Source organism: Cornus florida, unplaced genomic scaffold (assembly GCF_030987335.1).
Source record: "Cornus florida cultivar Cherokee Brave unplaced genomic scaffold, ASM3098733v1 CherokeeBrave_3.0.0_Hap2_Chr07, whole genome shotgun sequence".
In the NCBI taxonomy this organism is placed as follows: domain Eukaryota; kingdom Viridiplantae; phylum Streptophyta; class Magnoliopsida; order Cornales; family Cornaceae; genus Cornus; species Cornus florida.
Genome location: NW_026775577.1, coordinates 22899078 through 22971166, shown reverse-complemented (window position 1 = coordinate 22971166; position 72089 = coordinate 22899078). Strand labels below are relative to the sequence as shown.

The 72089-nt window shown below is 36.1% G+C and overlaps 3 protein-coding genes and 1 pseudogene across 3 annotated transcripts; all 4 read left to right on the top strand.

Annotated features, from left to right (window-relative positions):
• The first annotated feature begins 1771 nt into the window (after positions 1-1771).
• LOC132316419 (uncharacterized) lies at positions 1772-2239 on the top strand. Its single transcript, XM_059814898.1, has one exon. It carries the CDS (start codon positions 1772-1774, stop codon positions 2237-2239), a length of 468 nt encoding a protein of 155 aa, XP_059670881.1.
• An 18481-nt stretch (positions 2240-20720) lies between these two features.
• On the top strand, positions 20721-23909 carry LOC132266795 (cytochrome P450 CYP82D47-like). Its single transcript, XM_059767775.1, has 2 exons — positions 20721-21725; positions 23029-23909. The coding sequence occupies exons 1-2, from the start codon at positions 20781-20783 to the stop codon at positions 23656-23658; spliced, it is 1575 nt and encodes a 524-aa protein (XP_059623758.1). The 5' UTR covers positions 20721-20780; the 3' UTR covers positions 23659-23909.
• A 9861-nt stretch (positions 23910-33770) lies between these two features.
• On the top strand, positions 33771-34544 carry LOC132316418 (uncharacterized). The gene is made up of 2 exons (XM_059814897.1): positions 33771-34163; positions 34293-34544. The coding sequence occupies exons 1-2, from the start codon at positions 33771-33773 to the stop codon at positions 34542-34544; spliced, it is 645 nt and encodes a 214-aa protein (XP_059670880.1).
• A 22558-nt stretch (positions 34545-57102) lies between these two features.
• Positions 57103-59542, top strand: LOC132316417 (cytochrome P450 CYP82D47-like; annotated as a pseudogene).
• Positions 59543-72089: the final 12547 nt, after the last annotated feature.

Below are 72089 nucleotides of genomic sequence, written 5' to 3'. Positions count from 1 at the left end.
TGTTGTGGCAGATGCACTTAGTCGCAAGACCGAGCTCGCAGCTATTAGTCGGCCCCAACACCCTATTATCGAGCAGATCAAGGAGGGGTTGCAACATGACCCTTTAGCTAAGAGCTTTATTCAGTTGGCTAAGGAAGGGAAGAATTAACGCTTTTGGCTAAGGGATAACTTACTTCTCACCACAGGGGACTGACTCTTTGTGCCCAAGTGGGGCAATTTGCGAAAGGAGCTGATATGGGAGTGCCACGCCACCAAATAGTCTGGTTACCCAGGTATGCAGCGCACACTAACACTCCTTGAAGATTCATATTATTGGCCTCAGATGCGTGATGATATGGAGACAAATGTGAGGACTTGGCTTGTGTGCCAACAAGACAAGATTAAGCAACTGCATCCCGCAGGCCTATTGGAGCCATTGCCTATTCCGGAGAGACCATGGGAGAGCGTATCTATAGATTTCATTACTTGCTTGCCCAAGTTAGAAGGTTGTGGGAGCATTATAGTAGTGGTAGATCGATTTAGCAAGTATGCCACCTTCATACCCATACCGACAGATTGCACAACAGAGAGGGCAGTAGAGTTGTTTGTTGGCCATGTGGTCAAACTTTGGGGGCTTCCACAGAATATTATCAGTGACAGAGATCCGCGCTTCACAGGTAAGTTTTGGATGGGGCTCTTCAAAAAGATGGGGACGGATCTCAGCTTCTCTACGAGCTTCCACCCCCAATCAGATGGGCAGACGTAGCGCATCAATGCTCTCCTAGAGCTTTATTTGAGGCACTATGTTAGTGCCAACCAGCGAGATTGGGCAAACTCCTTGGGGTGGCACAGTTTTCTTACAACTTGCAGCGGAGTGAGGCTACCAATCACAGTCTCTTTGAGGTTGTTACCGGACGGCAACCTATGACACCCAACGCCATTACTAGGACTTGTGATGGTAAGAGTTCGGCGGCCTACAAATTTGCCAAGAGGTGGCACGAGCAGTCTGACTTAGCTAGGGCGTACCTTGATAAGGCGGGAAAGAAGATGAAAAAGTGGGTCGACACCAAGCGAAGACGGGTGAAGTACACAATGGGAGACCAAGTGATGGTTAAGTTACTACCCCAATAATTTAAGTCCTTCCGGAGTGCACATAAGGGGTTAGTAAAGAATAGGGATGTCAATTTTTACCGCCCCGCCGGGGCCCCGCCCCGTCCCGCCCCGTTAATAACGGATATGGGAACACTTGTTATACCGTTGGGGCGGACATGGATACAAATTTTGTACCCGTCGAGGGTCACGGGGCGGGTAAGGGTTCAATATACATATCCTAAGGGCCCCGCCCCACCCCGCATATAACTATATTTAATATATATATATATATATATATATATATATATATTAATAAGTTATTTTAGCGGCTTACCCAATTACCCATCTCTTATAATCCTAATTTGGGATGTAAACTTGGTATTAAATTTGCTTTTGTTTTGGTTATGGTAGAAGTTGGAGCTTAGAACTTCTTGTGATTTGGTTGTATTAAACTTTTATTTTTGTTTATTATGTTCTCTGATTTATGTTATGTGCATGTTATTTTTTATTTTATTTTATTAGGATACATAATTTTATTTATGTTGTGTCATTCCTAGGCTTTGCACATTTAAATAGGAGTTTAAGTTCCAAAAAGTGGGAGAAAAAAATTTGTTAGTGGGGCGGGCACGGGGGCACAGTATTTCCTAACGGGGCGGGGTTGGATATGAAAATCCAACCCGTCGCGGGTCTCGGGGCGGGCATGGACTTGACAAAAATTAAAAGGGGCGGGGTGGGATTTAGAGAAACCCGCTCCAAACCCGCCCCGTTGCCATTCCTAGTAAGGAAGTATGAAGGCCCATTCCCCATTGTCAAGCGGGTGGGCAAGGTCTCCTACATGGTGGAGTTTCCACCCAAGTTGAAGATACATCCAGTCTTCTATGTCAGCATGTTGAAGCCTTATCACGAAGACATAGAAGTCCTTACTCGGGGCATATCGCAAATGGCATCCACAGCCGTTGTCACATCTTTCGACAAAGAAGTTGATTGCATCCTTGCGAATCGTGTGATGAGCAGGAGAGGTGTACCTAAGTATACAGAATACTTAGTAAAATGGAAGAACATGCCAGATAGCGAGGCGAGCTGGGAGCATGAGGATAAACTTTGGCAGTTCGCGGAGCATATCCAGCGGTTCAAGCAAGAAGACGCGACGAGGGCATTACGAGCTTAAGTGGGGGAGAATGTCACACCCTGCAACAGACGCCCAGCAGACGATGATATGGAGCCACACAGACGCCCAGCAGAAGATGATATGGAGCCTGCATGGATTGAGAGCTTTCTAGACTTTTCCACACAAATATGGAACTTTTCAGAATTCTTTAGATTAGTGTGGACTTGTCTAGCCTTTTCTGGACTTATCTAGAGTTGTATAGAATTCTCCAGACTTGTCTTGAACATTGTATATAGTTCTAGAATTGTGTAGATAGTTCTTTGGAGGATTCTAGACACTTATTCTAGGCCACACATTTGTACACATCTAGAATGTTCTTGTGAGGGCCAAAGGCCTATAAATAGGAGGTGGGAGTTCATTTGCTCCTCACCAAGCAACCTAAGTTATGATTTCCTCTCAAGTAATACAAGTGTTCATACATTCCCAAACTCTCTTGCTCATTTGCCTAATCTCTTCCTACACACTCAAGTACTAAGCTAGAACACTTGAGGTAGGCTGACTTAGCACTTCAAGGGGGCTTGAAAGTGTCTAAGGCTCCACGTGAGCTTGGAAAGGTCCAAGTCCGTGACACCTGGCAAATAAGTATAATTTAGTACCATAAATAGATTTAGTACCATAAATGGCGTTTCACAAAAAATTTGAAAAACCAACTTTAATTTTTAGAAAAATTACCATTAATAACTATAATTTAGTACTATAAATAGATTTTACAAAACATTGGGGGGGGGGGGGAGGCCCTAAAAAAATTATTGATATATATTAGTAATAGTGCTAAAATTTTGCCAAAAATTTTGGAGGCCATGGCCACCCCTGGTCCCCCTCCCTCCGCCACTGCACATAGTCATCCCCCTCCCTTCGCCAATGCATGTAGTCATCTGAGTCATTTCTTGAAGAAACTACAGATCTTTCGAAGAAAATGAAAGCATTAAAAACTACAACTATAATAAAGTTGAACAATTTCTTGGTTGCTACAATTTAATTTTTATACAGAAAAAATGACTATTAATATATATAATTTAGTACTAGTACTAAAATTTTGTCAAACTACTCTGATTTTACAAAGAAAATGAAAGCATTAAAAACTAGTACTACTATAATAAAGTTGAACAATTTCTTGATTGCTACAATCAGCAAATCTTATTTTTAAAATAAAATGTACGCCTCAGGAACTATATAAGTCCAGAGACATGGAAGTTAGCTTACACAAACTGAGTCTCGTCATATTCATCGAAAAAAAAAAAAACGGAGTCTCAGCATGGATCCTCTTATCCCCTTCCTCGTAACTTCTGTCACCGGCCTCGTTGTCCTGCTAGTATTTGTGTACAAAAAGAAACAATCTACTAGAAGGAAGAGCCATGGTGTGCCTCAAGCTGGTGGTGCTTTGCCTATCATAGGTCACTTGCATCTCCTGGCTGGTGGTCAGTTGTTACACAAATTGTTCGGAGCTCTGGCCGACAAGTACGGACCGATCTTCACTCTAAAGCTCGGTTCACATGAAAGTCTGGTCATCAGCAGCTGGGAGATGGCCAGAGAGTGTTTCACTGTCCATGACAAGGTTTTCTCCACCCGGCCAAGCATAACTGCTTTGAAGCTATTGGGGTATGACTTCGCTAAGTTTGGCTTCGCGCCTTACTGGCGTGAGATGCGCAAGATAGCCACGGTTGAGTTTCTGTCTAACCGACGGATTGAGATGATCAAGCATATAAGAGGTTCGGAGGTGGATACTTCGATAAGAGAACTGAGTCTCATTGTACTATATAAATAGCATTATATAAATTTTTAGAATAGCATTATATAAATTTTAGTACTTTTATGGATTATATGCCTCCAACTTGCACAATCTGTCATGCTCTCCTATTAGAGGAAGACATGTTATACACAAATTAGTGACTAGTGAGAGAAATGGAAATTTTGTTCTGTTGTTTGGGGCTGTATATCATTGTTGTTTGGGGCTGTATATCATTGCTTTATTCAATTATTTCAGATTCTATCAAATTATATTTCAGTAAAATTACCCTTCCTAAAGTTGCTGGTTCCAATGTTTGGATTTCCAGAGATACAGATTAAAAACATTGCTCATTAAACCAACCCTCATTGTGGTTTTGTTTGCTATGGTCCCGAATTTTTTATGTATAATATTTAAACGTTAATTTCATTCCTTTTCCTGAATTTCTGAGCCACCAAATCCAAATGGGAGTGCCTCTTTTATCGGAAGAGAAACAGGGCCATATTTTTCTATCCTACTTTCTTATTAAATTAAAATTGGGTTAGTGGGATGGTGAAAATTAGAATGGAAATTATAGGTAGAAAATTTTCCTAGTTGCAGTTTGAATAGTTTATCTGCTCTTTGAATTTGTAACTAGTAAAGTTAAATATCTCTTTTTTGCAGTGTGTACCACCAGATTTTGTCAAGCATTTTAATGGAACAATACCAACTAAGGCCATCCTTAAAGATCTCTGCGGGAAATTTTGGCATGTGTGATAAGCGCCGAATATTGCATATTCAAGCGCCCTTAGCTGCATTAGTTAAGTCCATTATTCGATTATTCTATATAGATTATCTTCATTTGCATGTTTTTATATATTTTCAGGTTCATTGGCCAAAAAGGAGCAAAAATGATGTTTTGTTCAATCTTTGAATAACAATGTGCTCAAAGCTAAAGTTCTGGCAGCAGTGGAGTCTGACTTTGCTCACCATTTTTAACCTATCAAACTCGAGAATTGGACTTCCATTAAAACATGGCGTATTTAGAGCTTTGAATTAGCTTTCCAAATCTTCAAATGGTTCGTCATTTGGAGTTCGGAGTAGAAAGTTATGGCTGTTTTACCAAAGTAATGCAAAGCAGGTCAAGAGAAAGGAGCATACTGGTCCAACTTCGAGCGCTCGAAGTGCTTATTTAGAGCGCTCGAACTTTGAGCAGAATGCTCTCTGGGATCCATTACTTCAGCCAACTTGCACCTTGATTCCCTCATTTATGATTTCCATCTTTATGGGTTGGTTGGAGATGTCTTTTGGTGGGAGTTGAGCCTTGTTTGGTGGGAGAAGATGTCTATAAAGGAGGAGAACCACACATAACAATAAAATATATCTCATCTTTGTAAGATTTTTGGAGAGAGAAAGAGGAGGAGAAGATAGAGTTCTTGAAGCTACACCAAAGGAGCTCAAAAATGGGGATGGAGACCAAGCTTCTTCCTTCCTTTAAAGCTTCCATGGGTAACTAAACCTCCATCTAGGGAGGTGATGAGGCCCCTCCCTTGTAAGCATGTTCTAATTTAGGCTATATTTTGGGGATTACAATGTATACTCTATGGTCTTTTCATAACCAAGAGCACTTCATTTGTTATAATGAATGTTGATATATGTATGGATGATTTCTTTAAGTTGATTATCTTGTTTTAAATGATGTCTTATATTAATCATATTACTTGAGTTTTCATGGTGAGAATGGAGACAAGGTTATGAAATGGTTTAATGGCATGTTAATAAGTACTTTGATAGATCATTGCTTAGGTGAAACCTTTGATGGTTTATGCTTATTTCTTACCTTCATGTGCTTCATCATTTTATCTAGGGCTTGATAATCTTTCATTCAAGTAAATGTGGTTAAGCTACACCTTAGTTAGGTAGTCTAAACATGTTAACCTTTGATGGATCATGCTTGCTTGAGATTTAGTGAACTTCTTGAGGATATTATAGCAACCAAGTGTTGCTATGTATCATGACCATAATATATATTGTTTTCCCTCCCATTTAGCTCTAATCTAGCATGTGTATAGGGATGGAGGCGGATTCACTTCCCTAGTCTTCTTTACTTGTATTTCATCTCCTTTAAATTCTTGCAAGCTTTTATTTTATGCACCTTAATTTCATAGCTTAAGTGACAACCAACAAATCCTCTATGAACACCCCATATCATTCTAAAAAGACTCTAGACACTTAGGTTGCCATAGATTAGCGCAGTCCCAGTGGTTCGACTTACCCGACCAATAGCCCTATTTTACAATTATTCATGCTATTGCGAAGGTTGATTTATAATTGTAATCGACTCAACTGATCAATGTGGAGATGGAAGATGTTGAAAATGATGTCTTTATTAAGAATGGCTGGCAAAGCTTTGTGAATCATTATTCTATAGAGCTCGGAGACTTCTTAGTTTTTAGATACAATGGAAATTCTATTTTTGATGTTAGAATATTTGGTAAGAGTGGATGTATGAAGGTGTTTACACCCTTATTTTCCACTTTCCAGTTGAAGATTACCCAGGTTGACTTCAATGGAAAGGTACTGCGGCGTTCCAGTGGAAAATCTTACGACACATGGCAGCCAAAGAAGCAAGCGGTTACAAGTGGTTACATGCAAAGTCATGGGACACATGGCAGCCTAGAAAGTGTTGGTTACAAGTGGTTTCATGCAAAGTCATGTGAAACATTCTTGGAAATGGGCGGTTACATACTACATGGGACACATGGCAGCCTAAGAAGCTAGTCGATTCCAATGGAAAGTTACTACGACATTCCAGTGGAAAGTCTTAGGACACATGGCAGCCAAAGAAGCAAGCGGTTACAAGTGGTTACATGCAAAGTCATGGGACACATGGCAACCTAGAAAGTGAGTGGTTACAAGTGGTTACATGCAAAGTCATGGGACACATTCTAGGAAATGGGCGTTTACAAGCGGTTACATGCAACATGGGACACATGGCAAACTAGGAAGCTGGTCGATTCCAATGGAAAGTTACTACGACATTCCAGTTGAAAGTCTTAGGACACATGGCAGCCAAAGAAGCAAGCGGTTACATGCAAAGTAGGACACATGGTAGCTAAGGAAGCAAACGGTTATAAGAGGTTACATGCAAAGTGGGACACATGGCAGCTTAGGAAGCAAGTGGTTGCATGCAAGCTACCATTACTAAATTTTATAAATAGGGCATATCTTGTAACTTAGAAAGTCTACTCAACGCCAATCAAACTATGCATTTCAATACTATCCTTACTTTTTATTGCAATGCACTCTCAATATGATTAGTTTCAGTCCTGCACTTTACTATTCATTAGATAATTTTATAGTCTTTCCAATTGCTTTCTCAGTTCTTCCTAGCCAGTTAACAATCCCGAAGTCCTTTATCAAAGGCAAAAAGAACCCAGAGGTGGTCATTTCAGACCTCAACACAATCGCCTGGTCCAACAGTCTTCTTTCTGCAATATTGTTTGGATCTCTCTTTGGAACTATTGCAGTTCCTGGCACGCCCATCTGGTTCTATCGGAACCGGCGCCAGCTCTTTTCAGGCCAAACAGAAGGAAAATACTTTAGCTATTGAGAAGACTGCCACACGTGTCAAGATTGAAGAAGAAACAGAAGCAGAGCAGACTTCTCCCATGCACACTAACATTCTCAAGAGAAAGTATTCCGAAGTAGGCTGCAAAATATCTCCAGAATCAAGAGGTGAGTTGTGTCAAATTCGTTTCATTACTGACATTTGCTTTTTTCCTTTTACATATCTGATGTACCTTTACAGGTTTACTTGAACCAAGTCAGCTTACGCCACAAAGAATTCTTTCATGACCTTACCAAAAAATCCTTATTTTATTGCGACTCTCCCTTCGTCAAGGTTAAGGCCAGCCTTTGCGGTGAGTGCCGGTCTTATACTGGACTAATTACTATACAATTTCACATTTAACTTGGTTAAAAATGCTTGTGCCTCCTAATTTTGTGTAATGTTGGGTGGCAGGAAACAGTTTTTTATTGATTTAATAAACATATATATATATTTCCAAAAAAAAAAAAACATTTCAGGGAATTCCAGACATCTTCTCATCTTGGCTGAGATCGCTCTTACCTTTAATGTTTTTCGGTAGATGTGAAACCATTTTGTGTGTATCTTAATCAACCCAGAGTATATAAGATGCCTCTGCTGATATTAAGACTCTCTGTTTTGATGTAATATTACACTAAACTCTCAAACCCACGAGATATTACATAATAGAGTTGATTATTGGATTTTGTGCATGTTACTTACTCTAATAGTTGAATTCCAATTTTATCATGCTATGGTGTTATTATCTTTTGGAATGTTGATTTGTACGGTGTAGATTATGTTTGTGTGTAATTTCTATTTTTTAAATGGAAGAATCCGTTGTTCAATCAAGTGTAGTTGATTGAATTCTGTTTTTGTTGTTGCAGTATATGTCACTGTAGAACACTTATTAGGAGGCTTCAGTTATGAATTTGAAATTACAATGATCAGCCTCTCCTAATTTGGTCATTTTCTTTGCTTGAAACTTTGATATGGTATTTTTATTGTGCTTGTCTAAACAAGATTTACTTATTATTACATTATCTGTGGCTGCAGACCATTCCTAAACGCATTGCGACCAATAATGATATTAAAATCAATCCACAAATGGTGTTATGTGATCAGGATCGGAAGTCGTGGCCTATGAATATTGTTCCAAGGAAGGATGGTCGGCTGAATTTCTCCCAGGAGTTTAGGAATTTTTTGCAGGATAACAGTATCGCGTTAAATGACAAGTGCCTATTTGAGTTTCATCCTGACAGAGAAAGAAGCAGAAGTAAAGAAATACAGGTACAAATTATCCGCGCAGGAGCAAGAACAAAGGAAAAACCAAAAGAAGAGTGTTGTGAATTTGGGGCATGAACGCGGAACTTTGAACTTACATTTTCGCTTGAATTGCTCTTCTTGTAATTAATCTATGTCATGGTCAGGATTTGGTTTTTGTGTGAGATATTATTTATGTAGTGGTAATTATCGTAGACATAACAAGTCCAACTTGAGTTGTAATTTAAAATACTCATCCTACAAGTCATCGAGTTCAACAGGAATTACTGATGAGCACTGAAAAGTGCGCATTTAAACCCGTTAAGCTTAAGCATTCTAGTACCTTTATCTATCTTACTTTGCCGTTTTAGACTTATTACGTGTTATTTATATTTTCAGGCACTAATCCCAAAATTGAGCTAACTCAGCCAAATAAGAGCTTAATTGAAGCAATCCTGAGATAAACCAAAGGAGGGAGCAAAGTGGAGAAAGAAATGAGCAAAAAGGAATCAAGTTGTGCAGCTGAAAAGTTCGATCGATCCAACTTAGAGTTCGATCGATCGAACATCTATGATCGATCACAGTACTTCTCGATAGATCTAACCTTGGCCTTTGCTGAAATTCTAAGTTCGATCGATCGAACATCACCTTCGATCAATCGAACCCTATTTTGTCATATTCAAATGATTGATCTTATCCACAGCTGTACGCCTACCAACCACTTTTGTCTTTTTCCCCATAAATATCTTGAAAATATCCCAGCCTTGTCATTATCCGGAGGAGTCAGACCACTTCGATCGATCCAAGATGCAGTTCGATCGATCGAACCCATTTTCGATCGATCCAAGTTAAGGCTCGATCGATCGAACTTCCTTCAGCGAGAAAAAGTTAAAGTCCAGCTCATTTATTCCGTCCTTCATCCAATCATTGGAGAATATGTCTTGCACGACCACAACTTATCATGGGGTGTATTTGACCTACCTATATAAGGAATATGATACAATTTTTGAGAGAGTCTCTTGTCACACATTGAAAATTGATCTTAGAGGCTATTCTTGGAGAGGAGGAAGGAGGGAAGCTAGAGCACCATTGGAGGAGATCTTCACCAACAAGGAGCAGCCATGGAGTTAGCCCTTGAGGGTTGGATCATCACTACCATGAGTGGCTAGACATCCTCTTGGGGCTAGAGTTAGCCCCAAGCATGCTTTCTATACTCTAATCTTTTGTATTATTGAGGGATTAGTGTTGTATGATACATCTTGATATTCATGTATATATAAATCTTGATTATTTCATGGTTTGTATGGTATAATGCTTCCAATTGACTATTATATTCTATCCATATGTCTATGTATGCTAGAGTAGGATATTCATGTGCTTATTCCTAGATTTAGTGTTTTTGATGCATGTCTATGTGTATTGATGCTATAGATCTAGAGATTATCAAGATGATATGCTTAATGAATGCTATTTTGGTTCATTTAATGGTTTATGCCTATTCTTGATGGTTTGTGCCTCTCTCCTAGTCTAGATAGCTTTATTTTCATGCTAGTAGTGTAGATTTAGTGTAGTGGTAGTGTAATGTTAGATGGGAGGACAATCTACTCTTGATGTTTGATGTTCCGTGCTTGTGAGTCCAAATGACATATTCCTCTAATATTGTGTTGTATGTGGATTGTGAGCTTAATGAAGGATTAATGACTTGTTTTGATCTATTGTGCTATCCCCATGTTATCTAGACAATATATGCTCTATTGTTTAGATATATTGTGCTCTTCGCATGATGTTTAGACAATACTTGCTTGATTTGTCATCCTTGCCAATTGAATCAACCTAATGCACACACACCCTTATCATATTACAACACATCCATTACCCTCAACTGATCACTTGTTAGTAGTATAGAAAAGTATTGCTTGGTGGTGATCTCTACACCCCAAGACCTCTCTCTCTCTTGTTTACTTCATATTATTTTATTTAGTTGAATTCAATTTAGCTTAATCAACCAACCAATCAATTGTGTGATCACTCGACCTACTAACCCTAATTACCATAGTTTCACAATTCGATACACCATCTAATCCCTTGGGACGATCCCTACTCGCCCTATCTATATTTTATATACAGAAAGGTAGTAGTGGCTTTCTATAAATGTAAAACTTGGCCACCTCCTAAATTCACAACTCTTCAAGCTTGACTTGGTATCGCGACCCTTGCAAAGGACCGGTCAATTACACAACTGGGAAGGAGTTCAAACTTACCATACTTGAAGAGTTTGTGATGAAAAGCGTAAGGACACTAAATTAGGAAGGAATATGAACAAGGTTGGACATTCTACACTTTCCATGTTAGTCTACAATTTCCGTAGAATGAACCAAGGCTGAAGGAATTCGAAATCCACAAGTCTGCCAACTTTAAACCGGTTCAGCGTCCTTGAACCGGTTCAAGATATTCAAGTTTGACATACTGCCAAACTTGAACCGGTTCAACTTTCCTTGAACCGGTTCAAGATGTCCTGTATGCAATACAATTGCAATTTCCTTATTCTGATTTATTTCCCAGTTGGTTTAGAATTGTACCAAATCCTACGCACGAAATTTACCTTATTTTCAGAGGGATTAGGTCATTCTATAATCTATATAAACCATGTCATGTACATTGGTTTATTCATGCTTTTACATTCTAATTCAGATATTATTCAAAGCCTTAGGAAGATTATTTGTGCAAAAAATTAGAGTTAATTTTTCTGATATCTTTCTAGAACACATACACATAAACATAGTTTAGAGTTGTGGTGTTCGAATCCTGATCATAGTCATACAGTCATATTAACATCGATCAGACGAAGCAAATCTTCTTCTACATCATTCAGATGATTGAAGAACAGAAGTAAACGCAGTCACACTTTGGAAGGATTGGAGCATTCGTGAAGTGTTGTCTGATCTACCTACTACTCTTCTACAAATATCAAGTGTAAGCCTGAGATCAAGTTGCTATTGGACGGGGAGTCGCAAAGCCAAAGGATTGTCAGCGGTTGGTGTGGTGTAGAACGATAGGGTGTGAGCCAGAGTCAAAGTTCAGTATACTTTGTTCCAAGTATAGTGTATTGGTTTACTTTGGACTGCACAAGTCCACAAGGTTTTTCCCACAACAGTTGGCGTATTTTATCAACTGGGGTTTCCTCGCTAAAATCCTGGTATCGTCTCTAACTTTATACTCTGCTTTATTTTATCTGCATGTGATTAACTGTTTAATTACTAAAATATAAAATAAGTAAAGTAGTTAAGGACACAGATCTATTTTATAAAACAAACAAAAACTTTCCTATATACATTCCGCTGCGTACGACTCACAATTTGGTATCAGAACAGATCTCTATACACTGAGTTAATTCTTGTTGGAAAGTTTAGTTTTGTTGTGTTTTTCAAAAATTGTTTTTAACATCATGTCTTATGCGATAAAAGAAGGTGGTTCTAACCAACGCGGTCCTTTATTTGAAGGAGATAATTACAATTTTTGGAAATAAAAGATGAGAGCCTATTTTCAAAATACTGGTGGTAAAACTTAGGCAATAGTTGAATCTGGCTATACACCTCCAACAGTTGATACAACTGTGGATGGTAAAATAGTCAAAGAGTTAAAAGATACTTTTGTTTTTACTGCTATTGAAACTAAGCGTAATGATGCTAATGGCAAAGCTTTATATTCAATTATTAATTCTGTTGTTCCATTTGAATATGCTAGAATTTCTTATTGTAAAACTGCTAAAGAAGCTTGGGATATTTTGTAGGTTACTCATGAAGGAACTTCAAAAGTGAAGTTGTCCAAAATTCAGTTGCTCTCTCATAAATTTGGCAATATCGTGATGAAAGAAGATGAATCCTTTTCTGATTTTTATTCTAGTCTTCTTGAAATAATTTCTGAACTGCGTCACTTAGGGAAAAAAGTTAGTGATAAAAAAATCTGTGAAAAAATCTTAAGGTCTTTACCTAAAAGATTTCAGATTAGGGTTGAAACCATCTCTGAACATTGGGATTTGACTACCTGTCGAGTTGACGAGATGGTTGGTTCATTAAAAACTTTTGAAATGCAGAATTTTGATTTAAATCAGAAGGAGAAAAACCTTGCTTTAAAATCTACACAGGTTGAGAATTCTGTGAATGATGACTCTAATGATGATATTGCATTCTTGTCAAGGCAATTCAGTCAAATTTTGCAAAGGCAACAGAGGAGAAGGAATAACAACAAGGCTAATCCTCAAAATTTTGACAAAACGTCAAAATTTAGATTTAATGAAAAGAAAGTAGAAGAATCAAAAGAAACAGAATTTACTTGCTAGAATTGTGGTAGCAAAGGTCATGCAGCCAATGTTTGTCCTAGTCCTAGGAAAGAACAAAAAGATAGGAATAAAGTAAAAACAATGAAAGTTTCTATGGTTAAAAATTCTACTTTAAGTGATAGTGATTCTCTTCAAGATGATTCTAATGATTTTTCATATGTCGCTTTTCTTGATAGAGGTCCTCATATCGTTCATTTATCTGACTCTGACAGTTTAGATAACGAAGAGAATGAAGTTCATGATGAACAGATTGAAGAAGCTGAAAAAGGATGATGAGAGATTGAAGAAGATGGCCAAAGAAACCATTAAGACCAAACAGGCAATTAATAAGCTAGCAAAGGAACTTATCCAAGCAAAAGAAGAGAATGAAGATCTAAAGAAACAGATTAATGAAGGCAAAAGGAATGTTGTTGAAAGCTAGTCTGTTATCACTAAGCTTGAGAAACAGATCATCATTCTTGAGGATAAGGTAAGTGTTGCTAATTCATTAAAGGAATGTCTTGCTTTGAAAACTGATTATCTTGAAATTGAGTTGAAATCTGAAAGAGATAAACTGAAAGGGTTCAATATGAGTCAAAACAGTTTGAATAAGATAATCAACATGGGTAAGGATGTGAATGATAAAACAGGGTTAGGATTTGTTAAAGGTTCTCTTACTAATCAAGGTAAAACAATGTTTGTTAAACCTGCTATTATGCCTAAACCATGTTTGCCTGATGCATCACATTCTGCTATGTCTTATGTGCCTAAATTGTTGCATTGCACTTTTTGTGGGAAAAATGGACATAAGTATAACTCATGCCTTCATAGGAAAAAAAAAAGAATTTTCTAAAATTAAGTCTCACAATTTTCATGCTAAAAACAAGGTGCGTTCTAAAGGGAAAAAGAAATTGTCACCTAAGGTTTCTAGAACTGAAATTTTGCCTAAGAAAGAGGTAAAGAGAGAAAAAGAATTTCAGGAAGTGAGAGTGAGAACTGTGTGGATCAAAAAGTCTAATTTGATCAATTATGTGCTACAAAATTTGTTGAGTCCTTGGAACAAGTTTCCAAGAGGACTTTACCCTCAAACTGAGTTCTACAAAATTCAATGATCATGGCATGTGTTTTAAAAAAAAAAATTTGTTGCCATTGGATCACTTGCTTGGGTTTGGTTAGAGTTTTGAGTTTCTGATCATAGTCTTCATGAAATATCTGTGAAAATTCTTTCATTGAATTTATGATCTATCTTGAATGCAAATTTGGACACATGATTTTTTGTTAAAAATAGATTCTTGGCTTGTAATCTATATAATGAAAGTTCATTTGCATTGATTAAGGGATGTTTAGATTTTAATCTCTTAAGTTCATAACCTTTGTGCACTGGTCCAAATCTGAAAAATTTGATTAAAAATCTTTAATTTGTTAACTAGGGTGTATTGGTCATAAAAGCTATAAAGGTTATTATTTTAAAAAAAAATTAAAAAAAAATAGGAGCTTTAAAAACAAAATGAAAAAAAATTCAGCTTGAAAAAGAAAAAGAAAAAAATGCTGAATTCTCTGTTTAGGAAAAGGCTACCTATTGAGATGTGTTCGAAATCTCCCATTAAACTTTGAAGAGGAGCTAAATGAGTAAAACAAAAGGTGGAGACAAGTTGAATTGATGAATTGATGTTTGCTCTTTAGAGTGAAAGCCACCTAACTTAGAAAAATTGCTTAAAGACAATTTTATCTTAATGTTTTTCGATCAATATAGTTTAGACAATGTTTTATTGATAATTGATTAGAAATTGAGGAGATGGATTGCACACACACACTTGAACTTGCTAGATTGATTTCTAACTGTTTCATTAATATTTGCAAGTGAAAATTCATGTTGTGATTACTTCCTGAGAAGTGAAATTGACTGACTAATCTGTGGTGTCAAGAATTTTGTTCATAGATATCTCTATAATTCTCTGGGAAATTGGATCAGGTATGGACTTGAAAATCTTTGGTTAAATTGCTCAATGATTTGTGTTTTGTTTTATTTTATTTTAAAAATGGAAAAAGGAAAAAAAGAGGAAAAAAAACTGAAAAAATTCAAAAAGATTTTTGTTTTTAGCTTATAGTTTTTTTTGGGGGTTTGATTTGATCATTGAGTGTATTCAAAAAGTCCAATGAAAATTTCTGGAAAAATTTTAAGTTGAAATAACATACTGTCATGTTCCTACCGGTCTCCAAATCCCTTACCGGTTCAAGCATGTCAGTTGGCCACAATCAAGTGACTGTCCATCTTGAACTGGTTCAAGTCTTGTGCACTAAAGTGCACTGCCCTTCTTGAACCGGTACAAGAAGGCTGAACCGGTTCAAGAGCACGGGCTTTGGTTTTTAAAACAAGCCTCAGGCCTCATTTTTGCATACCATACTCCATCTCTCTTGCTCTCCTTCACTCTATATCAATACACCACTCACATATATATATATTCATATGCATCATATCAATTTCTTGTCATTCATCCCTGATATATAATTGATCATTACATAGTCTATATGAAATTGCAAACAAGAATTGAAGATTGTGAGGGTTGAAAGTTGACAAATGGGTTTGGATGAGTTATATGGAGTTTGGGATTAGAACTTAGAGGATTGGTTAATCTATTGCGTTGCTTGAAGAGATTGAAGCTTGATTGTACTTGGGAAATACCACTTTGCATTTGTTGATTGATTTTGGGGTGAAGTTAAGATCAAAACAAGGTTTACTACAAACACTTTTGGGGTTGCACACCAAGTGTTTGATAAAATTCCTGAACGAGTTTCAAAGTTTCAAAGTAAGAAATTTTGTAAATAACATGCCTCCTAAATTGTCTAAAGAAGCTAAAGGAAAAGGAATTGCAAATCCTAGACCACCAAAGAGGTCTAGAACCGGCATTTCTATTCAAGAACCTCAAGGCGGTTCTCAAGCTCCAAGCATGGCTTCTATTCGATATCCTTCAGTTTCTAGCACTGGAAGGATTGAATTTACAGCATCACATTTTTATAATGAAGAGGCTTGGAGAGTGTATAACTCTGTTTACAAGGATGGGCCAATCAAAATAGAGAGAAATGTTAATCTACAGAAGCTACAAGACACTGCAGGACAAGATCTAGTAAACTACATCAAAGCTCATCATTGGCTTTATTTCACTAGACTCAGCAAAGGTGTTTATTGTCCGGATATGATTAGTTATTTCTATGCTAATATCCGTGAAGTTCATGACTCCTACTTCGTTGTATCTCTGTTTGGAGTTGATCATACTATTGAAAAGTAGGATATTGAAACTATCATTGGTCTTCAGGACAGTCGTCTTTTGAGTGGACATACTCTGCCTTTGACAATCTCGAGTCCTGATTTTTCCCGGATTGTTCCAAAGATATGTGTGCCGAACTTTTCACTGAACTGAGATAGTATTCCAGCTCGATTTCTAACAGATGAAACTGTTTTCTTCAATCTGTTTGCTATGGCAAATCTGGACTACTTTGGGAAGAAGGATGAAATCTCTCTTGAGCGCGCACAAGTGCTTTATTTTCTTGCTAATAATGAGTATATTATGCTTGGAGAGTCTATTGTGCAGCTTATGATAGCTTATTACAGGAAAAACTCGCGCAAGTACTCTTCTCCCTTTCCGATGATTATCATGGAAATTCTGAAAATGAAGAATGTGTCAATTCCTCCAAGGGCTAATCATAAGCCTATCATGACTGAGTTAGACGCTCGCGCTTTGAACAAGTCAAAAACTGCTCATGAGAATGCTAGAAGGGCGAGGAGATCTGTTAAGGAAGGGCCGTCACAAAGTTCAGAATTTACTCAGCTATTTTCTACAAGAGGGACTTTCATGAAAACTAATGCCAACCTCATGTATTCCCATCTACTTCAGCATCAGAATTCATTATTTGAGAAGATAATGGTTGAGATCCGAGATCTCAAATTACAGGTCGCTCAACTAAGAGGACAGCCATCTGGGGTTCCGGATAAGGATGTCTACAGGCCTGTGCCTCCAGATCCGTCTCTGCAAGCTGAAGATGAGGGAGATGATGAAGAGGGGGCTAAATATACAAATGAGGATGAGGAGGATGAGGATGAAGAAGAAAGTGGTGAAGACTAAAGATGATGTTTTCTCTGAGTGGTGAAGGGGACATGGTGCTGCTTTTATTGATTATTCATCATGCATCATGACATCATGTTTTGTTTTAATTATTGCACAACTTGTCTCTGTTTTTGGATATTCCTGGAACATGCTTTCATAACCTTCATTATGCTTATCCGGATTGTGCTTTCATTGACTTCTTTGAATTGGAATTTACTGTTCTAGTATTCTTTTCACTCCTTTGTCAATTTGTTACAAAAAAGGGGGAGATCACAAAGAGATAAAAACTTAAAGCAAATATAATTGGATTTTTACTTCAGGGGGAGTTTTTAAATTTCTATTTATTAAACTTCACTGGTAGTTGTTGCTTGATAGTGTGCAGGAAACAGGTCAAGTTTTGAATCCAAGAAGAACAGTGTTCCTATTACCTTTAAGCAAATCATGTAATTTACTTTTCTGTTTTGGGTAGATTACAAATATTGTTTTTAGGGTTTTGTCACGATATTGCCAAAGGGGGAGATTGTGAGATATTATTTATGTATTGGCAATTATCGTAGACATAACAAGTCCAAGTTGAGTTGTAATTTAAAATACTCGTCCTACAAGTCGTCGAGTTCAACATGAATTACACAACTGGGAAGGAGTTCAAACTTACCATACTTGAAGAGTTTGTGATGAAAAGCGTAAGGACACTACATTAGGAAGGAATATGAACAAGGTTGGACATTCTACACTTTCCATGTTAGTCTACAATTTCAGTAGAATGAACCAAGGCTGAAGGAATTCGAAATCCACAAGTCTGCCAACTTTGAACCGGTTCAAGTCCGGTTCAAGATGTTCAAGTTTGACACACTGCCAAACTTGAACCGGTTCAAGATGTCCTGTATGCAATACAATTGCAGTTTCCTTATTCTGATTTATTTCCCAGTTGGTCTAGAATTGTACCAAATCCTACGCACAAAATTTACCTTATTTTCAGAGGGATTAGGTCATTCTATAATCTATATAAACCATGTCATATACATTGGTTTATTCATGACTTTTACATTCTAATTTAGATATTATTCAAAGCCTTAGGAAGATTATTTGTGCAGAAAATTAGAGTTGATTTTTCTGATATCTTTCTGGAACACATACACATAAACATAGTTTAGAATTGTGGTGTTCGAATCCTGATTGTGGTCATACAGTCGTATTAACATCGATCAGACGAAGCAGATCTTCTTTTACATCATTCAGACGATTGAAGAACAAAAGTAAACGCAGTCACACTTTGGAAGGATTGGAGCATTCGTGGAGTGCTGTCTGATCTACCTGCTACTCTTTTACAAATATCAAGTGTAAGTCTGAGATCAAGTTGCTGTTGGATGAGGAGTTGCAAAGCCAGAGGATTGTCAGCGGTTGGTGTGATGTAGAACGATAGGGTGTGAGCCAGAGTCAAAGTTCAGTATACTTTGTTCCAAGCATAGTGGATTGGTTTACTTTGGACTGCACAAGTCCACGAGGTTTTTCCCATAATAATTGACGTATTTTATCAACTGGGGTTTCCTCGCTAAAATCCTGGTGTCATCTCTAACTTTATACTTTACTTTATTTTATCTGCATGTGATTAACTGTTTAATTGCTAAAATATAAAATAAATAAAGTAGTTTAGGACACAGATCTGTTTTATAAAACAAACAAAAACTGTCCTATATACATTCCGCTACGTACGACTCACATTTCGGACTTGAAACCTCCTTGCTTGATATGTAAATATTTTCCTTTTGCAATCACTCTAGAGAATAGATTGTTGTCTCTCTTGTAATATAGTTTCTCGATCCCCAAACTTTGAAGTGTTGTTGATGGGTTGGGTGGCTTTGGTAGGCATAACCAATATTTTGTGTCTATTAACTTGCAAAATGCATGTTTTTGAACATATTGGAAGATCTGCCCCATAGCTAAGCCATGTTTGGTCATGTGGGTCACCACACATGACCTTTGGCAAATGGTTAAAATATAGGACAGTGATGGTCCTATAACATATTTAAATTGTGTGTTAGTAAAGTTTTAACTAATCTTATCTTTCAAAGAAAATGGAAGCCTCGAGTACTATAATATAAACTTAACAATTGCATGGTTCAAATACACTGCTAATCTTACTTTTCAAAGAAGAAGAAATTTTCTTTGAAAGCTGTTACCTTTGTCTTTCAAAGAAAATGAAAAGTCGTGTAATTATTTGATTCATTTTTGAAAGCCAAGTTCATACTTACGTGATGCTATTTTCATTCTCTCTCACTACTTTGTTTTTGTTGAAATATTAGGTTAGGAGACGCTAGTATCCAAGCAATTGTAAACTTTGAATGCAGATGTTGAACAAGACTCTAGCCACCTTCTTTGAATTTGAGGACATCTTCCAGAACCTGTGAGATCACCTAGTAAGAAAAAAAATATTTGGGGTTGGCCAAATTAATTAATATAAAATCAAATTTTAAAAGTAAAATAAAATACTACGTGATTTTTTCAGTTCATTTTTAACAGTAAGAGAATGTGTTTATAGATGATATGAAAAGAAAAATAAGGTAAATTAAGAACAGTCGAAGTTTTCAAGTGTCAACAGAATTTTTTTTCTTTTCTCTAATTCATAACAAATAATATATATGATATGTATGCGATTGTGTGTGTATAAATAAAGTAGCTTACAATAAGGATTATCATAATAATAGTTGTTATTATTATTTATTTATTTATTTATTTTACTATATTTTGATTTTATTAAAACAGTATATATATTCAAATTTAAAGGGTTATAAGTAATTTTATTCACAAACCATATCTATCAAAGAAAAAAATAAATAAGAAGTTCATTCACAAACCACACTCAATAATTATAAGGTAAATCATAAATAGAATTTTTTTTTAGAATTTGGAAAAAGGCAAGATTTAATTTTTATATAAAAAATCTCTATTAGTAACTATATATATATTTTTTTAACTATATTTTGAATTTTTTAAAGCAAGATGTTTATTCGAATTTGAAGAGTTATAAATAATTTCATTCACAAAACCACTTTCAATAATCATAAGGTAAACCATAAATAGATTTTTTTTTTTAGAATTTGGGAGAGACGAGCTTTAATTTTTATATAAAAATCATCATTAGTAACTATAATTTAGTATCATAAATAGGGTTTTACAAAAATTTTGAAGAACCAACTTTAATTTTTAGAAAAATTATCATTAATAACTATAATTTAGTATCATAAATAGATTTTACAAAAAATTTGGGGGGCCGATTTAATTTTTATATAAAAAAATGACTACTAATATATATAATTTAGTACTAGTACTAAAATTTTGCTAAAAATTTGGGGGGCCATCGTCACCCCTGGCCCCCCTCCCTCCGTCACTGCACCTAGTCATCTGAGTCATCTTGGACAAACTACACTGATCTTTCAGAGAAAATGAAAGACTTAAAAACTACGAGTAGAAACTTATTTTACAAATAAAATGTGCGCCTCAGGAACTATAAGAAGTACAGAGATATGGGAGTTAGCTAACACAAACTGAGTCTCACTCTCATTATGGATCCTCTTCTCCCCTTCCTCCTAACTTCTGTCACCGGCCTCGTTGTCTTGCTAGTATTTTTGTACACAAAGAAACAATCTACTAGAAGGAAGAGCCATGGTGTGCCTCAAGCTGGTGGTGCTTTGCCTATCATAGGCCACTTGCATCTCCTGGCTGGTGGTCAGCTGTTACACAAATTGTTGGGAGCTCTGTCAGATAAGTACGGACCGGCCTTCACTCTAAAGCTCGGTTCGCATGAAAGTCTGGTCATCAGCAGCTGGGAGATGGCCAGAGAGTGTTTCACTGTCCATGACAAGGTTTTCTCCACCCGGCCAAGCATAACTGCTTCAAAGCTATTAGGTTATGACTGCGCCATGTTTGGCTTCGCGCCTTACAGTCCTTACTGGCGTGAGATGCGCAAGATAGCCACGGTGGAGTTTCTGTCTAACCGACGGATTGAGATGATCAAGCACATAAGAGGCTCGGAGGTGGACACTTCGATAAGAGAACTGTATGAGCTGTGGGTCAGTAAGGGAAGCTCGAAAGGTGGAGTTTTGGTTGAAATGAAGAGATGGTTCGCAGACTTGACACTCAACGCGGCGGTGCTAATGGTGGGAGGGAAGCGGTACTGTGGGAGCAATGATGATTGCGACGAAGGGGAGAGGCGAAGGTACAAGAAGGTTATGAGGGATTTTATTCAGCTGTTTGGGGTTTTTGTGATCTCAGATGAAATTCCGTTCCTTGGGTGGTTGGATTTGGGAGGATACAAGAAAGCTATGAAGAGTACAGCGAAGGAACTCGACGCTCTGATCGGAGGGTGGTTGGAGGAGCACAAACAGAAGAGGCTGCTCGGTGGAAAGGGCGAAGGAGAGCAGGATTACATGGATGTGATGCTGAGTATTATTGAAAATGCAAAAATTTCTGAATTTGACGCTGATACCATCACCAAGGCTACATGCCTGGTAAGTTGTACCCCTACTAAACTTTTTTTTCTTAATTAGTACTTACACACACATATCTCTTTTGAAACTTGAACCCTTGATCTCTTTTTGAGAGGTAAGAGACCGATACCACTAGACCACTTCCCGTTGGTATATCCCTACTAAACTTAGTATAGCATCTGCTTGGTTTGTACACAGAATAGTTTTCTGTTTTCAGAAAATTGAAAACTATACAAAAAAAACTCTCGTGTATTAGTTTTCTAAAAATTAAAACTATAAAAAAAAATTTTACTTAGATTTAGTATTCTGAAACATGTTTTTTGAAAACCAAGTTGTAAAAAAGGTTTGCTTTAAGAAAAATAGTTTTTTGTTATCTGAATTCTTGATAATTGCTTTCAGAGTTACAAACCAAGTAGGTCTATAGTTTTGAAAGTTAAGAAGTCGGAGTAAATCTCAGATATTTCAAATTAATCTAAAAAAAAAAATTGTAAGTTACATTTGTAAGATTATTTCATTATGACCTTTAGATCACAGATTTAAAAATAAAAAACAATCTCTTCATACAAAAGTAAGATTAAGTACATATGATCTTTCAGAATCACATAATATCAGGAGCCCCTACACTTTTTTAACAAGTGAATATGGATAACTTTAGATTACTTTGAAGATTTTTCGGAATAAATAAAACTCTGAATTCAAGATAGAGAAATTGAAAGTCAACATTGTCCTTTTGCATATTGTTATTCTTAGTTCATTGGACTAACTAGAGAAAGCCACCAAATTAAAATCTTCACAGGTAAAACTCTGAATTCAAGATAGAGAAATTGAAAGTCAACATTGTCCTTTTGCATATTGTTATTCTCAGTTCATTGGACTAACCTGCGAAGATAGAGAAAGCCACCAAATTAAAATCTTCACAGGTAAAACTCTGCATTCAAGGGTCAAAGTCAACATTTTTTTTTTTTTTTTTTTTTTTTCTCCTAGTTGGTACTCACACATATTGTCTCCACTGATGTTTGAACTCTAATCTTCCTTTAAAAAATAAGAATCTTGTATCGTTAGGCCATAAATCTGGTGGTTCAAAGTCAATATTGTCCTTTTGTATATTTTTATTCTTAGTTCATTGGACTAACATGTGAAGATAGAGAAAGCCACCAAATTAAAAACTTCACAAGTAAAACTCTGAACTCAAGAGAGGGAAATTCAAAGTCAACATTGTCCTTTTGTATATTTTTATTCTTAGTTCATTGGACTAACATGAGGATAGAGAAAGCCACCAAATTTTGTCTTTCATGCAATTGATTAAGCCCTTTTTTTCTGGCAGAATTTAGTCTTAGCAGGAAGTGACACCACAATGGTTACTCTCATATGGGTCCTAGCTCTACTTCTAAACAATCCACGCGTGTTGAAGAAGACACAAGCTGAGCTCGACACCCACGTAGGCAAGGATAGACAGGTGGACGAATCGGACATTACGAAACTTGTCTACCTCCAAGCTGTTGTGAAGGAAACCATGCGATTGTACCCAACGACCCCACTCATTGGTCTTCGGTCTGCAATGGAAGACTGCACCTTGTCATGCGGCTACAAGGTGGTAGCGGGAACACGGCTAATGGTGAATGCGTGGAAAATTCACCGGGATGAGAGTGTGTGGTCTGAGCCACTCGAGTTCAGGCCGGAGAGGTTCCTGACAACACAAAAGGACGTGGACGTGAGGGGTCAGAACTTCGAGTACCTTCCGTTTGGCTCAGGGAGGCGCTCGTGCGCGGGAATAACGCTTGCGCTCCAGACCGTGCATCTCACACTGGCTAGCTTGCTGCAGTGCTTTGATGTAGCCAAGCCATCCCACGAAGATGTGGATATGAGCGAAAGCCCAGGACTCACAAATCTGAAAGCAACACCACTTGAAGTTCTACTTACTCCACGTCTTGATTCCAAGTTCTATGGACACTGAACTTGAATGATTACATAGACAAAACCACCAATCTTGTATTACAATAAATATGGTCTTTTGTCCTTTTGATTGCATATTCACAAAGTGTAGTAGTTTCTACAATTTCATATGAGCATAGCTTGACCTTATTGGTCATAACCATGGGCGGTTGGATGTAACTCGGTCCTTAGGCAAAAAAAAAAAAAAAAGTGGTCTTTTTATATTATAATATGTAATATATTAATTATTAAATAATAAGTAATTGAAAATCATCCTTCTTGTTTTTTGAGATGCAAACTTACTAATTAAATTCTTATATTTAAGTGTGGTTAAAATATCTTTTTCAATAAACAATATAGTCAATCCATTTATTTTTTTTTTTGTGACATAATTGATCGTAGATATGATTTTATCAACTATAATTTCGAAAAACTTCTTCCTGCTACCACAACAATTATATGTATTGTCAATAATACTCTATAAGCAATGCATGTATTTGGAAAAGAATCTAATCTTTTAATATAATTTAATATTTCAATTGGAGTGTTTGTTTCTATGTATAAAATTTCTTTTAAAACTTTTAATTCTGAAAATAAATCAAAACCATCAATATATAAATTATGACAATATTTTTTCAAACTATCATCATCTAATGATTTTAGCTTTTTGAAATTAAACAAAAAACTAATAATGTCTTCATATATTTTAAATTGTTCAAACCTACTATGAATTGAAGAAATAGTTTGATCAACTATATATAAAAAATAATCGATCCTAAAAGAATATTCTTCGACTGATTGAGTTGGCTTATCATCTACATTCTCATCAAATTATTTTTTTTCTACGAATTATAAGTTTTTTTTTATTTATAAAAAACAGGTTCTATTTCCATTTCATTAGCAATTTCTTTAGCTGAAATAATAGTGAATTTAAATCCATTTTCTTTATATTTTGTGAAAAAAGAAATAAGACCTTTTTATTGATCTATGACAACATCAATATGCACATCTTGAGATTAGGAACGACTTTTAAGTCTCTCTTGAAATATAGTTTCTTAATTCCCAAACTTTGAAGTATAGTTGATGGGGGGATTCGGTAGGCATAGCCAATATTATTAATGTATGTTGACTTGCAACTAGACCTGTAAATGGAACGGATATGGACCGGATCACGGTCAATTCGATCCGAATCCGATAAGCATAATAAGCAATCCGATCCGATCCGGCAATCCGACAGATTCTTGCATAGTCAATCCATATCCGAAATTCACTCTATCGGATGTCCGATCCGTTTACAAAAACACAATCAAGCAAATTGATACAAAATTAGGGTAACAAAGAGAGAGATAAATGGGTTTTGTATCAAAGAAGGAAAAAGAGGGAGAGATGGAAGAAGAACGTGAAGAAGGAAGAAAATGATGAAGTAACTTTTACTGGAAAATTAGGGCTTTCTAATTAAATCAAAGAATCCACAAAGAAAAATTTCTTACTCACATAAAGTACTTGAGTTATACAGGGAATGCTATGAATCTATGATTTCAAAATAGAAGACAGGGTGGACATTTGTAAGAAAAGAAAAAGGACAAATAGAAGAAAAAAAGAGAGAAAATAACTAACAAGAAATTACTCCAGCAGTCGCTGACCCCCCCCCCCCCCCCCCTTCTCCCTTCTGGCAGTAGATCGATGACTTGCCTTTCACCAGCGATTATCTGACTGGAAACACAAATGCAATACAGACTTTACAGTGGCCTGAGTTTTGTTCTTGTGGCTTGAATCAATAGGCAAAAGATTTATTACTATAAGGGTGGAAACACGGTAGTATTATATATATAACATTGTGATTAATTTAATTTTTTATTATTAAATCTATACAAATCTTATACTCCCTCCGTCCCAATTTTAGTGTCATGTTTGGGGAGTAGTAATTTTTATGGGGACATGTGGGACATGCATTATCACCCTAGAAAGTTACTAAATTACCCTTTTAAGTTATGAATGTTCAAATTTGAAATTTAAAACTCAAAGGGCATATATGAAAAGATGTAAAATATATTGTTTAAAAAAGGAAGGTGGACACTTATTTTGGGACAGATAAAAAAGGAAAGTATGACACTTATTTTGGGACGGAGGGCGTATGATATATGATATATATAATAATAATATATATATATAATAAAATATAAATATAATAATATATTATTTTAATCGGATCGGATTATTAACGGATCGGATCAACCTAATCCAAATCCGATTTGTTAAGTTATCGGGTTATCGGATTCGGATCATTATCAGGTTATCGGATTTGATGCTAAATCCATATCCGACTAAACGGATTGGATTCGGATCAAAATCCGAACCATTGACAGGTCTACTTGCAACATGGCAAAGCTATACTTTGGTGTCTAGATCCACTACACATGACCGGTACCTTTGGGAAATGGTTTAAACAAAGCAGAGTGATAGTCCTACAACATATTTTTAAATTGTGTGCTGAAAGTCTTGACTATTTCATTTTCTTTAAATAAAGAACAGTGACTCAGCTTGTGATGTTTCCAATTTTCAGCATTTTCGTTTTTTCAGAATTTCGTTGATTCGAGGGCAATTTAGTCTTTTCACGTTTTGCGTATGGGATTTTAGTTGGGTCCATTTGCATTATAATTATTTTATGTATTGATTGCATGTTAATTGTGCATTTTTTTTTTTTTGTGTGTGGTGTATAATGGAGACAAAAGAAAAAGAGAAAAGAAAAGAAAATAAGCGGGACCCGCCACTAGACCACATTTTGGTCTCTAAAATCTTTCACTCTCCCGCAACCCTCTCTTCCTCTCTTCTCTTCTTCATTTTTCTTTTTCATTTTTGTACCAAACTTTAAGTCTAGATTCCACCTTCGATACTTGGAGTTTTTGGAAGCTGTTTGTGGCAAATCGAAGCCCATGACGAGGCCTTCAAATCCATACCAGCAATTTCAGATTTGGTGCTCCATAGGAATTTTGAAATTTGAGACCCATTTTGAGGGTTTTGTGCAAACTTAAGGTAGGGGTTTCTAATTCATGAGTTTCTTGCCCCCTTGTGAATTAATCTTTGTTATTCGTAACTAAGCATGCTTAATTTGAGAAGAATACTTCTAAAATGATTTGATTTTTGCATGTGGAATTCATGATTAAGTATGTGAGTAGATTGATGTGAAAAGCATGCTTAATTGTTGATTTTATATACTTATGTGCTTGATAACTCGTTAACACTACTAAGTGGAAAGTGTGTTTATGTGTTTAGTTCATATTGTGTGAGAAAACCATGTTGTACTCCTTTAGAAATTCTTGTATAGTATGATGTATGGTTAAATATTAAATTTGTTGTAGAATGTTGAACCATATTGTGATACCCCCGGATTTCCGAATGCGGGTTAGCCAGGCCCACGCCCGACTATCCGTGGATATCAAAACAATTAGCAATAATCGAATACAGAATACAATTAAGATAAACATGAGTAAATAAAATTCGCTGGAAAGAAACTAAATGAAAATCCTTTATTGAAAACTTCAGAATAAATCTTATAAATAAGAACTAGTCTGTTACATCCAACTTCTCCAATTATAATACAACTCGGGAATCCATCTGGTGGACCCCTAATCAAATGCCAATACTAGAAAGCGAACAACTAAAAAGAAGTCCACTGCTAAACCATGAAGAACCTCTTACATCGTCGGTAGAATGAGTAGACGTCTCTGCTCAGCACGAACAAGCTCTAAGACCTGGAACTGTCCGTTACCTAAAAAATAATAGTGGGTCAGGCCCACGAACAAGTTCTATCCTAACTACAATCCAAACAGAGACCCGATACGCAGATGCATCCTAGATGTCTCAACCATATCTATATAGTCCATAAATAGATATATACATATAACCACACTACAGGACTCTCACTAACTATGATGAGGGTCTCAACCTGAATAGAAGGTAACATGCAATACGCACCTGAGTGGGCATGACTACCTAAGCCTAACAGGGTATACCTCAACCAACATAGCTAGCTACGCATCCTACTGCATATACGCTCCCTAACCGTCGACTATGAGACTCAAGCTCAGATCGCGGTACCATAATTATATATATAAAGTCCGATCCTATCCAACCATAAGAAATCCAGCTAGTCGTTCAACTTGTTCAGCCGCACAAACTAACATACATTAAGTGTATATACAACCCATCCAAATACAATGTTGAGCCGGTCAATTATTCGTCGCCAAAACACAACATATAAGTGGGATTTAAATATTTTAATTAAATCCCTATCCTTCCCATTAACAGAAAATATAAACAACCATCCAATATGTCGTTCAACTATTTTAGTTGACAGGACATGAAACCAGGTAGGATTTAACTGTTTTAGTTAATCCATTCCGTATGTATGAATGGGTTGGAATTAGCGTTTTGATCTAATCCGTCCCTCCGTATGTCACCGTCCCATACCAGTACATACCATGCATATGATCCGTAAATGATACAACAATATAAGCAGTACATCAAATAAAGTCCACATTATCCAAATAGTTGATAAACACATAATTTAAATAAGTTATCAACTACAAATCCAGAATCCATCCATGTAATCAAACAAGACAAAGTTTACTAATTCGTCAAGTTAAATTCCAGCATTCATCCCTGTAATTGACAGAAAATATATATTTAATTCTTCAATTAATTCCAGGCCAACATCCAATTAGATTGACAGAACCTAAGTACTAGTTCAGCAATTTAAGTCCAAACCCTAATCGAAGTAATTGCAGTGAAATGCTTAATGTTACCGCAATTAAGATTACAAGCTTAAGTCCATGCATTCTAGAAAAGTATTTAGTATTTCAACAATTAACATCCAGGATATGCCTAGATCAAACTTGTTAATTAAATTATCCTAGCATGGCACCCCAACAAGATTTATAAATATATACATATTCCGTTAAATTGCTAAACTAAAAAAAAACAATTAAACTTCTTTCATTCGTTAACAACCTGCACTGTTGTATACCTTCCCACACTTAAACCCCTGAGTATAAAGACCTTAATTTATTAAACATGGCTCTAGTATAGCATAATATAATGCTTGGAATCCATGTTCCAACTCTTTTTAATTTCCAGACGCAGTTTGCACAATTAAGTCCTTTCGGTCCGCTAAGTCCGTAAACTGCCTGCGTCTTGCCTTAGATTTTCCTACGGTTTAAAACCTTAGCATATAAATAAATTAATACATCCTAGGGCTTTAATATTTCTTGAATTAATATATAAATCCATCTCCCTAACCCAAACACAGCTCAGAAAAACCACCATCGAACCAAACAACACACAAACAGCCCCAGAACACAAAATAGGATCATAGAGCCTTCTCCAAATAAATGGAGCAGGCTCTAACCTGCCTAGTGCCGCCTCTTTTAGAGGTAGAGCTTGCTCTACTTCCTCTAGAGCAGGCTCTACTCATGGGGGAGCCGTCTCCTCCCTCCGTGGAGCCGTCTCTTTCCCTTTCTGCGAACTTCAGTCCGTTCCTGCTTTGTTTCAGTCCGTCCTCTTCACCTCTGGTCTATTCCTAACACTTTGTTGGTCTTTAAAACTGATCTTAGGAGTTTAATTAACACCCAGTAGCATCCCATCAGTTTGCTATAGTAGTAGGAATTAAAACAACAACAAAAACAACAATCGTCTTAACACGCTTTTACGATCAAACACTGAATACAATCTTGCAACTACAGTTCCATTCCAACCCCTCTGCTCCTCTTCAAAACTGAACCTAAGGTCTTATAACATCCCATTAACATCCCCATGACTTGTTCATAATCGTTCAATTCAATTACAGTGTTTAAAACCTTAACCAATTAAACATGCTTCCACTCCAAATTGCAAACCAGAGGTACCAGAACTTTAACAGAATAATTCCACACATATAGACATCTGATTTAGCATATAACAAACATGTATAATTTAATTATTGATCAATTAAAACCCTAGAGACAGTCTAAGGATGCACAGAACACAGGCAACGGGAGAGAGAAAGGAAAGAACTTGCCTTAACCGTCTCTGAATTTTCCGATGAAATCTCCGACAACCGTTCCACCTCTGTTGCTCTTGGTTTTACCCACAAGCCAACCTCTGCTCCTCCTCCTCCTTGGTTCAGCCCTAGCCTAAGGCAAAACCCTAGACTTTCTCCCTTTATCTCTCTCTGTAATTCCCACCCCAGTCGGCCCATAGAAACAAAACCACAGTTGTCATCTACGGCACCTACATACGTGACTTCCAAAAGATTGTAAATAAATAACGAAATAAAGACACTTAGTTAACTTAATTACCCAATTATATAAAAAAATAATAATAAATAAAAATTATAAAAACACTTAAGGACACACCTTCACACAAGTTAAATCCACTAATGTAATAAATGCAACTAATTCAAATAATGCCAATTAAATTCTTAAACACTAAGTCCATAAACACAATTAATGTAACTACAGAAAAGCAAAATCAAATTTAAATAAATTAATTAATTCAAACAAACACAAACAATAAAAAAAATAATTCATTTAAGTAAAACAAAATAAACCACTATTCAATAAACAATTTGACACATAGAAACAAATTTAAATTCCAATTTTATCCTTTTGAAAACTAGGGTTATTACACATATAGCATGAAACATTCATGCATAGCATTGGGAAGGAAATGGGAACAAGTGTTTTGAAATGAAAAAGGGGTTATTTGGGAAGAAGTTTTGATTAAATTGGTTTTATGAAAACCCAGTCTCCGCAGAGTCATTAAAGGGCCGGTAGGTTAATGTAACCTAGAGGGAAGTAGGGAGATTGCCTTAGCGTGGTTGAGCTATCTGGGCCCAAAATGACGTTACGGAGGAACAAACGGTTAGGGACAGTAGCCAATCCTTCTCTCAGTGCTGAGGGGGTACCAAAGGGGGTTACATTAACGGTTTGAAAAGTGACGGATTTGAATGTTGAAAATGAGGAACGAAATCGGCATGCATTGCATTTACATTGCATCGTATTGTTTATGTTGAGATTGGATATGATGTTGTATTTTCTCGACATGATATGATCTCGCTTTCCATTATCCTATTCTTTGTTTAGATTTACGGAGACACAAGAGGTGTGTCTTAAGTGCCGTCTGCTGATCGATTCGCTCACCCCATTATACTTAACATTTTTCAAGTAATGGCAAAGAATTGGTGGATGACAATCCCCCACAGAATTGACGGAGTATTGGAAGCCCTTCATTTTGTTATTTTGTATCTAGGTCACTCAATTGTATCCTTAGTGGATGGAAATGTAATTAAGCCATTGTATATGGCCTAGTGACCTAACCATGAACCATAGCTCTATTTTGATGCAAAATTATTCAAGGTGTAAATTCCATGCCTAAACTTTATGTGGTATGACTTTGCTACTATGATTATATGTTGTACTCTCGTCCATGATTGTAGAAAACCTCATTCTTTGTTGCATGGGACAAGTTTGGAGTTTTTGCAAGGTTTCCATTCCAGTTTCTTCTCTTTCTCAAAGTGCCGTATCTCAGCATCAGGTTCCAGGCTTGACAGAGCCATTTCGGTCGGCCGATTCATCTTTAAACTCTCGGGATCTCCTATTTCGGTCGACCAAAATAGGGTTCGATCGACCGAACCATTTACTAGCTCTTAGGATCTCACCTTTCGGTCGACCGATGGAGGATTTCGGCCGACCGATTCTTGAGGGTCTGCTTCGACCGACCAAAACTCCACTTCGGTCGACCGAAGTGCACCTGTTTAGGTTATTTTGTTCTTCCTTCTTGTTATTCTACTCTCGACTCTTGGGGATTTGTTTTAAGCCCTTATGAAAACTTAATGATGACCCAAAAGGTGACGTTTGACGCTAGAAATGATGAGTTTGATGTAGATAACCTCGGGTTCGAGTAAAGACCTGGTTAACGGTTCGGGCCTCCGGGTTCAGGTCGTTACATAGCTAATCTTATCTTTTAAAGAAAATAAAAGACTTGAGAACTATAATAAGGCTCGATATATATGTGGAAGTCAGCTTTAGATAAACTGAACCTCATCTGCTACTGCCACACTACCAACTCTGATGGATCCGGCCTCTTCTCTTATACCTCATAACTTTGGTCTCTGGCCTCCTTGCTATGCTAGTCTTTGTGTACAGAAAGAAACAATCTACTTGTACAAGGAAGAGTTGTGGTTTGCCTTAAGCCGGTGGTATTTTGCCTATTATTGGTCACTTGCATTTCCTGGTTGGTGGTTAACTGACACATAAATTGTTTAGAGCCCTGTGTCACGCCCCGCAACCAAAAGGCTATACCATGCAGGCGCCGCACAAACGCCTAGCAGACGATGATATAGAGCCTGCATGGACCGAAAGCTTTCTAGACTTTTCCACACAAATATGGAACTTTCTAGAATTTTCTAGATTAGTGTGGACTTGTCTAGCCTTTTCTAGACTTGTCTAGAGTTGTATAGAATTCTCTAGACTTGTCTTGAACATTGTATATAGTTATAAAATTGTGTAAATAGTTCTTTGGAGGATTCTAGACACTTATTCTAGGCTACACATTTGTACTCATCTAGAATGTTTTTGTGAGGGCCAAAGGCCTATAAATTAGAGGTGGGAGTTCATTTGCTCCTCACCAAGCAACCTAAGTTGTAATCTCCTCTCAAGTAATACAAGTGTTCCTACATTCCCAAACTCTCTTGCTCACTTGCCTAATTTCTTCCTACACACCCAAGTAAGCAAAGCACTTGTCTAGCCTTAGTCTTCACTAAGCTAGCACACTCAGGTAGGCTGACTTAGCACTTCAAGGGGGCTTGAAAGTGTTTAAGGCCGCACGTGAGCTTGGAAAGGTCCAAGTCCGTGATAGTTGGTATCAGAGCCAAGGTCGTGAGGCATCACACCTTATGTGAAGGAAGCTATAGCAGAGCAATCAGACTTGATTAATGTCCACGAGGAGGAGTTGCGTGTTAGGGAGCTAAGTTGCCTTCTAGTCTGACCGAAGACAAGGGCTAAGTCAAAGGACATCGTCGTCGGCTTAGAGGCACGTTTGGCAAGCATAGAGGAGTCAATGGCCAACGTGAAGGGGCAACTTGAGGATGCTCAACAGCACATGGACGAGCTAGAATCGGAGGACGTTAAGGTCCAGGATGCTGTCAAAGGGTCCCTCAATGCCCTAAGTGGTGACTTTCGGCAGGAGCTCCAAGCACTTCGGGAACTTATGTTGGGCGAGTTTGCCACCCTACGTGGCTATGTTGATCGGGAGCATGGCACTTTCTGTGAGCAAATGGAGAAAATGCGAGCAGATTAGGCCTTGTACAAGCGGGTGGTGGCATCCGGCACAGCTACTACGGGGGTAATAGCACCCTGGGTTGATATTCCCAAGCCTAAGTTCTATGGTGGGAACCGGGTAGCGAGGGAGTTGGAGAACTTCCTCTTTAGCATGGAGCAATACTTTGAGGCTATGGGCATGACAAATGAGACCATCAAGATACGCACGGCAACACTCTACCTCACCAGCCATGCGATGCTATGGTGGAGGAAAAAGTATGGAGACATGGGCAAAGGTACGGTCTCTATTGATACTTGGGCTGATTTTATGAGAGAAATTAAGAAGTATTTCTATCCTGAGAATGCTGAGGACAAAGCCAAGGGCAGACTCCGAAGGCTAAAACAAGTTGGGTCGATTCGGGACAATGCGAAGGAATTCACTAACCTGACTTTTGAGATCCCGGATTTATCCAACAAGGACTTTATTTTCTTCTTCATGGATGGTTTTCAGTTGTGGGCCAAGACAGAGTTGAGGCGGCGCAACGTGTAAGACCTTGCCACGACTATTGTAGAGGCGGAGTCCTTTATTTATTTTAACTCTAAGAAGGAACCCTCGTTTAAGCCAAAGGACAAGGACAAGGGGCGGTAGGCTGGCAAAGGTGGGGGAGACAAGGACGCTGCACCATACAAGGATTGGTCCCGTAAGCCAGGTGGTGGCTATGGAGGCAAAGAGGGACGGGAGAATAAGGAGGGACCATCCAAGCCCAAGGGCTCATGCTTCATATGTGACGGACCACATTGGGTGAGAGATTGCCCAAAGAGGAAAACCCTCAATGCCATGACGAGCTGCTACGAAGAGCAACAACAGGAGGAAGCACAGATGGGTTCACTGCAAATCCTTAATGCCATCAAGGCTAAAACTGAAGTCCCTAAGGTGGCGGCTAAGGGGCTAATGTTCGTGGAGGCGAGCATCAATGGGACACCCACACGTGCTTTGGTGGATACGGGTGCATCCCATAACTTTGTGAGCATTGATGAGGCTAGGAGGTTGGGCCTCCAATATAGTAAAGAAGGGGGCTCCATGAAGGCAGTTAACTCAGCGGCAAAGACTATACATGGCATGGCACACGGAGTCAAAGCATGCATTGGCGAGTGGGGTGGCTATATGGACCTATCGGTGGTACCTATGGACGAATTCAAGCTAGTTCTTGGGTTGGAATTCTTAGACAAGGTGAGAGCCTTCCCCATTCCTTTCACTAATACTATGTGTATTATGGAAGGCAACACAGCATGCATGGTGCCGATGGAGCGAGGCGCCAAGTTGGAAGCCTAAGCCTTGTCAGCTATGTAGTTCAAGAAGGGCTTTAAGAAAGGAGAGACTAACTACCTTGCTACGTTACTGGAGACACCCGATGATGAGTTAATCCCTCCTCCACAAGAAGAGGTGCCTAAGGAGATACAAGCTATACTAGACGAGTATACGAACATGATGCCTAAGGAACTGCCCAAGAAGCTTCCACCTAAGAGGGAGGTGGATCATAAGATTGAGCTGGAACTGGAGTCTAAACCCCCTGATTTGGTGCCTTACCGGATGGCACCCCTAGAATTATAGGAGTTGCGGAGGCAACTCAAGGAGCTATTAGATATTGCGGGCTATATTTGACCCTCGAAGGCCCCATATGGCACACCGGTGTTGTTCTAGAGGAAGAAGAAAGGGTCCTTGCGCATGCGCATAAACTACCGGGCGCTAAACAAGGTGACTATCATGAACAAGTACCCCATTCCTCTCATTGCTAATCTTTTTGATCAACTTGGTGGAGTACGCTACTTTACTAAGCTAGACTTGCGCTCAGGGTACTATCAGGTGCAGATAGCGGACGAGGATGAGCCTAAGACTACATATGTGACGAGGTATGGCTCTTATGAATTCCTAGTTATGCTATTTGGTCTCACCAATGGACCTACTACTTTCTGTACTTTGATGAACAAGCTCTTCCATCCCTATTTGGATCATTTTGTGGTTGTGTACCTGGATGCCATTGTTGTGTATAACACCACTTTAGAGGAGCACGTGCATCACTTGAGGGCGGTTTTCCAAGTCTTACGGGAGAACGACCTATATGTGAAGACGGAAAAATGTTCATTTGCCCAAGAGGAGGTATTGTTCCTAGGGCATAAGATACGGGATGGCAAGCTGATGAAGGATGAGGTAAATGTGAGGGCCATTCAAGAGTGGGAGCCGCCCACTAAGGTGACAGAGCTATGCTCATTTATTGGGCTTGTCAATTACTACCTCCGCTTTATTAAGGGTTACTCTACAAGAGTAGCCCCATTGATAGACCTTCTCAAGAAAGCGCGCACTTGGAGTTGGATAGAGTCATACCGGGGGGCATTTGACGACTTGAAGAAGGCAGTCACGGAGGAACCAGTACTTAGTTTACCCGACCACTCCAAGACATATGAGGTGCACACAGATGCATCAGACTTTGCTGTTGGGGGCGTGTTGATGCAAGAAGAACACCCCATAGCCTATGAGAGCCGCAAGCTCAATGACATCGAGCGGCATTATACGGTGCAGGAAAAAGAGATGATGGCAGTTATCCATTGCCTATGTACTTGGAGGCACTACTTGCTCGGGGCACAATTTGTGATCAAGATAGATAATGTTGCCACCAGCTACTTATAGACATAGAAAAAGCTTAGCCCCAAACAAGCACGATGGCAGGACTTCCTAGCGGAGTTCACTTATCATTTTGAGTACAAGCCGGGCAAAGCCAATGTTGTGGCAGATGCGCTTAGTCGCAAGGTCGAGCTCACAGCTATTAGTCGGCCCCAACACCCTCTTATGGAGTGGATCAAGGAGGGGTTGCAGTATGACCCTCTAGCCAAGAGCTTTATTCAGTTGGCTAAGGAAGGAAAGACTCAACGCTTTTGGCTAAGGGATAACTTATTTCTCACCACAAGGGACCGACTCTTTGTGCCCAAGTGGGGTAACTTGCGAAAGGAGCTGATACGGGAGTGCCACGCCACCAAATGGGCTGGTCACCTAGGTATGCGACGCACACTAACACTCCTTGAAGATTCATATTATTGGCCTCGAATGTACGATGATGTGGAGACATATGTAAGGATTTGTTTTGTGTACCAACAAGGCAAGATTGAGCAACAGCATCCCGCAGGCCTACTGGAGCCATTGCCTATTCCAGAGAGACCATGGGAGAGCGTCTCTATAGATTTCATTACTTGCTTGCCCAAGTCAGAAGGTTGTGGGAGCATTATAGTAGTGGTAGATCGATTTAGCAAGTATGCCACCTTCATACCCGCACTAGCAGATTACACAGCAGAGAGGGTAGCAGAGTTGTTTATTGACCAGGTGGTCAAGCTTTGGGGGGTTCCGCAAAATATTGTCAGTGATAGAGACCAGCGCTTCACGGGTAGGTTTTGGACGGACTCTTCAAAAAGATGGGGACGGATCTCAACTTCTCTACGAGCTTCCACCCCCAATCAGATGGGCAGACGGAGCGCATCAATGCTCACCTGGACCTTTATTTGCGGCACTATGTAAGTACCAACTAGCGAGATTGGACCAAACTCCTTGGGGGGGTATAGTTTTCTTACAACTTGGAGCGGAGTGAGGCTACCAATCACAGTCGCTTTGAGGTTGATACCGGACGGCAACCTATGACACTTAATGCCATTGCTAGGACTTGTGATGGTAAGAGTCCAACGGCCTACAAATTTGCCAAGAGGTGGCACGAGCAGTCCAACTTGGCTAGGGCGTACCTTAACAAGGCGGCAAAGAAGATGAAAAAGTGGGCCGACACCAAGCGAAGAGGGGTGGAGTACACAGTGGGAGACCAGGTGATGGTTAAGCTACTACCCCAACAGTTTAAGTCCTTCCGAAGCGTACATAAGGGGTTAGTAAGGAAGTATGAGGGCCCATTCCCCATTGTCAAGTGGGTGGGCAAGGTCTCCTACATGGTTGAGCTTCCACCCAAGTTGAAGATACATCTAGTCTTCTATGTCAGCATGCTCAAGCCTTATCACGAAGACATAGAAGACGTTACTCGGGGCATATTGCAGAGGGCACCCACGGCCGTTGTCACATCCTTCGATAAAGAAGTTGATTGCATCCTTACAGGTCGTGTGATGAGTAGGAGAGGTATGCCCAAGTATGTAGAATACTTAGTAAAATGGAAGAACATGTCAGATAGCGAGGTGAGCTGAAGCATTAGGATAAACTTTGGCAGTTCGCGAAGCATATCTAGCGGTTCAAGCAAGAAGAAGCGACAAGGGTGTTGCGAGCTTAGGTGGGGGAGAATGTCACGCCCCGCAACCAAGAGGTTATGCCACGCAAGCGCCACACAGACGCCCAGCAGACGATGATATGGAGCCTGCATGGACCGAGAGCTTTCTAGACTTCTTCACATAAGTATGGAACTTTTCAGAATTCTCTAGATTAGTGTGGACTTGTCTAGCCTTTTCTGGACTTGTCTAGAGTTGTATAAAATTCTCTAGACTTGTCTTGAACATTGTATATAGTTCTAGAATTGTGTAAATAGTTCTTTAGAGGATTCTAAACACTTATTCTAGGCCACACATCTGTACACATCTAGAATGTTCTTGTGAGGGCCAAAGGCCTATAAATATGAGGTGGGAGTTCATTTGCTCCTCACCAAGCAACCTAAGTTGTAATCTCCTCTCAAGTAATAAAAGTATTCATACATTCCCAAACTCTCTTGCTCACTTGCCTAATCTCTTCCTACACACCCAAGTAAGCAAAGCACTTGTCTAGCCTTAGTCTTCACTGGCACACTCGGGTAGGCTGACTTAGCACTTCAAGGGGGTTTGAAAGTGTCTAAGGCCGCACGTGAGCTTGGAAAGGTCCATGTCCATGTAACATTAATGATATATAACATATCTTCGTAAAACCAAACTGAACATTAACACCATCAAACATACGTTTCTTATTGGGAAGGTTAGTATAATTTTTGAAAATACAAGGTCGGTCCATGCAATTTTGCTGAACATTAGGGGAGGTCAATGTAATTTACCCTACATTTTGAATCCCCTTTCACTTGTCACATTTTATTAAGTCAAGTCACTATTGACTTAAATTTAAGCACTGAAATTTTTTAGTGTTATTGCTAAGGACTTAATTGGGTTATCAAATGACACCTAAGTATCGGATAGTCATATAGCTGAGTTGAGTTCCCATTACACCTTAAGTCATATAGTATGAGTATAAAATAATGATTTATACATATATTATACAGATCAAGGTATATAAAATATACACAATACTTAGATTACTTGTGTAAAATGGTGGTTTTGTTTGCAAGATCCTATATATGAAACTGGAATGTTGCTCAATGAGTTTCTGAACAATTTCAAATCTGTTGATAAATAAGGTCTCTAAGCAAAATACTTTAGTGTTAGTTTTCTACATTTCAAGATTATCAAGAAGGCGAAACTTTTATGGATTATATGCCTCCAACTTGCACAATCTGTCGTGCTCTCCTATTAGAGGAAGACATGTTATACACAAATTAGTGACTAGTGAGAGAAATGGAAATTTTGTTCTGTTGTTTGGGGCTGTATATCTTTGCTTTATTCAATTATTTCAGATTCTATCAAATTATATTTCAGTAAAATTACCCTTCCTAAAGTTGCTGGTTCCAATGTTTGGATTTCCAGAGATACAGATTAAAAACATAGCTCATTAAACTAACCCTCATTGTGGTTTTGTTTGCTATGGTCCCGAATTTTTGATGTATAATATTTAAACGTTAATTTCATTCCTTTTCCTGAATTTCTGAGCCACCAAATCCAAACGGGAGTGCCTCTTTTATCGGAAGAGAAACAGGGCCATATTTTTTCTATCATACTTTCTTATTAAAATAAAATTGGGTTAGGGTGATGGTGAAAATTTGAATGCAAATCATAGGTAGAAAATTTTCCTAGTTGCAGTTTGAATAGTTTATCTGCTCTTTGAATTTGTAACTAGTAAAGTTAAATATCTCTTTTTTGCAGTGTGTACCACCAGATTTTGTCAAGCATTTTAATGGAACAATACCAACTAAGGCCATCCTTAAAGATCTCTGCGGGAAATTTTGGCATGTGGAGATGGAAGATGTTGAAAATGGTGTCTTTATTAAGAATGGCTGGCAAAGCATTGTGAATCATTATTCTATAGAGCTCGGAGACTTCTTAGTTTTTAGATACAATGGAAATTCTATTTTTGATGTTAGAATATTTGGTAAGAGTGGATGTATGAAGGAAAATACTTTAGCCATTGAGAAGACTGCCACACGTGTCAAGATTGAAGAAGAAACAGAAGCAGAGCAGACTTCTCCCAAGCACACTAACGTTCGCAAGAGAGTATTCTGAAGTAGGCTGAAAAATATCTCCAGAATCAAGAGGCGAGTTGTGTCAAATTCGTTTCATTGTTGACATTTTGCGTTTTTTCCTTTTACATATGTGATGTACCTTTACAGGTTTACTTGGACCAATTCAGCTTACGCCACAAAGAATTGTTTCATGACCTTACCAAAAAATCCTTATTTTATTGCGACTCTCCCTTCGTCAAGGTTAAGGCCAGCCTCTGTGGTGAGTGCCGGTCTTATAGTGGACTGATTACCATAAAGTTTCACATTTAACTTAGTTAAAAATGCTTGCGCCTCCTAAATTTGTGTAAACATATATATATTTAATAAGCATATATATATTTCCAAAAAAAAATTAATAATTTCAGGGAATTCCAGACATCTTCTCATCTTGGCTGAGATTGCTCCTACCTTTAATGTTTTCCAGTAGATGTGAAACCATTTCGTGTGTATCTTAACCAACCCAGAGTATATAAAATGCATCTGCTGATATTAAGACCCTCTCTGTTTTGATGTAATATTACATCAAATGCTCAAACCCCCGAGATATTACAGAATAGAGTTGATTATTGGAGTTTGTGTATGTTACTTATTCTGATAGTTGAATTCCAATTTTATCATGCTATGGTGTAATTATTTTTTGGAATGTTGATTTGTACGGTGTAGATTATGTTCGTGTGTAATTTCTTTTTTTTTAGATGGAAGAATCCGTTGTTCAACCGAGTATAGTTGATTGAATTTTGTTTTGTTGTTGCAGTATATGTCAGAGAGAGGGAGAATAGAATTGCCGAGAGAGAGAACCAATGAGTCTGTGTAATGGCCTTATGGCCATTATAATTGTTAAAACATTTTTTTGTGGGTTCCATAACTTAAAAGAATTCTTTTAATATATATATATATATATATATATAATTTATAAACATTACATGACAAGTGCCCAATTGAGTTTCTTCCTGACACATAAAGAAGCAGGGGCAGAGAAATACAGGTACGAATTATCCGCGCAGGAGCAAGAACACGGAAAACCCATAAGAAGAGTGCAGTGAACACATAAAGAAGCAGGGGCAGAGAAATACAGGTACGAATTATCCGCGCAGGAGCAAGAACACGGAAAACCCATAAGAAGAGTGCAGTGAACACATAAAGAAGCAGGGGCAGAGAAATACAGGTACGAATTATCCGCGCAGGAGCAAGAACACGGAAAACCCCATAAGAAGAGTGCAGTGAATTTGGAGTATGAACGCGAAACTTTGAACTTATATTTTCACATTGTAGACACTACAATTTTAGTGGGTTTTGGTTTTGACAAATGGACCTATGAAATATGGACCTAATGTTTAATTAAGTTATTTAATTGGCCCAAGCTTGGTCCACTTAAATTATTTAATTAGCCTAGCCCAGATGGTTAAATATAAAGATAATTATTCCTAATAAAATATATTTGAAATAATTATATTTAAGAATAATTATTATAATATAATCAGCCCGGTCAGTTATGATTTTATCTTTATCAGGAGATGACACGTGTCGCCATCCTATTAATCTAAGAAGCCTATAAATAAAGTCATAAAGGAAGAAGGAAGGGGTATACAAAGTCAAAGTCCAAAAATCCAGAGACTTAGAAATCCAGAGGACACAAAATTCAGAAGTTCAGAAATTCAGAACAGAAATTCAGAATTCAGAAGTTCAGAAATTCATAAACAAATTCAGAATTCAGAAGTCCAGAAATCCAGATACAAAAATTCAAAATTCAGAAATTCAGAATTCCAGAGAGAAATACATAAACTCTGCCCAAAAGCGAAGAATAACAAGCACATCAAATCGTGGCATTTTTCATCAAATTCACGGTGATCAACAACAAGCACATCAAATCGTGTCGTTCTTCATCCAAATTCCATGGTGATTCAAGATGAAGCTCGTGCAACCCTTGAATCCAACCAATAAAAAAAGGAGAATGAATCAGAGGACCTTTCTTTATGTAAATAATATTACAAAGGATTGTACTCCAATTTTTTTCAATTTAATAAAATATTATTTGTTGCTCCAAATTTTGTTCTTATTTGCAGACTACAAAATTTGTGTGTATAAATTTCTGGCACGCCCGGTGGGACATCCTCTGCCTCTCATCTCTTTCTCTTACATCAAATCCTCAACAAATTCATCGTCAGATTCTATGACTTCCAACAAGATTCAGACGAATAGCAAGAATACCCCGAAGGATATCGTAGTCGTGACGGACAACATCATTACGAACACAAAAGGTGGCAAGAAGGTTGCAATTTCGTCAAGTGGTACCAACATCTTTGCAAGCCCAATGATGCGAAACATAGCCAAAGCATCAGTTCCCACCAAAAGGCAATACAATGCGGTAAAAGTAAATTCCGTCAAATCCGCCAAGTCTGTCCACGTAACAACTCAAGTTCATACCCCCTTCACCTCGCTGGGGGCAAGGAAGAAGGTTCCTACAACCTCAAAGGTTGCTCCAGTCACAAGTTCAAGTTCAAGGCTGGTCCACTCAAGGCCAAAGATTTTTTCTGACTCCGTTACTATACCAGTCATGATGACGAGTACTACCTTGTACGAAGAGCAATTGACGAGTATGGCCCGCGCAATTGAAAGATTACAATACTCTCTCAAGGAGCAAGATCTGAAAATTGCCTCGCTAACAGAAAAATTAAAATTACGTGACGACAATGTTGAGTTAAGCAAAGGCCAAATTCCTCATTCTAATTCCATGCCAGAGAACACTCCAATTGATGATCAAAATGACATGCTTGCCAATCCAACAATTGAAGTTGCCTTCGTCACCTCACTTTCTGTCCAACAACTTCAAGACATGATAGTGAATTGCATAAAAGAACAATATAGTGGCGTTCCTCAAAGTGCTCTCATGTACTCAAAGCCTTACGCAGAAAGAATTGACATCTTAAAAATGCCGGTTGGGTATCAACCTCCAAAGCTTTAACAATTTGACGAAAAAGGCAATCCCAAGCAACATATCGCACACTTTTTAGAAACTTGCGGCAATACTGGTACAAACAGAGATCTCCTTGTCAAGCAATTCGTCCGTTCCCTTAAAGGGAATGCATTTAATTGGTACACAGACCTCAAAGCTAGAGGTATTGACAGTTGGGAGTAGATGGAACGAGAATTTCTCAAACATTTCTATAGCACTCGTCGTATTATAAGTATGCTAGAGCTTACAAACACAAAACAGATGAAGGGTGAACCCGTGGTTAACTACATCAACCATTGACGAGCTCTAAGTCTTGACTGCAATGATTGTTTGTCTGAAATTTCTGTAGTTGAAGCATGTATGCAAGGCATGCACTGGGAGCTTCTTTACATCCTACAAGGGATTAAGCCTCGCACATTTGAAGAGTTTGTTACTCAAGCCCACGACATGGAGCTTAGCAATGAAAATCATGGTGCTAGAGAAGATATTCCTGATATATCTGACAACCTTCAAGAAGATGAGAGAAGTGGGTCCGAAGAAGAAAACAATATACTTCCTAACTCGGATGACGAAATAGCTTCATCTTTCATTATAAGCATCATCTCGAAAGACTTCCATCAAAAAATGCACCATGCTACAACAATGACTTCAACAGAAAGTGCAAAATTACAGGGGGCATTAAATCAAGGAAATCCTCAAAGTGACGACAAGAATATTCGTGCCCTCCAATAGAGGTTTGGATTACCGTCTGATTCTTGCAAAGTTGAAGAAAATTATTAAAGTTGAAGTGGTCCTAGATACGAGCCTAAATTGTCGATGGTGCTCCCAGATGCAAGCCTAAACTATCGATGGTGCTCCCAGATATGAGCATAAATTGTCGGTGATACTCCCCGACACAAGTATAAACTATCAATTTGAAAAAAAAAATGACACTCCTTAACACGAGTTTAAACTATCTACCTGGAAAAAAAAAAAATCAAGAACTCCTTGATACGAGTTTAAACTGTCTCCCAAAAAAAAAAATGACAATCCTTGACATGAGTTTAAATTGTCTACCTAAAAAAAAATTAAGAACTCCTTGATACAAGTTTAAACTGTTTTCAAAAAAAAAAAATCAAGAACTCCTTGATAATAGTTTAAACTGTGTCCAAAAAAAAAAAAATGACACTCATTGACATGAATTTAAACTGTCTACCTGGAAAAAAAAAAAAAAAAATCAAGAACTCTTTCATACGAATATAAACTGTCTAGAAGAAGAAAAGAAAAAAAAAAAAAATAGTTTGAACTACGTGATGACTTGATCCTTATTCAGGATACATAAGTATCTTAAAGGTCTATTCCAAGTTCAGTCAACCCAACTGAAAAAAAAAAAAAAAAAAAAAAAAAAAAAAAAAAAAACACTACTCAACAATGCTCCTTGATACGAGTATAAACTATCTTCAAATTTCAAATTGATCTATGTCAAACTCAAACTTGGACTACTTCCAAGCCTTCAAAAAAAAAAAAAAAAATAGAGAAGGTAAAATCAACAATGCTCCTTGATATGAGCTTAAAATATCTTTAAATTTTAGGCCAGTTCACACCGAACTCAAGCTTGGATTACATAAGACTTTGCCAAGATAAGGTGAAACTCCATCTTCAAAGAGGATTACACTAGTGCAAGCCGTTAACTCCAAATCAAGCTGTCTTCGAAACTAAAGTGCATTTGTACATAGTCAAGTTCTTATGGAGATTATGTTCAAGCACACTTGTGTAACTCGGTAACTTCATGTCAAGTTGCTACTGGTGTCGGGTGCATAAGTAAACTTGTACACTGAGTTAGATCTTTTGGTGGAGCTTCGGCTTGAAATCATCATCAAAACTAATAATGACTCACGATGCTGGTGGTATGACCTCTTGGAATCTGTTCTTACTCTTTGAATGGTTGCTGTCTGATCTGTGGCTAATGAAGGCTAATAGACTGCATCTACATCTGTCGTTGCTCTCCGAATTGATTCGTGGCTGCTGGTGACACTGTATGTGCTGGTCGTATGACCTTTCAGAGTCTATTCTCGCTCTATCAATGGCTGCTGGATGATCCATGGCTGATGAAGACACTCTGGCGATGGCTAACAATGCTGGTGGTATGACCTCTTAGAGTCTGTTCTTAATCTCTGAATGGTGTCTGATATGTGGCTAATGAAGATTGCATCTATCGTTACTCTTTGGATTGATTCATGGCTGCTGATGACACTGTCTGTGCTTGGTGGCATAACCTCTCGGAGTCTGGTCTCGCTCTATCAATGGCTGCTGGATGATCCATGGCTGATGAAGACGCTCTGGCGGCGAGTGTTGACAAAGTTATCTAAGCTAATGGTAAAACCTCTCTTCATTTATATCTGTCGTTGCTCTCTGGGCTGATTCGTGGTTGTTGACGACACTGCCTGTGCTGGTGGCATGACCTCTCGGAGTCTATTTTTGCTCTATCAATGGCTGCTGGATGATCCATGGCTGATGAAGACGCTCTGGCAACGGGTGTTAATAACGTTGTCTGAGCTGTTGGTAAAGCTTCCCTACGTCTACATATCTCGTTGCTCTCTGAGTCAATTCGTGACTGTTGACGACACTATCTGTGCTGGTGGCATGACTTCTCAGAGTCTGTTCTCGCTCCAAAATGATAATAGTATGGGGCTTGAAACTCTTGAAAAACACGATGGTTGACTAGCACCCCCTGAAAAAAAAAGGGGGGGGGGGGGGGTTAGCACTTGAAAAAAAATAAAAATTCTGAAGTGTGGATTGGCATGCATGGAAGATTTTTGTTCCAAATGAATAATGGGTCCTTATGGACTAAATGTGTTCCAACAGAACAATAGGTCCTTACGGACTAGATGCGTTCTAAAGGAATAATGGGTCCTGACGGACTAAAAGCGTTCCAAAGGAACATTAGGTCCTTACGGACTAGGTGCGTTCCAAAGAAACAATGGGTCCTTACAGACTAGATGCTTTCCAACGGAACAATGGGTCTTCACAGACTAAAAGTGTTCCAAAGGAACATTAGGCCCTTATGGACTAGATACGTTCCAAAGGAACAATGAGTCCTAACGGAATAGATACGTTCCAAAGGAACAATGAGTCCTAACGGACTAGATACGTTCCAAATGAACAATGGGTCCTTATAGACTAGATGCATTCCAACGAAATAATGGGTCTTGACGGACTAGTAAAGATGTGTTCCAAAGGAACAATGGGTCCCAGAAGGACTAATAAAGATGCATTCCAACGGGCCAATAGATCTAGGAAGAAAAAAAAAATTGTGAAAAAAAAAAAGAAGAAGAAGAAGAAGAAGAAGAAGAAAGGAGAAAAAGTCATACTAATTATTTGTGTTCAAGTAGGGGCTGCAATCTAACACAGTCTTCAGAGGTTGTAATCTGACAAGTCTTCAGAGACTATTGGAATTAATGTCAAATCCTATAATATTGGGGGTATATATAGGCAACAAAATATCTCTTATTTGTATTAGGATTTGTATAATTCAGTTCAAATAGGAAAGTAAAATTCCAATCCAAAGTTGGATAGAAAAGCAAAAGAGGAAATCTTACAATCCAAAGTTGGATTGGAAAGCAAAAAAAAAAAAAAAAAGTGTTGGATACTTCAAGTCCCACTTAAAAAAAGAGACAAATCCTGTTAAACTTGGGACTTGAAGTAAGGGCAATTTGTAGACACTAAAATTTTAGTGGACTTTCGTGTTGACAAATGAACCAATGAAATATGAGCCTAATGTTTAATTAAGTTATTTAATTGGCCCAAGCTTGATTCACTTAAATTATTTAATTAGCCCAGCCCAGATGATTAAATATAAAGATAATTATTCCTAATAAAATATATTTGGAATAATAATATTTAAGGATAATTATCATAATATAATCGGCCCGGCCCAGTTATGATTTTATCATTATCAAGAGATAACACGTGTCACCATCTTATTAATCCAAAAAACCTATAAATAGAGGCCTGGAGGAAGAAGGAAGGGGTACACAAATTCAGAGTCCAGAAATCCAGAGAATCGGAAATCCAGAGGATACAAAATTCAGAAGTTCAGACACAGAAGTCCAAAAATTCAAAGACAAATTCAGAATTCAGAAGTTCAGAAATTCAGACACAGAAATTCAGAATTCTAGAGAGAAATATATAAACTCTGCCCAAAAGCTAAGAATAACAAGCACATTAAATCGTGCCGTTCTTCATCTAAATTTCACAGTGATTCAAGATCAAACTCGTGCAGTCCTTGGATCCAACCAATTAACAAAAAAAGGAGATCGAATCAGAGGACCTTTCTTTTTGTAAAGAATATTACAAAGATTGTATTCTAATTTTTTTCAATTTAATAAAATATTATTTGTTGCTCCATATTTTGTTCTTATTTACAGACTACAAAATTTGTGTGTGCACACATGAATTGCTCCTATTGTAATTAAATCACTGAACAAAATCCACGTCGTGATCAGGATTTGGTTTTTGGACTTGAAACCTCCTTGCCTGATATGTAAATATTTTCCTTTTGTAATCACTCTAGAGAATAGATTGTTGTCTCTCTTGTAATATAGTTTCTCAATTCCCAAACTTTGAAGTGTTGTTGATGCATATTGTTGCTTTTGTAGGCATAACCAATATTATATGTGTCTATTGACTTGCAAAATGCATGTTTCAATTCCCAAACTTTGAAGTGTTGTTGATGCGTATTGTTGCTTTTGTAGGCATAACCAATATTATGTGTCTTTTGACTTGCAAAATGCATGTTTTTTAACATATTGGAAGGGGAATGTGGATGTAACGGTCCACTCCACCACATGATATGATATTGTTTGTTTTGGGTCTGAACATGTACTGTTTTACTCTTAGGCTTTACCCCAAAAGGCCTCGTACCAATTGAAGTGACATACTTACATATAAGCACTTCACCTTTCTCTTACCCAGGTGATGTGGGATTGTGCATCCATAACTCGCCAGTGTGGTAACTTGCCAGTGTCTCGCATCCGCCCTACGATCATCTTTGGCAAATGGTTCAAATAAAGCACAGTGATAATTGTGTTAATGTCTTAATTAACTAATCTTTATCTTTCAAACAAAATGGAAGCCTCGTGTACTATATTATAAACTGTGTTAATAAGTCTTAATTAACTGATCTTATCTTTCAAAGAAAATGGGAAGCGTCGTGTGCTACAATATAAACCTAACAATTGCATGGTTAAAATAAAGCAAGTTGCTAACCTCATAAACTTTGAATGAAGAAGAGATGAAGAAGGCTCTTGCCAACAACTTTGGATTCGAGGACATCATGCAGATTTGTGAGATCACCTAGTCATCTGAGTCATTAATTTCTTGGACAAACTAATATGATATTTTGATATTTCAAAGAAAATTAAAGCATCTAATCAAACCGAATCTTAGGCTTTGCTCTTCTTGTAAGATTAGGCTAGACGCTTGTGACCTCCCCCAGCAATTGCAAGATTAGGCTAGCCGACGCTAGTATCCAAGCAATTGTAAACTTTGAATGAAGATGTTGAGCAAGGCTCTTAGCCAACTTCTTTGACTGTGAGGACATCTTCCAGAATTTCTGAGATCACGTAGTTAGTGGTGGAGCAGGAAAAAATATGGGGGGCCAAATTAATTAATATAAAATTAAATTTAAAAAATAAAATAAAATACTTATTTATAATAAGAGCATGCTTTGATATTTATTATTGTGAAATTACGAAAATACCTTTTATAAGTTGGTCTTCTTCTCCGGCCAAATTCCGGCTGCCGTCGGCAACCACCCTTGATCGGGGGTGCTGTGTATGCATAGAGATCAGCTGGAGGAGTTGAGGGTGAAGCCCTTGTCTACTTCATCAGCCTCGAAACGAACCCTTGGGCCGGCTCTGAACATGAGATTGTGGTATGCCCTTCACTTGGAATAGCCGGATGGGATTGTGCCGAAAGGGGCGACATTGGTTGCAATTAGGCCTAGTGAGCAGTCGGCCCCGAACAAGGAGGTGGCAGACGGGTCTCAGGTTTCGGCTGCTTTTGAGGAGCTTATGGGACAGCAGCAAAGATGCTGGTGAAAAGGAGAACCTATTGTCTTGAGATGAACTCATTCTGACGAGACACAATGCTGGACGAGGTAATTTTCCTTTTGATTGTCGGATATCTATTTGATGCACCTCAGTGTATGCAAACATTTATCATGGATTAATATACCTGCTGCAATGTAGTATTGCTGGAAGCCACTCATTAAATAATAATTCAGCTCATATTGAGTTGGGTGGCATGTCTTTTGCATTTATTCTTAATTTTAGCTTTGGATCTGCTCCGATGACACTGTAATTGCAAGTTTAATTGTTTAGGACTTCCTCGTTATTAGTTACTCCGGCATTGTTTTGATCATTACTTTACAATGGGGCTTGCAGTACAAAGTTGAAGTGTCAATTGAATGATAGTTTGTGGAATTGCATGTGCTTTAGTGGAACATCCTGAACAATGCTGAGAGTGGGTTAATTGAAGTAATTAATCTGTTTTTTTTTTAATTCATTTTCTTTGATCAGATTTACCATTTTTGTAAGCTAGTTGTTGGCAATTTTGGTCACGCTCAATTTTTTATTTAATTATTCTCGCTAATCCCGGAATTTGGCCAGAGATGTCGCCGGAGAAGACAACCAACTTATAAAAGGTATTTTTGTAATTTCATAATAATAAATATCAGTTTTAATTTAATATTAAATTATAAGGTTAATTTTGTCATTTCACAACCTAATAAACGGGTCGGTCATGGGTATGTGGTAACTTGATAGCATTTTTTTAGTTTAGGGGTTTTTTTAATTTTAGTGGGGGGTTTTTGAACGAAAATGTTAGCAGGGGGTTATGTGATTTTTTCCTTTTTTTTTATACTATATTTTGAATTTATTAAAGCAATAGATTTATTCAAATCTGAAGGGTAATTTCGTTAACAAACCATATCTATCAAAAAAAAGAAGGGGGGGGGGGGGGTGCATTCACAAATCATATTCAATAATTATAAGGTAAACCATAAATAGCAATTTTTTAGAATATATCCTTTAAAAATAACCAATTACGTGTCATGTCAGGATCCTACATAATTTTTAAAAACTTACTTAATATACGTTTGATTCTTTAATGGAATGAGAATGAGGGAGGAGAAATGAAATATGTTGATGTTGCTCTGTAAAAAAATTGTGTAAAATACACAACAATTTTACACATTGGTGACGTAGTAGTGTATCTTAACATACTACTAGAGAAATTTACACATCATACGTGGCAGTATATATTTTACACAAAAGAGTATTTTAACATACTGCTGGAGATCTCCAACCGTTGTGTATATTTTTTTTTTTTTTGTAAATCGGATGTGTCATGATGGATTTACACAAAATTTTGAATTATTTAATTTTAGCTCCAACGGTTGTTTTATATGTTTTGTGTAAAAATATATCTCTCAATAACAACTAGCCATGTGTCATGCTAAGACTCCGCATAACTTTTATAAACTTACTTAATATATGATTGATTCTTTAATGGAATAAGAAAGAAGTATGAGAAAGGAAATATGTTGATCTGGCAGTATAAAAAGGTTGTGTAAAATATACAACCTTTTTTACACATTATAAATAAAGTATGCTGCAAGGATTATTATAATAATGCTTGTTATTAATATTCTTCTTCTTTTTTCTTTTTCTTTTTTTTTTTTTTTGGGAAAAATCACATAACCTCCATCTACTATCAACTTCGAGGGTCCGTTTGGATTGAGAGATTTGGAGGAATAGTGAGAGAAAAGAAAAGAAAAGAAATGACAATGTAAATTATGTTTGAATGGTTTAAAATGAGAGAGAAGAAATGAAAAATGAGGAGAAAAATGCTAGTGTTTAAATAATATTTTCATAATTTTGAAACTGTTCTCAACAATTAAAAAGGGATAAATTATTGTTTCACTTATGTCCCATTTATTTGAAAGGGCATGATAATCATATCCAAACACGAATAATGTCTTTTCTCTTTTCTTTTCTTTTCTTTTTTTTTTTTTTTTTTTTTTTTCCTTCATATCTATCCAAACATGAGTATAGATTATTTCTATCATTTTCTTTGTTTTTTTTTTCTCTCATAACTAATACTATCATCTCCTTTCTTTTCTCTTGTGTATCCAAACAGAGCTGATGATACACCAAAAAGGAATTCAAATGGTGTCAAATTTGTGTGTGGTGTTTTTTAATTATTTTTTATTTTGGGGCCAAATTAATTAATATAAAATTAAATTTTAAAAATAAAATAAAATACTTATTTTTAATAAGAGCATGCGTTTATAGAAGATGTGAAAAAATAATAATAATAATAAATAAATAAATAGAGCAAATTAAGAACAGTTGAGGTTGTCAACAGTATTTTTTTTTCCTTCTCTCTAATTCATAACAAATAATATATAGAAGTCCCATTTATTTAAAAGGGATAAATTATTATTTCACTTATGTTCCATTTATTTAAAAGGGCATGATAATAATTTGGTTATTATTCTTTTTTTTGTTTTCTTCCCTCTATCATATCTAAACATAAATAGTATCCATTTTTTTTTTTTTTTTCATATCTATCCAAACATGAATATAGATTATCTCTATTATTTATTTTGTTTTCTTTTCTCTCATAACTAATACTATCATCTCCTTTCTTTTCTCTAGTGTATCCAAATGGAGCCGATGATACACCAAAAAGGAATTCAGATGGTGTCTAATTTGTGGGTGGTGTTTTTTATTTTTTTATTATTATTATTATTTTTTTTTTTTTGTTTACCTTTACAAATATATACTAAAAATATTATGGGGCCAAATTAATGAATATAAAATTTAAAAAATAAAAAAAATACTTATTTTTAATTAGAGCATGTGGTCATAGAAGATATGAAAAATATATAATATAATATAATATATATATATATATATATATATATATATTAACCTTATATGAAAATATTAACAGTATTTTTTTTTCTTCTCTTTAATTCGTAACAAATAATATATATATGTGTGCAACTGTGTGTATAAATAAAGTATGTTACAATAAGGATTATCGTAATAATGGTTGTTATTAATATTGTTCTTATTCTTTTTTAGGGAAAATCACATAATCCCCCTCTACTATCATTTTCGTTCAAAAAAACTCCCACTAAAATTAAAAAACCGCCTGAACTAAAGGAAATGATATCAATTTACCACATATCCATGACCGACCTGTTTATTAGGTTGTGAAATGACAAAATTAACCTTATCATTTAATAATAAATTAAAACTGATATTTATTATTGTGAAATTACGAAAATACCCTTTATAAGTTGGTATGCTTCTCCGGCCAAATTCCAGCTGCCGTCGGCAACCTCCCTTGATCAGGGGTGCTGTGTATGAATAGAGATCAGCTGGAGGAGTTGATGGCGAAGCCCTTGCCTGCTTCATCAGCCTCGAAATGAACCCTTGTGCCGGCTTTGAACATGAGATTGTGGTATGCCCCTCACTTGGAATTGCCGGATGGGACTGTGCTGAAAGGGGCAACATTGGTTGCAATTAGGCCTAGTGAGCAGTCGGCCCCGAACAAGGAGGTGGCAGACGGGTCTCGGGTTTCGGCTGCTTTTGAGGAGCTTATGGGACAGCAGCAAAGATGCTAGTGAAAAGGAGAACCTATTGTCTTGAGATGAACTCATTCTGACGAGACACAATGCTGGATGAGGTAATTTTCCTTTTTTGTCTGATATCTATTTGATGCATCTCAGTGTATGCAAACATTTTTCATGGATTAATATACCTGCTACAATGTACTATTGCTGGAAGCCACTCATTAAATAATAATTCATCTCATATTGTAGTTGGGTGGCATGTCTTTTGCGTTTATTCATCTTAATTTTAGCTTTGGATCTGCTCCGATGACACTGTAATTGCAAGTTTAATTGTTCAGGACTTCCTCGTTATTAGTTACTCCGGCATTGTTTTGATCAGTACTTTACAATGGGGCTTGCAGTACAAAGTTGAAGTGTTAATTGAATGATAGTTTGTGGAATTGCATGTGCTTTAGTGGAACTTCCTGAACAATGCTGAGAGTGGGTTAATTGAAGTCTTTTTTTTTTTAATTCATTTTCTTTGATCAAATTTACCATTTTTGTAAGCTAGTAGTCAGCAATTTTGGTCACACTCAATTTATTATTTAATTATTCTCGCTAATCTCGGAATTTGGCCAGAGATGTCGCCGGAGAAGACGACCAACTTATAAAAGGTATTTTTGTAATTTCATAATAATAAATATCAGTTTCAATTTAATATTAAATTATAAGGTTAATTTTGTCATTTCACAACCTAATAAACGGGTCGGTTACGGATATGTGGTAACTTGATAGCATTTTTTTAGTGGGGGTTTTTTGAACAAAAATAACAACATAGGGGGTTATGTGATTTTTTTCCTTTTTTTTTTAACTATATTTTGAATTTATTAAAGCAGTAGATTTATTCAAATCTGAAGGGATATAAGTAATTTCATTAACAAACCATATCTATCAAAAAAAAAAAAAAAAAGTTCATTCACAAACCACGTGCATTCAACAATCATAAGGTAAACCATAAAGAGCAATTTTTTAGAATATATCCTCAAATAATAACCAATCATGTGTCATGTCAGGATCCTACATAATTTTTACAAACCTATATAATATAGGTTTGATTCTTTAATGGAATGAGAATGAGGGAGGATAAAAGAAATATGTTGATGTTGCTCTAGAAAAAAAGTTGTGTAAAATACACAATAATTTTACACATTGGTGACATGGTAGTGTATCTTAACAGACTACTGGAGAAATTTACACATCATACGTGGCAGTGTATATTTTACACAAAAGAATATTTTAATATACTGCTGGAGATCTCCAACCGTTATGTATAATTTTTTTGTGTAAATCGGATGTGTCATGATGGATTTACACAAAATTTTGGGTTATTTAATTTTAGCTCCAACAGTTGTTTTATATGTTTTGTGAAAAAATATCTCTCTCAATAACAACTAGGCATGTGTCGTGCCAGGAACTTGCATAACTTTTACAAAACTACTTAATATATGATTGATTCTTTAATGAAATGAGAAAGAGGTATGAGAAAGAAAATATGTTGATCTGGCAGTATAAAAAGGTTATATAAAATATATAATTTTTTTACATATTGGTGATGTGATAATGTATCTTAAATGCGTTAGATACGGAATGATGAATAGGACGCGTATTTTACCCCAATTCTCTTAAATAAAATAGTGGTCGATTCCATTTAATTAGTGAATTATCCTACAATAATATTGTAATATTCAAACCCATTTCTGGCATTGAATCCAAATAAAAAAAGACAAATCCATCTAATTAAACTATTAAGTTTAAAAATTATTATTTATTTATTTATGTTCCCAAGTGGCAGAGTCAACGAGTCATGATCAGACACATAAAAAAGAATATAAAAATCGATAAAATAGGTTTCAGATATTTGAGTCGGTGATCCACGTAAGCCATGATAGAATCCCATTAAGTGTTCATTTTAGCTTAAAAATCCAGTAGTAGCCGACCACGTGCCAGATGCGATTTGGACAGTTCAGGTCACTCCACTTTGGACCAACCCAATGGACCAAAACGCGTCCGTATAAAAAGTAATGGTTATCGACAAAGGTTTAGAACTTTTTAGAATATATACCACACTCAATAATCACAAGGTAAACATAAATAAAAAAAAATTTAGAATATATCTTTTAATAACAACCAATCATATGTCATCTCAGAATCTCATACAATTTTTACAAACTTACTTAATATAGGCTTAATTATTTAATGGAATTAGGGCTGCAAGTTGGGCTGGCCCAACCCAGTCCAGCCCCAACCCAACCTCAACCCTAATCGGGTTGGGTTGAGGCAACTCGAATTGTACCTAACATAAGTTGTGATCATAACCCGGACTGAATATTTTCGAACGGGTTGGGTCGAGTTGAGTTTTTTTTTTTTTTTTTTAATACTTTTTTTCAGAAATTTATATATATTTGATTATATTATTATTAAAAATATATATATTTTTAGGGCAAATCATTCCAGCATCCCAATCGCCTTCATCTCCATTCTCATTCTCAACTCTGAAATTGTCCCCTCTCCTCTCTCTATGCAACTGCAAACTACAAAATCAACAAGAATCAGAGGTTCAAAACCCATATATTTCAGTTTATCTATATGTCTGCAAGAATCAAAAGTTCAAAACCTATTACCTATATCAAAACCCATATCGGCATGTCATTTCAGATTGTTTAAAAAATCAAAACCCATTTCTTTTTTTGGGTACACTCTGGCTCAAAGTAAAATCATATCATTTCAGATTGCTCAAAAAATCAAAATCAAAACCTATTAATTTGTTGATTGTCCAACTCTTTTGTTTTTAAAGATTTAAATAAAAATCAAAACCCATTCCTTTCAGTTTCCATCGCCCGCTGTTCTAGTTCGGGTTCGCCGTTCGCAAGCTTCAGCCACTGCCTCTCAACTCTCAAGCATGCCCCCCTCTCAACTCTCAAGCTTTGCCGTTCGTTTTAGAATTGCAGAGAAGTGCATGGATAGCGGCAGAGAGAGAAAGAGAAAGAAGAGAGAGGAGAGAGAAAGGAGAAAAAAAAAAAATCGGTAGAGAGAGAAAGAGAAAGAATAGAGAGGAAAGAGAAAGAAGAAAAAAGTTTATTTTATATTTTGGGTTTTGGGTTGGGTTCGGGTTGAGCCCGAGTCCAACCTGAATATGTCTGGGTTTTGATAAAACCCAACCTGAACATGAACCCAATTTGTGAATATAAGTCCTAATTTCAAAATTTCTGGGCTGGGCTTGGGTTGGGCTGGGTTAGCCAAGCCAAGTTGTAGCCCTAAATAGAATGAGAAAAAGAGAGGAGAAATGAAATATGTTGATGTGGTTCTGTAAAAAGGTTGTGTAAAATAAACAAAATACGTGGCACTGGAGAAATTTACACATCATACGTGGCCGTGTATATGTTACACAAAAGTGTATTTTAACAGACTGCTGGAGATCTCCAACCGTTGTGTATATTTTTTTGTGTAAATCTGATGTGTCATGATGAATTTATACAAAAAAATTGGATTATTTAATTTTATTTCCAACGGTTGTTTTATACATTTTGTGTAAAAATATATCTCTCAATAACAATCAGCCATGTGTCATGCCAAATCCCACATAACTTTTACAAACCTACTTAATATATGATTGATTCTTTAATGGAATGAGAAAGATGTATGAGAAAAAAAAATATATTAATTTGGCAATGTAAAAAGATTGTGTATATTACAATACACAACCCTTTTACACATTGGTGATGTGACAATGTATCTTAACAGACTGATGAAGATGGAAAAAATTTACACATCATAAATGACATTATATATTTTACACAAATAAATATTTTAACAGACCGCAACAGATATAGTTTTAAGAGAAATTACCATTAATAACTATAATTTAGTACCATATAATTTAGTGCTAGTGCTAAAATTTTGTCAAAAATAAATTTGGGGGGCCATGGCCACCCCTCGCCCCCCTCCCTCCGCCTCTGCACGTAATCACCTGAGTCATTTCTTGGACAAACTAATCTGATCTTTCAAAGAAAATGAAAACATTAAAAAATACTACTATAATAAAGTTGACAATTTCTTGGTTGCTACAACCAGCGAATCTTATTTTTCAAATAAAATGTACGGCTCAGGAACTATATAAATCCAGAGATATGGAAGTTAGCTTACACAAACTGAGTCTCATCATATTCAACTAAAAAACATGGGTCCCAGTTATATAAAACACCTATATTATTATATATGCTTTTATTATTTACATCATTACTCAATATATACATTAATTATTTAAACTGAACGTGTGCTCCAGTCATATGACATTGTTATACTACCACACACATATATACATATACACACACACAAACACTAATTATACATGTTTGGAAATTATCATTAAAAAACATTCCAATCGGAGAATATTAAAAATAAATCACACTAATTATACATGTTTAGAAATTACCACTCAAAAACATCCCAATCGGAGAATATTACAAATAAATAGCTATACTACCACACAAATATATATATATATATATACACACACACAAACACTAATTATACATGTTTGGAAATTATCATTATAAAACATTCCAATCGGAGAATATTACAAATAAATCACACTAATTATACATATTTGGAAATTACCAATCAAAAACATCCCAATAGAAGAATATTACAAATAAACCACGCATTTATTAGTGAGAAAAGTTAGCATATTTATTACATATATATTACGGAGTATTAAATAATAATAAATATATTTGTATATGGATTTAAATAAATAAAAAAATATGGGGGCGCCGCCATGTCCACCCTGGCCCCCTTCCTTCCGCTCCTGTATGCAGTCAATCTGAGTCATTTCTTGGAAAATGAAAGCATTGAAAACTAGTACAACTATAATAAAGTTGAACAATTTCTTGATTGCTACAATCAGCAAATCTTATTTTTTAATCTGAGTCATTTCTTGGACAAACTACTCTGATTTTTCAAAGAAAATGACAGAAATAAAAACTAGCACTACTATAGTAAAGTTGAACAATTTCTTGATTGCTACAATCAGCAAATCTTATTTTTCAAATAAAATGTACGCCTCAGGAGCTATATAAGTCGACAGACATGGAAGTTAGCTAGCTTACACAAACTGAGTCTCATCATATTCATCGGAAAAAAAAAAAAACGGAGTCTCAGCATGGATCCTCTTCTCCCCTTCCTCGTAACTTCTGTCACCGGCCTCGTTGTCCTGCTAGTATTTGTGTACAAAAAGAAACAATCTACTAGAAGGAATAGCCATGTTGTGCCTCAAGCTGGTGGTGCTTTGCCTATCATAGGTCACTTGCATCTCCTGGGTGGTGGTCAGCTGTTACACAAATTGTTCGGAGCTCTGGCAGACAATTACGGACCGATCTTCACTCTAAAGCTTGGTTCACATGAAAGTCTGGTCATCAGCAGCTGGGAGATGGCCAGAGAGTGTTTCACTGTCCATGACAAGGTTTTCTCCACCCGGCCAAGCATCACCGCTTCGAAACTATTAGGTTATGACTTCGCCATGTTTGGCTTCGCGCCTTATAGTCCTTACTGGCGTGAGATGCGCAAGATAGCCACGGTTGAGTTTCTGTCTAACCGACGGATTGAGATGATCTAGCACATAAGAGGTTCGGAGGTGGATACTTCGATAAGAGAACTGTATGAGCTGTGGGTTAGTAAGGGAAGCTCGAAAGGTGGAGTTTTGGTTGATATGAAGAGCTGGTTCGCAGACTTGACACTCAACGCGGCGGTGCTAATGGTGGGTGGGAAGCGGTACTGTGGGAGCAATGATGATTGCGATGAAGGGGAGAGGCGAAGGTACAAGAAGGTTATGAGGGATTTTATTCATCTGTTTGGGGTTTTTGTGATCTCAGATGAAATTCCGTTCCTTGGGTGGTTGGATTTGGGAGGATACAAGAAAGCTATGAAGAGTACTGCGAAGGAGCTCGACGCTCTGATTGGAGGGTGGTTGGAGGAGCACAAACAGAAGAGGCTGCTCGGTGGAAAGGGCGAAGGAGAGCAGGATTACATGGATGTGATGCTGAGTATTATTGAAAATGCAAAAATTTCTGAATTTGATGCTGATACCATCACCAAGGCTACATGCCTGGTAAGTTATATCCCTGCTGAACTTAGTATAGCGTCTGCTTAGTTTGTAACACACAACAGTTTTATATTTTCAGAAAATTGAAAATAAAAAATTATATAAAAAAAACCCTCTTGGATTAGTTTTCTTAAAATTAAAACGATAAAAAAAACTTACTTAAATTTAGTATTCTGAAACATGTTTTTTGAAAACCCAATTGTAAAAAAGGCTTGTTTAAAGAAAAATAGTTTTTTGTTCTCTTAATTCTTGAGAATTATTTTCAGAGTTACAAACCAAGTAGGCCTATAATTTTGCAAGTTAAGAAGTCGGAGTGAATCTCAGATATTCCAAATTAATCTAAGTTACATTTGTAAGCTACATTTGTAAGATTACTCCATTATGATCTTTGGGTCACATATTTAAAAATAAAAAATAATCTCTTCATACATAAATAAGATTAAGTACACATAGATCTTTCAGAATCACATAATATCAGGAGCTCCTACACTTTTTTAACAAGTGAATATGGACAACTTCAGATTGCTGTGAAGATTTTTCGGAACAAGTAAAACTCTGAATTCAAGATAGAGAAATTCAAAGTCAACAACATTGTACATATGTATATTTTTATTCTTAGTTCATTGGACTAACCTGTGAAGATAGAGAAAGCCACCAAAATTTGTCTTTCATGCAATTGATTAAGCTCTTGTTTCTGGCAGAATTTAGTCTTAGCTGGAAGTGACACCACAATGGTTACTCTCATATGGGTCCTAGCTCTACTTCTAAACAATCCACGCGTGTTGAAGAAGGCCCAAGCTGAGCTCGACACCCACGTAGGCAAGGATAGACAGGTGGACGAATCGGACATTACGAAACTTGTCTACCTCCGAGCTGTTGTGAAGGAAACCATGCGACTGTACCCAACGACCCCACTTATTGGTCTTCGGTCAGCACTGGAAGACTGCACCTTGTCATGCGGCTACAAGGTGGTAGCGGGAACACGCCTAATGGTGAATGCATGGAAAATTCACCGGGATGAGAGCGTGTGGTCTGAGCCACTCGTGTTCAGGCCGGAGAGGTTCCTGACAACACAAAAGGACGTGGACGTGAGGGGTCAGAACTTCGAGTACCTTCCGTTTGGCTCAGGGAGGCGCTCGTGCGCCGGAATAACGCTTGCGCTCCAGACCGTGCATCTCACACTGGCTAGCTTGCTGCAGTGCTTTGATGTAGCCAAGCCATCCCACAAAGATGTGGATATGACTGAAAGCCCAGGACTCACAAATCTGAAAGCAACACCACTTGAAGTTCTACTTACTCCACGTCTTGATTCCAAGTTCTATGGACACTGAACTTGAATGATTACACAGACAAAACCACCAATCTTGTATTACAATAAATATGGTCTTTTGTCCTTTTGGATTGGCATATTCACAAAAGTGTACTAGTTTCTGCAATTTCACATGAGCATGGCTTGGACCTGGTCATGACCAGTGGCCGTTCGATGTAACTCAGGGCCTTAAAGCGAAAAATAAAAAGTGGTCTTTTTATATTGTAATATGTAATATATTAATTTTAAATAATAATTAATTAAAAATAATCCTTCTTGCTTTTTGAGATGCAAATTTACTAATTAAATTTTTATATTCAAATGTGGTTAAAATATCTTTTTCAATAAACAATATAGTCAATCTATTTAATTTCTCTTGTGACATAGTTGATCGTAGATATGATTTTATCAACTTTAATTTCGAAAAACTTCTTTCTGCTACAGCAACATTTACATGTATAGTCAATAATATTTTATAAGCACTGCATGCATTTGGAAAAGAATCTAATCTTTTAATATAATATAATATTTCAACCGGAGTGTTTGTTTCTATGTGTAAAATTTGTTTTAAAACTTTTAATTCTGAAAATAAATCTAAACCAACAATATATAAATTATGACTATATTTTTTCAAACTATCATCATCTAATGATTTTAGCTTTTTGAAATTAAACAAAAAATAAAAAATAGCTTCATATATTTTAAATTGTTCAAACCTACTATGAATTGAAGAAATAGCTTGATCAACTATATATAAAAAATAATCGATCCTAAAAGAATATTCTTTGGCTTATTGAGTTAGCTTATGATTTACATTCTCATCAAATTGTTTTTTTCTACGAATTATACGTTTTTCATTAATAAAAAAAAACAGGTTCTATTTCCATTTCATTAGCAATATCTTTAACTGAAATAATAACGAATGTAAATCTATTTTCTCGATATTTTGTGAAAAAAGAAATAAGACCTTTTAGTTGATGTATGGCAACATCAATATGCACATTTTGAGACTAGGAACAGCTTATAGTTTCTCAATTCCCAAACTTTGAAGTATAGCTGATGGGGGGCCTTGGTAGGCATAGCCAACATTATTAATGTATGTTGACTTGCAACATGGCAAATCCATACTCTGGGGTCTGGATCACTACACATGACCGTTACATTTGGGAAATGGTTTAAATAAAGCAGAGTGATAGTCCTACAACATATTTTTAAATTGTGTGCTAAAAGTCTTGACTATTTCATTTTCTTTGAATAAAAAGCACAGCGACTCAGCTAATCTTATCTTTCAAAGAAAATGAAAGACTTGAGAACTATAATAAGGCTAGATATACCCTTGGGAAATGGTTTAAATAAAGCAGAGTGATAGTCCTACAACATATTTTTAAATTGTGTGCTAAAAGTCTTGACTATTTCATTTTCTTTAAATAAAGCACAGTGACTCAGCCAATCTTATCTTTCAAAGAAAATGGAAGGCTTGAGAACTATAATAAGGCTAGATATGTGGAAGTCAGTTACATGTAAATAATATTCTATAAACAATACATGCATTTGGAAAAGAATCTAATTTTTTAATATAATTTAATATTTTAATTAGAGTGTTTGTTTCTATGTGTAAAATTTATTTAAAAATTTTTAATTCTGAAAATAAATCCAAACCATTAATATTAGAAGACTCGTCATGTTTTAAAAATAGTTCTAAATTAAGACAATATTTTTTCAAACTATCATCATCTAATGATTTTAACCTTTTGAAATTAAACAAAAAACCAAAAATATGTTCATATATTTTAAATTGTTCAAACCTACTATGAATTGAAGAAATAGCTTGATCAACTATATATAAAAAATAATCGATCCTAAAAGATTCTTCGGCTGATTGAGTTGGCTTATCATGCATCTACATTCTCATCAAATTGTTTTTTTCTACGAATTATATGTTTTTCATGAAAAGCATGTTCTATTTCCATTTCATTAGCAATTTCTTTAGGCTTTAGCTGAAATAATAGCGGATTTAAATCCATTTTCAACTATATTTCGTGAAAAAAAAAATAAGATCTTTAATTAATTGATCTATGGCAACATCAATATTGATGAGTTCACATTTCTTACATAATTTATCCCTACATTTATATTTGTTAATACCTTTATTTTATTTAATTAGTAGAAGTTTGTATTTGTATAGGTTACCTGTGATATCCACCAAAAAGATGATAAAAATACTAAATTTGGAATGAAAATGGTGGACAAATGAAAATTGGCTACACGGTAGAAGTGTATATATATTTTTACAGCCAACAGAAGACACAAGAAGAACCTCAGTAGAGATGGAAGAGTGCTTAGTTATTTCACTGGAGGTGCCAGGTTCAGGTCGTTGTCCCGGAGAGGCAATTTGTGTTCATGGTTCATAATAGTGTTGTGTCGATGTAAGAGTATTTTACTCAACAAGTAAATCCAAATTCGATTTAATGATTTCTTTATCAAAATAAGTTGTCTATGATAATTGATCATATTCACAATTATAACATGTTACATAGATTGAATCCCCTCAATCTTAACCCGACATAATTAAATAAATGAATTAATCATGTTAACTCATTTATGACCCGAATATATTTATAGTCAACCTAAGCCTATTTATCCAGTGTCATGTTAATTTGCCAGTCCTACCCCAGCATCATTACGTGCAAGTGGTGCAAACCGCCAAGGAAAGACGTAATGGTATGAGATATATAATATATACATGTATATAATAATCTGGCGGCCTGGAATAGAAAGTGGGGTGGCATTAGAGAAAAGAAATAAAGGAAATAGAAAGTGGTGGTGGCATTAAGAAAAAGAGATCAGATGTTCTGATGGGAAATTTGGCTATAAAAACGAAAGACAGCATACAGAGGAGAGCCGGATTGGAGTCACAGAAGGCCCCCTTCTTTCCTTCAAGTTTTTGTGTTGAGGAGGACACCACTAATTAATGATATGAATTTCTAATTTATATTTATTTAATTTCTCTTACAATGATTTTAATATTTATAATTCTTGTTTTAAATGATTAATTGAATTTTAGAACTTTCACCATTAATATCATGTTTGATTTCAAAACTCTTGATAATGAACTTTGATCTATATTCAATTGATCAAAACTTGATTTCAAAATTCTTGATAATGAATTTATTTGATCTTGTGTTTTTAATTTATTGGATTTGATACATTTGAATGCTTAGAAAATAATTCTTTGATCCTATGTCTTTCATGTTTTGGGATACACATGATTCTTATGAATTTATTCTTTTAAGCGAAGTGGAGTCTACTCTTGAAATAAGATGCAACCGAAGTGACACCTGAATTGTTTCTCTTATCTAAGAATTAGTAAATGAGAAATAGGAGATTATGGATTTAATAGTGGTGGACTCCGATACTTTAGTTATTTATGTTTATATTTATTTTAATTATTTAGTTTAATTTAAAAATCTATTTTTCAATCAATCTGATTAACTAGGTTAGATTTAAATTAACTTGGATTCATAGTGGTTTTTCATCATAGCATTCCCTTGGTTTGACCCTGCTTATCACTATACATTTTTAATAAAGTGATTGTAGGAAAATAAATTATTTTTGTACGGAGTGTATCCACGACAATATCATGAAATACACTACCGTCAAATATGATATAAATTTTTACTGACAAAATTAACTGCAAATAATATGTCATACCAAATAGTCATACCCAATAAAAACTCAAAATTTTCAAATTCATACGTTGCTAAACATATAGCTTCACTTCTTGTCTTAAAATCTTCACTTACTTTTTCTAATTGAAGTAAAGCATCTCTTATTTGTGGAGCTTGAAATCTTATTGCTTTAACACTTTCAATTCGACTTTCCCAACGAGTTTGTGACATTGAATTAATAGTTAAACCGGGTACATTATCTTGTAAAATTTTTCACTGTTTTGTGGACGAAGAAAATAATGAATATATGCTTTATACCACTCCAAAAAAAAATATAGCTTTAGGACAAGAGTTGGCCATATCATAAAGTAATAGGTTAATATTATGACAACCACATGGTATATAGAATTCTCTAGGGTTTATGTCTAGTAGTCCTTTTTGTACACCTTCATTTTTTCCTTTCATGATCCATTATCATATCCTTGTCCTCTTCCATTATTAATATCAAGTTCATGATTTTTTATTGCATTTATAAGTTCATCAAAAAGGCATTTCAAGATGTGTCAAAAATTATCAGGAATTCTAAAAAATATTCTTGTACTTTTATTGGAGTTGTCGAAATATCCACATATCGTAATATAAGAGACATTTGCTCTTGATGACTTGCATCTGGGGTGCAATCAAATATAATTGAAAAATATTTTGCTTCTTTTATTTTTTTAATAATTATATTTTTTATTTCAAATGCTAACATATTTATTAATTCATTTTGTATGTTATGTCCAATATAGTGATTATGAGTCTCACTGTGTTGAATATATCGTATATGTTCTTGCATTATTGGAACAAACTCTGCAATCATTTCAAAAAAACTTTAAAAAATTTCATTATTTTCTTGATATATTTTCTCTTTTTTTCCACGAAATGCCAAATTATTTTTGGCAAGATTTTTCACAATAGCAATAATTCTTTGTAAAACTTTTTTCCAATGATCTTTCTCTTTATTAATTTGATCTTGGATGCTTTTATCAATTGGCTTATTCTTTAACAACCTTGGTTCTAAATCTACCCAAGTGTTCATGCTAGTAAAATTTCATTTGTTGTTTCGTTATTTTTTAGCTTAGCACTAAGATTTTTCCATTCTCTAGTTCCATCATTAGCTAATTGACTCGTGTTATACTTTGAATTAAACAACTTACAACAAAAACAAAATACTTTATTGAATTCTTTTGAATAAACGAGCCATTTTCTATCGTGCTTCTCTCCATTTGGTAATTTTCGAACATAATATGAAGTGGACAAATGCCTAAAGTTTTCATCTTTTGGAAAATTAAAATCATTAAATCTAATTGGACTATTTTCTATTAATAAATCTCTTACTTTTGTATCAATATTTTTCCGTTGTCCAGGATCATATATATTTGTGGGAATAGAATATGATTTTCAATTACTTGTTTCACTTTCTTCCAATTCTTTTTGTTGTTCTTGATTATTATTGTGAATCAAGTCACTGATATTTTTTTCTTTCACTATTGTAATCTTCTAATTCTTTTAGATGATTTGATTATTCATTTGCTGAACTTTCACCTAATTTTTTTGTTAAGTTTTGATTATTAGTTGTAACAAATTTATTAATAGCTCCCTTTTTTAGATTGACTTAGTTTATCTATTCTTTTCTTTTTTAAAGTTTTTTAAATTCAGATTCATACTTTCTAGCAGACAAATTAAAAAATATGGGTAAAAATAGTCACCCGACTCACAACTCACAAACAAATATACAAATATATGAAAAATATAGATATATACAAATTTATAATAACAAAAGTTAGTAAAACTAAAAAATAATTAGAGAAAAAGAACAATACAACCTGCAAATTCTTCAATAAAAGAAAAGTGCGTTCAAATTGAGACTAATGAATATCGAGTAATTCTTCAATAAAAGAAAAGTGCGTTCAAATTGAAACTAATGAATATCGAGTAAAGAAGAAAGAAAATTATAAAGTTGTAATGAGAGAGGATTGAGGAGGGAGGTGACTTGTAAGTTGTAACTTGTTGAGTTTGCTGAGAGAGAAGAGAATGAATGCGAGGAAGAAGAAAAAGTAAATAAATAAAATAAAAACTAGAAAAGAGAATATGGAAAGTTTCTTCACTTCCCCATACAACGGCTAACATCTATAATATTTATTGTAGTGCAAGTTATCGAAAAAATATATATAGTGTTGGTGTAAAAAAAACGTGTATAAGATAGACAAAGAAAAAAAATATTATTTAAGAACATAAATATTTGGTCTATGTGTGTAATGGTTAGGATTTACTAAACAACCGTGAATGAGGAGAGTAAAAATGAGTTACTTTAGGAGATAAAGAAATTTCTCTTTGGTTAAAGTTTAATTAAAAGGCGTGAATGATGCTGAAAAAAAAAAAAAAAAAAAAAAAAAAAAAAAAAAAAAAAAAAAAAAAAAAAAAAGAGTTACTTTAGGAGATCAATTTTTTGGAATTAGTGTTTAATAATGTTACGAAACAATTACAATATAACTTATACAAGTGAACTATAATATTTGGGGGCTTTTTGGCTGGGCCTTAGGCGACCGCCTAAGGCTCGAGTCGCCGCTGGTCATGACTCATAATATATTGTTGGCTCATGTTAAAAAATTATTTTATTGCATTTTTAAATATTTGCTGCTAAATTTTGGCTGCTAGTTCTTGTAGTGCACAATAGACATTCTTATAAACCTATATATATATATATATGGGTAATGAATTCTTCCTCACGATGAACATGAAATTTATTCACCAAGTATGATGATAGTTGGGTGTGATTCAAATCTAAAAAAGATAGTTACTGTGATATTGTGACCCGTTGGATGGAAAAAAATTTGATTCATTTTTTGCTCATGGGTCGTGGACCTTAATTATTCTCTTGTAGGCCGATATATAAGGGCGCTCAGGGTTTAGAGTGCAGGAAATGAGAGACTCTGAAATTCATACAAAAATAAAGTGAGGGGCTGAAAACTCGTAATCTCCGATTTTACACATAGTAAAAACTTTCGCCGGATCCCAACCGTGGACGAAGGATTTTGCTGAACCACGTATAAATCTTTATGTTCTTTGTATGGTGTGTTTACTATTCTATCGTGATTTTTGATTCAACTTGGGTTCGTTGTGTTTGTCATAACAATTACTAATTAACTCTATTGAAGGGTATTAAGGTTATGTACATTCTAATGACTTAAGCTTTTGGAGCATATAGTAGTTAATCATATCAAGGCCAAAAAAGCGTCGAGTTCAAACTTCACCAACATGGTTGGACTAATATAAAACCTAAAACGAAATGAATATTGAATTTTCTAAAATACCCATCTTAGTAACAAGTAAATTAAATTAATAAAGTAACATTCTTCTATAATTTTTATAAAAAAATGGCGGCGGTGTTGATGAAGTATCAGTTCTCATGATCGATTTATGCTAAGTGCAAACAATTCTTTGGAGGGGGTGTGTGTAACGACTCGAACTCGGGGTCCAAATCATTAACCAGGTCCTTACCCCGAGCCGGAGAACGCCCAAGGGTAAAACAGTCAACCAAGGCATAGAAATAAAAGATATGACTCTAAATGAGTCATAATAGGTCAACATAAGTCATAATTGTAACACCCCCACATTTTCCACGCATAAGTTGATCAGGCTTATACACGAAAAACGAGGGATATCAAAAAAACAATTGGCAATATACAAGCATGGAATACAAAAATGATGATAATAAAAGAATTTAGACAGGAAAGGAACACTAAATAATACAACATCCATCCATCCTTTATTTAATACCGTACTTCATTACAACTTGGAAATCCTATGTCAAGGATCCCTAAATATAACCCTGAGAGTTTAACATCAAAAGTAAATAAAAACTGAAACTGAAGTAATACATAAAACTTCTACCCTGAACTGGATCGTAAGAGTAGATGAGTTCGGATGGTGGTCCCATACTGCTAACCTCAACCTTGAAACGGATACTGACCGTATCCTAAAATAACAATAATGGTGGGTCAACCCCACGAGCAAGTCCTCTCTACTATGACCCAAATCAGAGAATCAAATAAATTAATCATTATGAATCGGTTGAGTACTATATCTGTATACATCCTAAGGGAACTATCCAATGTATAACATGACCTCAACCAGAATAGACGGTGATCACTTAGACTCACACTAGGTGGTTAAGTGTCGCCTTTCCCTACCGGGAAATCAGCTATTATACATGGTGCACGGTACTGACAACACAGACTATAACGAACTACACAGTGTTAACACCTCTCAAAGTACTGATGAATATACTGAGCATACAAATTAGGCAACACATGCCAGCAATATTAATAAATATACCGAGTATGTCAATTAGGCAACACATGCCAATAATATTAAACCATATACCCCGACAGCCACACATCTGTCTATCGCAACGAATGCATAAGGTATAAATGAGTCTAAACTTATTAGCCAGCTCACATGGTTCTATATGGCAACTCATCCATATAATATAAATGTGACATAATTAAACAGTCCATTTATTTCCTGAAATGCACACAGCATAATAATCATGGTTTGTATATCATTAACAACATAAATAATCCTGCAATGTATAACGGACAATTTATTTGAATTAAAACCATGTAATCATTTAATTTTAACATTAATGATTTAATACTGTTTAATAAAATAACAACACAATTAATGATTAACAATGTCATTAAATTAACTACATCCGTTTAATGGTGATTTGTATTGAAAACGATACAATTAATATTTAAAATATTAATCGAAAATAATAATAACTAACGGTTAATAAAATAATAATTTAATGTCCCGTTAAACCCGTAAGTACCAACCATAGGCCCAAAAGTGCGAGTTTAAGGTTCTGGAAATTACAAAACAGGCCCTAGGGGTATTCTGGTAACTTCCAGCAGCTGTAGAGACCCCACACGCGCCCTCACGCGCCTCCCAGAGCCTTCCCACGCGCAGCCCAACCTTCCCCACTCTCCCACGCGCCTCCACGCGCGTCTGGCATCAGCCACGCGCGCACACGCGCTCCCACGCGCGTCTGGAGCGTTCCACGCGCGCGCACGCGTGCACTAATGGTACCTTGCTAACGCGGCGGCTCCTGATTCGGTGGTTGCATGGACTTGTTGTAGGTGCGCTACACTGGATAATTCTATCTTAGTTCTTCTAATCCAAGGGTCCTGGTTCGCGCGTGCACCATCTTATGGTGTATTGGACTACACCGAATCAATCTGCTGATTAGTTACTCATCTAACGGCCGGATATCCATGCGCACAGTAACTATAGTGCGCCGTATCACACCGGATTACTCCGGTCATCTCCCCCACTGCCGGCGACCGGAAAACTCGCCGGAAGGTCGCCGGAAAATGCAGAAAAGCCCCGAAAAATTCCTAAAAATTCTAAAAAAAATCCCAAAGGCCATAATAATTATTTTTAGCTATATTTTGATTACATAGGCCATAAAATAATTGTTGACCACCTTTAATAATTAAAATTCCTTTCTTTAATAAATAAAAAAAATTTAATTTAATAATTTCCTAGCATTATCTCTAAGCTCTATAATTATTTAAATAATCTAAACAATTAATTTATGGATTCAAAGGGGAAAAGTAGATAATAACTTGCCTTATGGATTTAAAACAAATCCGCCGATTGCGCGTAGTCGGGTAAAATCGCCTACACCTGTCCAAGCTTCTTTCTCTCTCTCTTTTCTTTTCACTCCTATAAAATAGCTCTCTGTAATGTTTAAGCTTTCTAACTTAAGTAAGTTACCTTTAGAGTAAGTTGGCTACTAATATATATATACAAACTTATATAATATATATAATACAAATATCTAATTTATATTAACTTCTCACCCATTTCTCATATCCCTACCTATAACATTTAAGCCAAGCAAGTCAAGTCAAGCAAGATGTCCTAAGGTAAATCCTATCCTAAGATTTAATTTTTCATCATTACATTGATTTAATACTAATATTATTATTACTAATATTATTTTTAATAAAACTTTTATTATTATTATTATATTATTATTATTATTATTATTATTATTATTATTATTATTAAACTAATATAATTATTATTATTGTTATTACAAAATAATACATTATATCATCATAATACTTTATAACACAAATATAATACTTTAATTAACTAATATTGCTTAATTAAACATAATCAACAAATAAAATTAATTATAATAATACATGCACAATTAAATGAATAAAATTACTATTTTAACATACACAATTAATTTACATGCACCATTAAATAAACTTAATATAACAATGTAGCATGCACAATAATAGGTTAAGGAATCCACACATAATTGAATTTAAATAAACTAAACTCTTTAATTAATTACGGGGTATTACAATAATGGTCATTTGAACCCATGCCGCAAGGTTTTAGACCTAAGAATGAGGATTTCACACAATTGCCCCTTCAGTTCCAAAAATAACTGGAGCAGTTCACACTCAAATGATTATAACTCTTTCTACGAATGGAATCTATGAATGAGATTGGTACCATTGGAAAGCTGACTAAAAATCCTTGAGTTTAGACTTAAATTTCACCCAATTTGGAGTTGAAATGAGGGAGATATAATTGTTTAAAATCGGGGGTTCAAAGTTATCCCTGATCTATACCAGCAGACCGGAATGGCTATACTGGTAGACCGAAATGAACTACTGGTTGACCGAATATGACTCCCAAGTGCTCCTAGCTGGTTTTGGTTCCAAAAGATACCAATCGACCGGATGAAGCTACCAGTTGACCGAAATGGCACAAAAAATGTGTTTTTAACCACGTTTAAGTACCCAAACAACTTGGCATTCTAATGGCTTCACTTGAGACCTTTAATATGGTTAAAACCTGCCTCGACATATCTATAAACATATAAACTACATCAAAATGTCACACAAGGAACATAGTTATGATTACAAGGCCACAAGTTATAGGCTTATACATGTCATGTTAAGGCTTTACAAAAATGAAATTCCAATTACAAAAGACGGCCAAAAATAGTCCTCTAATTCACCTAAGCTTGTGGTGGAACGTAGTCTGCCACTTTCTTCTCGTGACTTGAAAATAATGATGAAGGAGTGTGCACAACGGCTCAGTAGAAGGTACCTAAGACACACCTTTTAATGACCCCATAAATCCAAACAAAGCATAGAATATAAGGGGACGGGATCTGTAACGGCCCAAATCGGGGGTCCCGATCGCTAACTGGGTCCCAAACTCGAGGACACAGTATGGTTAAAATGGTCATTTTACAATATGAGAGGATAATCTATCCTTAAAATAGTCAAATGAGGTTTAAAACAACCATTCTAGTCGTTCCATGATGCTCGGTGAGGTTCTACGGTCATCGGATATGAACTCCCAAAAGCACCCTTACCGGTTTAAGGCAAATTCTGACATTATTCCATTAAAACAACCATAACTCTCAACATGGATGGAATTTGAAGATGAGGTGGGTCTCATTAGAAAGCTAACATCCTTGAAAATGGACTCAAGATTTAGGTCCAAAATGAAGAAGTTATGACCGTCCGAAATTAAGTGATCAAAGCTGATAAGTTGAGAAGGCAATTTGTGCATACTGGAGGACTTGAACTGGTTCAAGATGGGTAATATGCCCACTCGAGAACCATTTGCACCCCCTTGAACCGATTCAATGGGGCTGAACCGGTTCAAGATGCCCAGAACCCTGAAAATGCCCCAGAAAGCTTAAAATCTTGGATTTTTGCAGATAGGCACTACTTTGGTCCCTTTGTGACCTTACCCAAAGCCCAAACTTGCCCCAAATCTTTCATTTGACAGTATATAAAACATAATTAAACTCTCGTGCATTCAAATAATCTGAATACCAGTCCATTACATCGTTTAAAAATCGAGTTATACAAATCTCATTTTATACAATTTCCAAAGAATTAAATACAAAAAATGCGGCCTCAATGGCCAAAATTACATAGCTTTAATACAATTAAAATAAAATGAATTCCTAACTAGATCAATGCCCACGGATGCATATCATTCACCGACTCACCTCTGAATTCCTGAAAAATGTTAATAATAATAGGGTGAGCTCAACAGCTCAATAGAGAAAGCCTAAAGTACTTTCCTACAAATCCCGTGAGCCACAACCAAAGAAAGGGAATCAAAGAAAAAGGATCATGGGATTATAAGTCGTTTCAACATATATGAATTTCACAAATTCACAAGCCATTCCATTACACATGAAATGCAAATGCCCCTTTCTTCCTTTCCTCACTAAGACCTTCCTAACCATCACCTTGACTTACCAATCACCCTCTCATTTCCTAACCTTCTTTCCCATTTCAACCTTTATCCTCTCAACTCATCCCCATGCCAAGAATATACATGTCATACAACCATTATCAATGTACAAATCATGATATACATCATAATCATCTTATTAAAACATTTAAAACATGAAGTCAACCATACAAATCATACTTTCACATTTCATCATAGAAAATTAGCATGCTTGGCACAAATAGAGAAACCATTATATTCTCCACCCATGTAATTAGATCAATAATATCTCATGCTTAACATCATAATAAACAATAAAAATAAAAAATTACAAGCTAAGCAAGCTTCACAATATCAAGACTTTCATGTAAGGAAATACATAGAAACTCACTAAAACCATAGGAATTTGTAATTTAGACTTCCCCTACCTCAAGATAGCAAACCAAACAAGGCCTTAGCAAGCCCTAGCTCCAAGCCCCAAACTTAAATCCAACCAAAAGCTTGTAATATCGGTAACAAAATGTAGCCCTTGCAATGATCTACAATTTGCTAACTCCGGCTTAAACCAAATCTTCTTCTAGCATGAAGAAATTTTAGAAAGAAGGGAGAGAGTAATATAGAGAGAGAAAGAAAATAGAGAAAGAGAGAGCATGTGGTGTGTGGTCGAAAAATTAAAGGAAAGAAAAGAGTGAGTCAAAAATAAAGCCACCCTCTTGGCCTCCAGAATTTTCTAG

What these genes read in the sequence shown, in the direction of transcription:
- LOC132316419 (XM_059814898.1), top strand. Translation starts at nt 1,772, where the DNA reads ATGGACTTGACAAAAATTAAAAGGGGCGGGGTGGGATTTAGAGAAACC.
- LOC132266795 (XM_059767775.1), top strand. Translation starts at nt 20,781, where the DNA reads ATGGATCCTCTTCTCCCCTTCCTCCTAACTTCTGTCACCGGCCTCGTT. An exon ending in TCACCAAGGCTACATGCCTG is followed by an intron (nt 21,726 to 23,028) that starts GTAAGTTGTACC and finishes TTTTTCTGGCAG; the next exon opens with AATTTAGTCTTAGCAGGAAG.
- LOC132316418 (XM_059814897.1), top strand. Translation starts at nt 33,771, where the DNA reads ATGACGAGCTGCTACGAAGAGCAACAACAGGAGGAAGCACAGATGGGT. An exon ending in GGTTGGAATTCTTAGACAAG is followed by an intron (nt 34,164 to 34,292) that starts GTGAGAGCCTTC and finishes TAGTTCAAGAAG; the next exon opens with GGCTTTAAGAAAGGAGAGAC.